This window comes from Girardinichthys multiradiatus, chromosome 2 (genome assembly GCF_021462225.1).
Source record: "Girardinichthys multiradiatus isolate DD_20200921_A chromosome 2, DD_fGirMul_XY1, whole genome shotgun sequence".
NCBI classification, from domain to species: domain Eukaryota; kingdom Metazoa; phylum Chordata; class Actinopteri; order Cyprinodontiformes; family Goodeidae; genus Girardinichthys; species Girardinichthys multiradiatus.
The window spans coordinates 6,571,149-6,627,627 of NC_061795.1; the positions used below are offsets into that span (position 1 = coordinate 6,571,149).

Here is a 56,479-nt window from a genome sequence, read left to right on the forward strand (position 1 = left end):
TCAGGAAAACAGGAACAGGTGAGACGTGGAGACAGGGAGGCAGAGGGAGCAGGTGAAGCAGACAGAAACAAATGAGGACATGGAGGAGCTAGACGAAGAAACAAACTGTAAAACATACCCAGGGAACCAGAACACGGGGAGAACAACAGATCTAAAAAAATACAATAAAACAACACAGTCAACAGAACAGAACCTAGGAAATAAAATACCAGAAACAGGAACTCAAAGACATCAGAACATCTGATTAAACATAAACAAATACAGAACCAAAAACACACTGTGACAGATCTGACCTTTTAGAATTATGATTTTTGATTAAAGTGTTATGGTTTGCGTGATAGAACCCCAGAATGCAGACGAGCAGGCAGCGTGATGGTAAGTGCAAAAACTATTTAACAAAAAACAAAAACTCACTCTAAAAAGAGGCAGGAACAAAACAACGAACGGGCAGGCAGAACAGGCAAAAAACAGACTTGGCCAGGCTGGCGAGACAGGCGTGGCGTGACTAAAGGACAAGAGCAATATCTGAATAATATTTCCGCGAAGAACAACTGAACAGGAGTGAATATACGGAAAGTAAACCAGGTGGAGCTAGGAGACAGATTAGTTTGAAGCAAGTGAACCGGATAAAGATAATTAACAGACAGGACAGAACAGAATGTGGCTGGAGCAAAGACAGAGACTGTTGAATACAAACAAAAACTAAAGCATGACCAGAACCAAAAACCAAACTTGACAAAACATGAACAAGACTGAAACATAACCAGAAAAATAATAAACAGAAGCATGATTCAAAAACTGTGAGAGAAATATAAGAAAAACCCAGAAAGCAAAAACCAAACAACCCCAAATCATAACATAAAGATGTACTTAATGCATATGTTTTCTTAGTTTTGTTTATCACTAAATCCACTTTAGTGTCAGTAAGTTGTCTATCAATCTTATTAAACCTAAGTCTATTTCATAAACCCATTATTAGTCTTGATGTAATTAGAACGGCATGTAAAAAGATTTCAGGCATTTAAAGTATTTCCAAAAAGACAGATGATGAGGTTTCCTAAAATGACCTAAAAACTGTCTCTAATAATTTCTATTGATAATTCTAAGCTTTAATTTCTGGACACAACTACAGTAGAACTCATTTCAGTGTTCACTGAACTGCCTTTTGAATAAAAATATAAATTAAGCTATTTTTAAGCAACAACACAAGGTCTATCCACCGTGTTTTCATTTAAATCCAATTTATAAACATTAAATATACTCAAACATTTTATTCAATATATCATGCAACTGGTGACAATATTTATTTCCACAGGAGAACAAATGAATTTACCTTTATATTAATTTGGGCTTATTGTTTCCTGATTTCCCTCTAGACATTTTCATAAACAGACCATTATGGACTGCAGGAAAGGCCTGGCGAGCTCAAATACTCTGTGCATGAAGCTGCACTGTTGGAAGTAATGCATAATATAAGGCAGGTTGTGATGGAGCATTATGCTTATTTGTTTCACAGTAAAGTAGCTGACTACTCAGGCTGTGAGTTGTTTATTGTGTTCATCAGAGAAACAGCCTGAGAGAAAAAATTGTCTCTGGGTCGGCTCGTTTTTTACCATTAGCTCTCCATAGTACTGACCTGAATATAAAGGTCTAAACAGTTTGTGTCCTGGATGTGTGGCGTCAGCAGAGATGTTAGCTGCCCTTTTCTCACCTTAGACTTGTACAAGTCCAGGATGGAGGGGAGGCCCTTCCGGATGATCCTCTATGCAGATCTAATTGTTTGTTGCTGTTTGGACCTATCCTGTTTTTTGGATGAGCTAAACCACACGTTGATGGACGAACGCAGTCTGTTCTGTGTTCATCCATCATAATGACAGAATATGACCAGCAGCTCATATGGAAGGAAGTACAGTCTCTGTTATCTCTGTTGTTTGTGTGAGGACCAGCTCAGCTTCCAAGAAAGGATGGTTCCTAGGAAACGGAAGTGACCCACAGTCGACACAGTGTTGTTGAGGATGATGAGGGGAGGCGGTGTGGGTGGAGTTCTCCAGAAGTCCACCGTCATCTCCACAGTCTTGAGCAGGTTAAGCTCCAGGTGGTTCTGATCGCACCAGTGGAACAGCCGATCCACCTCCTGTCTGTATCCAGACACATTTTTGTCCTGGATCAGACCAATGATAGTATGGTGTCATCTGCAAACATCAGGAATTTCATAGACGGATCTGCTGAAGTGCCACTGTTTGTGTACAGGCAGAAGAGGTGTAGGCATGGTACATACCCCTGGGAGGTGCTGGCGCTGTTGGTTCTTGTGCAAGAAAATATGCTCAATAGCCTCACCTGCTGCTGCCAATCAGTCAGGAAGCTGGTGATTCACTGACAGTGGAGGCTGGCACTGTGAGTTGGGTGAGATTCTGCTGGAGAATGTCTGGGTTGATGTTGTTGATGGCTGAGCTGAAGTCCACAAACAGGATCCTGGAGTAGGTCCCTGGGTGGTCGAGCGCTTTTCTAGTCATACTCAAAGCAGTTTAAACTAAAACTACTTTCACCCTACCACACTTACAAATGTCCTCACATTCACATAACAATACACAGATGGGTAGGCAAGTTGGCATTAAGTTGTGCCAGGGGCACATCGACATGTGGCAGAGAAGGAAGCTATCAAAGTACAAAAAACGTTTAAATTGTTAGACAGATATGACTTCTATTGAGCCACATATTTTAATATTCACCTTTCCATCAGTGGTATACCTTCACATATCTGCAGACGAGCCATAGCTACTAATTCTTATCTACACAGTCTTCACACCATGGCTTTTACATCCTTTAAGTAAGAACCGCTTACATCCTGTTTGGTCAACAGAAAAAGGTTAACTAAAAAGTTAAAAGGTTGACTCTTCAGTCAATCTAAGATAAGACTGTGTAATAGTTTATATTTCATTTACATTTCTGGGTGCTGCAATAGACAGTGTTGTGTTGACTGACAATGGTTTTCCAGGTTTGGCTGTAGCTATTTTTGCTTATGATTGCAGTAGCATTATAATTTATCCTTCTGCCCACAGGAGTGTCCATCCATTCACGATCTACTGAACTCACTGCGGCAAGTAGAGAAGATGTTAGCAGTACACGAGACATCTTACCAGCAAGGCGTACGTTCCCTGAAGAAGAAGATAAGTGCCCTGCACAACAGCACCATGGTCATCTTTAAAATGGGTAAAAATGGTGAGGGGAGATTCCTCCTGCTGAAGAAAAGCAAGAAAACAGAGTGTCTATTCTTAACAGTTGATAACCACTTTACCACAAAACAGAAGATGAAAAAACAAAAGCTTGCCATCAACAGGTTGTACTCCGGCAGTTAGTTTTGCTGGGGGGACACATCGACATGTGGCAGAGGATGTAGCTCCAGAACCGCAGAGGCGATTACAGAGTCTCTTGGAGTCCCAGCCAAAAATGTACAGGGGACGGTGGGGGTGTACCATCTCCACAATCTCAACAAAACCTTAACAAAATGGTTGAAAAATGTTGTAAAAACTTAATTTTCTCCTTCTAAACTAATCCCATATTTTAGAACAGTAATAATAAAGTTGTTTTTGTGCAAAGAAAAAAATATTTTTGCCAACAAAGATGAATCAGTCCATGTGTGCTAACTTGTTAGTATCACAGTATTATTCACTACAATGAGCCTTTTATCCACAGCACACCTTTCAATGCAAGAACAATAAAGTGCAACTTGAGTAAAGAACAAAGATAAGTGCACTTAATTGGATCTGTCCAAGTTTCCCCATCTCGTTTTGTTTATTGTGTCAACCCCAAATGAGGCAGAGTCCTCCGACATATTTATATGGAAAATAATCAGAACTTTCAGAACGTTGTGAAACCTTGTGAGTGAATGTAAACAAAGCTCATGGTGTTTGTTTCCAGCATCGTGCCCTAACCCTGACCCCCCAGCTAACGGCCGCAGACTGGGCAGAGTGTTTGGCGTGGGACATGAGGTCCATTTCCTATGCAAGCCTGGTTATGAGCTGATAGGCCCAAGAACTCGAGTGTGTCTGGAGTCTCTGAAATGGAGTGGCCAACAGCCCATGTGTAGACGTGAGTTATATACACACATATAATTGGAGAACAACCCTGAGGGTGGATCAGTATTGTGTCATTTTTTTGTTCTAAATTTCTCCTTTTAGGACTTAATAGCACCATCACCTCCTTGGCTTCCTTCACTTCAGATGCATCATCCTCTGCTGCCTTATCTGCCTCCTCTGCAGCATCCTCACCTTCTCCAAATTCATCACCAACATCCTTCACTCCCTCTTCCTCCATCCGACCTTCTAACTGCACACATTTCCTAGGCTCAACCCACTGTACCTGTGATGTTGGTTTCACCATATCAGGCCGTGACAATAACATCTGCACAGGTAGAGCCGTTCCTCAGACGGACTTTCCTTCTTAAAAAGCCATGGAATGTAATCTTGAGTATCAATTAGTCAGTGTAATCTCCCAATGCAGCCTAATACCTTTCTGTGTGTTTCAGATATCGATGAGTGTCATCTATTTCCCCTCGCACAGCCTGGACGTCTCTGCGTCCATCAGTGCTTAAACACGCCTGGAAGCTTCCACTGTGTTTGTCCATCCGGTTACAGCTTGGCCAAAGACGGTCGCAGCTGCACAGGTCAGTGTTCAGAGACCATCAAACATGTTGAGAGAAGCAGCATTTCCTAACCAACGTCTTTGTGGTCCACAGCCTTGCATCTTTCAGATGTTTTCATGCTTCTGTCAGTCATGAGCTGTAAAGAGGTTATTAAAAGGTTGACATTATGAGAATGTGATTTATCCCTTAGGTCAGTCATGACCATCCCCAGTGCTCGAGAACTACTGTACTGCAGCTTTTACATGCATCCTTGCTCCAACACACCTGAATGAAAAGCTGCAGAGACCTACTAACGATTCATTCCTTTGATTCGGGTGCGTCAGAGAAGGAATGCATCTAAAAGTTACAGGATGGCAGCTCTCCAGGACTGGAGATGGGTACCTCTGCCTTAGGTTAGGTGTGTTTGAGCACATCTGAACCAATGAGGCCATTGAGACTGAGTGTCAGCTCTGGGAATCAATGATTTTATGTCTCACCTCTGACCTTTCACTTTCAGACATTGATGAGTGTGAAAACCATTCACATAACTGCACAGCAGACCAGCTGTGTGTAAACACCTTTGGAGGTTTCCAGTGTATGACAGTGGAGTGTCCGAAGACGAAAAACGCCACTTACATTCAGACGTCTCCCATGTAAGGGCACATATGGCTTACATTCAACTACGTTTCCCTGAAACTCCCATTACTCTTCTTAGTTAACGTTATTTGCACTAAAGAAGAAAGGAATCAACAGGCATGCTTCAGTTTTTCAGCTCAAGTGAAAATCAAAGGTAGTCAAATATTGTACTCAAAAAAGAATAGCATTACATCCATATATTTTTACTCAAGTAGAAGTAACATTATTCATCAAAAGAAATCCCGAGTGATAGTAAAAAATATTTGATAAAAATGTTACTCAAGTTCTGAGCCCTAAGTATTCATAAGAATGATTTCATATGTGCAAAATTAAGTAATCAGACAGACAAAAATGTATGTGCAGATTCTGTTATTTTAAACAATGAAATGAAGAGTGAAACACGATTTAAATTAAACAGCCAAGGAATGAAAATGAGGGACTAGAAAGAGACAAAGAAAACCTCAAGCCTCTTATCTCAGGGGACAATAGGTTTGAAACAATGAGCCCAACCTGCATGTCAGCCACTTCCCGTCTACACCCATCATTTAGCTGCTCTCCAAGCCATACTAGGCTGAGACTGAGGTTTGGCCCAACATAAACTGCAAAGTTTCAGGCTCCAGTCAACTTGAACGGTCAAAGGCATCAAACTATCTTTATGACACTGTTTACCACTTTCAAAGTTTTGATTTATTCCTAAAGCCTAATCATGACTGTGGTGAGGACAGTGTTGTGGTGCACCCACCAGAGGCTGTCTAAAAATAACAGGTCCGTGGGGGGGTTATTCCAGGACAGAAATATGGTTTACTGAATCCTTCTGAGATTTGAGCTGAATAGATCCTCCTGACAAGACTAGCCCAAAGTACCACATCATAGAGGTGTAGATGCAAGAGAAGGCACCAATACACAAATACAATCTAGCTGCTAAACCATGACCATCTAAGAAGGCTTTTTACCCTGATATACCTACTTGCTTATCTTCAGCGGAATCTGAAGCTGAAGTTTCATAAATGAATGCTAATGCTGCAGTGCAGCACAATTATTGTTTTTGTTAATTGTTAGTTTTGTCCTTTCTGCAAACATTTTTAAATGGTATTTTAATTTCCACAATAAACCATGACCATCTGCACACACAAATGCCTTATTTTTGACAATATATTGAATATTTTTATAATTATAACATATTATATACTTAATAGTTGGTCTTCATGAAATGAAAGGAGGGTTACACTGAGAAAAGAATGTCTACCAATAGAAACTGATGAGCAAAGGTTTTTCTTGTTGTGTTGGGACTCTTGAACAGAAGCATCTGATCGTTCTTTTAGCAGGAAGGACAATTTCAGATAAGGCTTCAGTTCAGGACTTGTTTAATTCTCCCTGACATCACATAATCAGTGCTTTCACTACATACTCGCCACTGGTTTATCTGGTGAGTTACAAATAGATGTGTTTTGGCAAATTTTACACTAAACTTACAAAGTTCAACTGCATCAAGTGCCATTAAAATAAAGCAAGAAACATCCAAGAAGTTAAGTTAATGTAGTTCTGGTGAATTTCATGCAGGTTCTGTATATTTAGTATATTGAACTTTTCTCCTCTATATAAACAGACATGCAGCTGTACTGATTTGTGTGGGCTGTCTGCAGATGGAAGTGGATGAGACTCATTTACTTCACCTTACTTATTTTCTTAGTTTCAACCTATATATTTTGACAGGTTTTTAGTTATTTTTAATAATGCAGCTTTGCAATATATATTTTAAAACCATAAGAGTTTCCTAAATTAATCTTACATACTTAGATTAACCCATTTAGATAAATGAGTAAAGAACAGCAAAACAACAACAAAACATAACAGATGCCACTTTTAAAGTCCAGTGGAACAAACATAATTTCCCTCTCTGGTAAAGTCATCTAAAAAGCCTTGATAGGAAACCATCTTTTTTTGCAGTAATAAAATCTCTACCTGAAAGAATTTGAAAAGTCTAACTTTATTTGGTTAATAGATCCTATGTTATTAACCATTTTTAACAAAAATGACCAGTTAGCCTTTTGCCAATAGAACAGCACTTTGTGTTCTAAAATATTCCAAACGGGGGCTACATACAGAGAGAGGGATCTTTGCCCATTGGGTTTTTGCACAATCTCTATAGATAAACCAAATTGTTGGGTCTTCTCTGGTATTCTGTTCTCTTTAGTTCATCCAACAAGTTTTCTATAGGATTTAGGTCTGAGGTAGCCATGGAAGATGGCGGAATGTGTTGATGCACTGTTCCTGTGTTGATTTAGTCATGTGGTTAGGATCACTATCTAGCTGAAAAACCCACTGAGGACCTAGTTTCAATAACAGTACATGTCAAAAGGGTAATGTGTAGCTTTTTGTGCTTGTTCTTAGTTTATTACAATAAAGGTGTAACAATAGAAATACTTAAACTCCCTTAAGTCAAAATGTACAAACCTAAAATGGAGCTTAAAGTAAAGGAACTATACCACTAAAAACCAGCTTAAAAGTCATTAAAATGTTAGCAGTCCAACTCCGCTTGGTGCAAAGGAATCAGAATCAGAATCAACTTTATTGGGCAAGTTTGTGTGGATAAATAAGGAATATGGCTATGGTTTCCTTCACTCACGCCGTATGTCAACATCAATCCAAATAATGACCACAATGTGTAAAAACACTTAATAAGGACAAGTAGCGGTTTGTACAAGTGTGTTTTTAATATAGGAAGAGGGAAGGCAGGTTGTGATGGAGCAGTATGCTTATTTGTTTATTTGTTTCCAGCAGAGTAGCTAACTACTCAGGCTGTGAGGTGTTCAACAGAGAGAACACTATGAGCACTTATTGTTGCCATTAGTGCTCTGTGGCCCCGACCTGATGGTGAAAGTCTAATTGACCAAGATGGGTGGGGTCTGCAAAGACCTGTACAAGTCCTGCATAGAGGGAAGGTCAGCCCTGATTATTCTCTCTGCAGACCTGATTGTTCGTTGCAGTTTGGACCTGTTCTGTTTGGTGGATGAGACAAACCACACTGAGATGGACAAAAACAGGAGAGACTGCAAACTTTAGGATGTTCACAGCCGGGTCCGCTGAGGTGCAGTCATTTGTGTAGAGGGAGAAGAGAAGTAGGGAGAGAACACAACCCTGGGTGGCACAGGTGCTGATGGTTATTGTGGTGGAAAAGATGCTCCCCAGCCTCCCCTGCTGCTCCCGGTCCTTCAGCAAGCTGGTGATCCACTGTGAGCTAGGTGAGATTCTTGTGGAAGATGTCTGAGTTGATGGTGGTGAAGGCCGAGTTGAAGTCTAGAAAAAGGATCCTGGCATATGTCTTTAGGTGCTCGAGGTAGCACAGGATAAAGTGTAAGCCCATGACCTGTTTGCCAGGCAAGCAAACTGCAGGGGGTCCAGCAGGGGGCCTGTGATGTCCTTTAGATGCTTCAACACCAGACGCTTAATGGATTTCGTGACCACAGACATCAGATCAAAAAGGGGCAATTGCCAAAAGCCATCTCAAGGACCTTGCAGCAGTCACACACCTATGGAGCACAGGGCATGGTGGAAATCTCTTAGAGAGGAGGGCATCAGTCATTCTTATAAATTATGGAAGTCATAGACCCTAGACTTGCTCTTAGAGGTCCGTTGCTTCCCCTTGCAGAGCCTGCTGGGGTTCCTCTTGTTGCTGTCTCTGTTCCCTTCCTCCCATTTCTTCACTTTGAGCTCATCCTGCAGGCTTTCCTTTGCTGTTACTTCTGCTGCCCTCCTCAGTATGACTATGTAGTGTTCCTCCACTACTAGTTACTGCCCTGAGAAGGAAGGGAATCCCTCTGGCTTTACCTGTGTGCCATTCCATTTAGCCATCCAGACTCCCAGATAGGTGGTTCATGTTGGACATTTGTTGTCAGAGTGCAACCAACCAATAAAACAAACTAAAAATGTGCACAAAAAAAAACCATGCTAAGCAATAAAACTATTTAAGCGTGCTGAAAATGCAAAAAGAGCATGCAATGAAAAAAGTTCTACACTTTGTAATAGAGGCCATCCCATTCTTATTTAAAACCTACTGGTACAGCAAAGATTTTGTGGTGCAGCACACTTATGGTTCACACGGCCTTTAAAAGAAAACACAGCATCACAAATCTGCCACCATGAAGAATTGGTCCTATACCAAGATGAACGAGTTGCCTCTCTAAATATTAATCCTTTGTTTCCTACCAAATCCACCTAGTGTTTGTTGTCTTATAGCCCAATCTCAGTAACATTTGATCTATGCATGGTTGTAGTTAAAGTCCCATTAGAGTAAAGCAAACTTTATATATTTAACCTTAGCATACATTTGCCTCAATCATCTTCCCCAGTGAATTTATGCCAGAAAGGTTCACCTTGTGACACCTTTTACTAAATGACATGAAACTGATCGTTTGGAACAACATTTTTGTTGGATTGAATTTGACTCTTTGAATATGAAGCTACCCTGCTTGTTTTCGTACCCTTAACATCTCTTGCACTGACGTTTTATTTTGTTTTGCACACAAAAAACTAAGAAAAAGGAAAGTCAAACTAATTGCATTGAAAAAACAAGCTTCAATTGAGAATGTGGGCAGGAACAAGACTAATGTGGTGATTATGTGTTTCTTCAGGCTCTGTGAGAGGACTCCATGTATGCTGGGAGACAAAAAATGCACCCAAGCACCAAGCTCCATCTCCTTTCACTTTCTTGCTGTGGTCTCAAACATGTCTGCCCCTCGGGTCCTCTTCAAGGTGTCTGCAGCCCGTGTGGTGGGAGATACGCTGCGATTTGGCCTAGCTGGTGGCCGTGGCCGTGGTCATTTCAGTGTGCAGCGCTCAGGTCGGCAGACCGGGACCCTTCTCCTGGTGACACCTGTTAAAGGCCCAGCCACGCTGGAGGCAGAGGTGGAAATGAGTGAGCTGGAGCGCAACACCCTGCTAGGCCGTTACCTCACCAAGGTTACCCTGTTTGTGTCCCCATACATATTCTAGCAGGGAAGGCAAATAAGAGGAGTCCCTGGACCAATAGGGTTTATCCATGGACCAGGGTTAAACCATCCACAGAATACTACAGTATCCAATGGATTTTGGTGTGATACTGAGACCTAAATTATCAAAGACTTTGTGTGTATCTTTGTGTGTATCTTGTGTTCATTTGTCATGTTTGAACATTTTCCCTTTAATACCACTGTAGCAGATAGAGGAGCTGCAGCATAACCTTCTCTGCTGACCTCTCAGCATTTAATATTTATCACTGAGACACCTAATCATCTGTGTTTGTTCATTTATAACTGTCTTTCTCTCTGTCAACAGTAATTTTCTCTCACTAAGATACTGCCTCCACTGGTGACTCAGGCTGACCCGTTCACTGAAAATGTGTAGTGTTTCGATTTAGTGGACCTTCTCTACAGCTGATACAAGCGTCTGGATTTAAAACATATTTATTTGTCTGATCATCATATTTGTGTAGCACATACAGGGAAAACAACCTTTTCTCTTAAAGCAAAACTTTCACCTTAGTGTTTTTTTTTTCTGGAGAAGGCATTGTTTGGCTTGGGTAACGCTCAAAGTTGAAGACGGTCAGAAATATTTGTTTGATTTGCCCTTTATCCAACCAGTTTCATGTTGGTGTAGATGCTTCAAGGTAGTCCTGGTTAAGATGATTAAAAAGAATGATGTCTGTTTCCAGTGATCAAGGATGTTCCCTGGTTAGGCACACCTGAGTAAAATAAATAGGCCATTAGGTGACCTCTGTAAAGATTCTTGAGATCTTGGGGAGGTAATTCAGCTGTTTGGATGAGCTGTATTGGTGAGGACACATTTTTGAGACATGCAGAGAACACCAACCCTCACAGATCACATTTGGAGACCACTGCAGTAAAAGGGTTTAACATAAAACCCAACATGCTCTTCTTTAAAAAAACAAACAACAAAAAAACATGTTCAATATCAGGTGGCTGTTCTGTTACTGATTAACTAAAAGCTTAGTCCTGGAGCTAGAAGTTTTTCCCATTGTTTTCTCTCAAAATACGTTCTGACATCTAATAATGAATAGAAATGGCTCCAAAACAGTATAATGCAAGTATTGCTGTTTTCACAATGCTTTTTATGTGTCTGTCTTAGCAATTAGTACACAGACTGCTGATGACTGTCCTCTGGCTCTACCTGTAGCTCCTCAATAGACAGGAGAGGAGCTTCACAGGTTTCACGCTCTGTCATTGCAGCGACAACATGCTGAGGGAAACAAACAATTATGTAGTAAAAACTGACCATATTTAAAATGACAAATATCAACTGACTGATAAAATAAGCTAACCTCTGTCAAAAACCCCCAAACGTTTCTAAATGTTCATGTTCTGTTAAACTGCTGGTATATTGAAGCTCATTCAGTTTATGAAACATGCTAATTCAGCTTCCACAGGCTGCATCCATCAAAAGCTTTATTTACACTGAGTAACACGGGCACCACAAAGTCTGCCAGTATAAATAAATAAATATTAAAGTATTAATATTGGTACTCAGCACAAATCCTAAGTTTTTTTGGGCCTCCCTGTCAGCATTCCCTTAAAAATAGGACAGTGCTACCTCACCTACACTTTGAGGTTTATGATGAACACAACTTCATGTCCCTGAAGCAAGCACTCGCTAGATAGGACCAGTGGATAACTAGTGACTCTTGGTGTTACAGAATAGCATAGTGGAAAAAGGGTCTCTGCAATAAACCTGAACATGTGCATTTATTCTCTCTCTGGTTTTACATTGTTGTTCATTTGTAAATGGTTTATCTGTACATGTGACTATATAACTAATATAAGAAGTTAAAACATAGTGAAGTGCTGGAGAAACAGCTTCTTGAATATGCCTTTTAAAATATATAAAGGCTATTAGGAGTCAATTATAAAGTAGTTTTCTCGTTCAGTATGTTAAGGAAAATATATTAAAACAAAACTCCAGGTTATTTTACTGGTAATCTAGCTGTCATATGGCCAGAGTCACTACTTTTTGTTGATTCTTCCTGTCAGTCACACTGCTGGCATTGAACAAAGACATGCTGCAGCTTATAAGGCAGCTCCTAAGAGTTTCCTGGTAAAAGGTGGTGAGGATGTACAGATGTTTTCAAAATAATAGCAATGTGTTAAGAAATGCGACTAAAGCTTAAAATCCTTAGAACAGTTTTTATTTCCATGCACTGGGAACCCTGCACATTATATTCTGAATCAAACCCTGAAGAAAAATTAACATTGGGCTTTTCAACAAAATATCAGTGTCTATATTTTCTTTACAAACACAGATATTTACTGTGTAAACTGAAAAAATCTTTAGGATTTTTCATTCCAATAAATCACTAAGCTATTATTTAGTTGTATAACCACTGTTTCTGAGAATTGCTTCATATCTAAGCTGCATGGATTTGACCATCTTCTGGCTCCTGTGAACAGGTATTCCAGCACAGAATGATTTGACAACATTCTACAATCCCTCTGCATTTCCCGGTTTTACCTTAGAAACAGCATTTCTGAGGTCAACCAACAAGTTTTCAATGGGATTAAGATCCAGGGATTGCGCTGGCCACTCCAGAACCTCTGATTCCATTGGTCTAGAGCCAAGATGCTGCTTGTTTACTGTGTGTTTGGGGTCATTGTCTGTTAAAACACCCATTTCAAGGTATTTCCTCTTCAGGATAAGGTAACATGAATTCTTCAACTACTTTGATATATGCAAACTGCTCCATGATCCATGGTATTCGATGAATAGGCCTGACACCAAATTAGGAGAAACATCCCCATATCATGATGCTTGAGCCACCATACTTCACTGACTTCAGAGTGGACTGTGGTTTTAATTCAGTGTTTGGTGGTCTAAGGCCCTTTGATCCAAAATGAAAAATCATACTTTCATGAATATAAAAAATGTTTCTCCATTTCTCTTTAGGCCATTGATGTGTTCTTTGGCAAATGGTATCTTCTTCAGCAAGTCTTTTTTTTTTTCACAGTGGGACTTTGCAGGGGCTTCTTGTCGATAGATTAGCTCCACACAGGCGTCTTCTAATTGCCACCGTACTCACGTTACCTTCAGACCTTCATTGATCACCCTGGACCTGATCTTTTGCTGAGTCTTTGCCATTCTGGCGGTTCTTCAGTCCATACCAATTTCTTCCACCTCTCGCTGGTTTTGTTTTCCAATTTAAAGCACTGGAGATTATTTTCTGCACTTGTTTAAAGTTTTTCCCCTCTCCAGTCAAGGTACGCTCTTCTTCTGGACAATGCCTGGAACGACCCATTTTTTTTCAGGTTTTCTGAGAGAAATCCATGTACAACATGTGTTGGTTTCATCCTTAAATAAGTGCCACCTAATTGACATCTGTTTCTTCACAGAATGAATGACCTCAGTAATTGAACTCCAAACTGCTCTTATCTTGAACACACCTCTTTCAGTCTGTTATTGAATTACACAGACTCAGGATCATACATATGATGAATGTTGGTTCTGTTGGTTTCCTATGGTTCTATTACAGCTACTAGTAAATGATTTGCCATGTGGTGAGATGATTTCTACCAAAAACAGTGACTGATCTGGTTGGTCTAGACTGTTATGAGTTTGAACACAATTGTTGAGGAGGAGGACCATCACTTAAGTATCTTGAGTAAGTGCATCTGCTTGGCTTTCTTGCCTAGGTGTGTGCTGTTCAGACTTCAGGACAGTCTCTGTAATTTTGAGTCCCAAAAATGTTGTCCTTCTGGTTCTCTACACTTGTGAGCCACTAACATGCAAGCTGTGATTAACCTTTTCCATGAAGTCCACAACCATCTCATTAAATGTTGGCATTTAATGGCAAATGTTTCTCTCGGAACCAGCTCATTAACTATCCTTATGCTAGATTACATGTTTCACCATTGAAACTGAGAAATCCTACAATTGTTTGTCATCAGCAGCACACTTATTGAGCTGGTTTCTGCTGACTTTAGCAGGGCATGCTTGCATTTACACAAGAGAAAGCACAAGAGAAAGGGACTTATCATACATCCCTGAGGAGCTCCTGTGCACAGTTTGATAGAGCATGATGCTGACAGGGAAGTCCAATAGATTGCTGTTGTGAAGTTCTATGAGCTCAATTCAGATTTTATATTGTGTGTGTTGCGTATTAAAAGACATGGGAAACTGATGACCAGGATTTGTTGTGGCTGATATTTTTCTGCCAGTGATTTAAAATGGAAAATGTTAAGAATCGTAATCCCATCATCTGTAGAGCGGTTGGCAAGAAAACGAAATATGGGGGACAGCTTTAATGTGTATCATGACTAAATGTTCATACCATGTCATAAAACAAGTGTTTGCCACAAACAACTAATTAGTAATAGTTGCGCTTGAAGCAAAAGCTCTGGCGCATGTTTCAGAAAACCAGCTCAGTTCTTTAGAAGAAATGTGTTCTTCAAAACTAACATGTGCTTGACATATCTGGCCAGAGTTTGCTGATTAATGATGTCCAAAGCTTCATTTGGTAGGATTAGTGGTGGTGATTTAGTTTCTGAGATAGCAAACCAGTAAGCTACATATCGGTTCTGCTGGAGTTTTCCCCTCCACTGTTACTACATGCATGCTCGGTATGAGGGATTGCTGCAAAGTCAACAACTTTGAACAACAACACGTAAATATCGTATTACATTACATACTTTAATTACACAGACTGTGTTATAAAGGCTGATGTTTTCCGCTTTTATTTCTGTTTATTATGATTTTCTGCTTACAGCTAATGAAAACACAACATGTAATTGTTTAAAAGATTAGAATATTATGTCAGACCAAATGTGGGCTTACTGAAACAGATGTTTAATACCTGCTTAAAGGTTGTTGTTTTCAAAAGGTATTTTTATTCTGACAAATGAGCTCTATTGATTCTTGTCAGTCAGTCATTTTCTACCGCTTATTCCATAGTGGGTCACAGGGGAGCTGGTGCCTATCTCCTGCAGTCTATGGGCGAGAGGCAGGGTACACCCTGGACAGGTTGCCAGTCCATCGCAGGGCAACACACAAACAACCACACACAGGCAATTTAGAGAGACCAATTAACCTAACAGTCATGTTTTTGGACTGTGGGAGGAAGCTGGAGCACCCGGTGAGAACCCACGCATGCACAGGGAGAACATGCAAACTCCATGCAGAAAGACCCCAGGCCAGGAATTGAACCCAGGACCTTCTTGCTGCAAGGCAACAGTGCTACCAAGTACGCCACAGCCTGCTTCTTGTATTCTAACTTATTGAATATGACTGTAGATCAGTCTTGTTCAAGGAACTGTTAATGGTAGTGACTTCAGCATATACACAGACCACTCTGATGGTGTGAACCTGAACAAGCTTTGACCAATCACTGAGTCCATCTAGCTTTCAACTACACCCGTTCTTTAATGGCAAACAATTAAGCATTGTTCGTGGCTACATTTATAATAGCAGGAAAGAAGAAAATGTAGGTTTACCTCTTGACCTTATGCTGAAACATTTTTATTAAAATTTTGACTTGGGGTATTTCTTGTGTTCTGTACATTTATGCATGCTTTACTCTGCTTCCATTCTGATGAGGATGAAATAAATATGTTGTACTCATGTACCGTGGCTGTGTTTATTTGCTTACTCTGTGCTCTGAGAGGCAGCCCCTTGTCTTTTCAGAACCTCTGGATGATCTAAGAGGTGAAGTGATAAGCTGTGGAAACTGAGACATGTTTTGGTCTATTGGACTGAAGAATTTTACACTGATCTGTCAGGAAGCCAGGGCTCTACAGTGACCAGACAGGACACACATGAAAGCAGACATCCCAGCTCCATGTTACACATCACGTCTGTAGAACTTCATGTAACACACAGGACCACACTGAGATCTATATGTGGTTCAGCTGAGCTCAGTTGTGATAAATATAAGCAAAGATAGACCTGAACCTCTTCACATTTTATTGTGTTACAAAGATTTTATTGGGATTTTATATGACAGTCCAACAGAAAATGGTGAATAATTCTTATTCCAGCTTTTGGGGGACGTTTTGTTATTCTGTAGAGACACGGCTGATAGACCTTTGGGCCTCGATCAGCTGCAGGCTCATAGAATTAAAAATGGCACCACATAGAAATTGTGTTGAAAACTAGTTATTTTCTCTCATTATTTTATAGCTGTGCTTTTTATCAATAAATATTGTCACACTTTCGAATAAATAAGGACTCATTGAATTGATTTGAGTGATTGTTATATTTATATGAGTAGAATGATAATTCTAATTAAAAAATTCTTTTGAATAGTAAAACAACCTTGAAGGATTTTCCTGAGGTTTTGTGTGAAAATATCTCCACTCTTAATAAAGTTGATTATGGGTTGTTCACACATACGTTCTGCTTTTTTTATAATAAGCTGTGTTTCACAGCCAGCCTGTTCAAGGGTGCAAATGTGTTGAAACTCCTTTGCTGTGTTTTCATGAACATCCCCTACTTCTATCTATCTTCATCATTCCTGAGTGTGATGAAGAGGCTGTGCTCCCTCATCATTAACTGGAGAACCTGCTGTGACCACAATCGGGGAAGACATCAGTCATTTCCTGCTATTATGCTGAGATATATAAGATATAAATATATGAGACTAAATTACTTATTAATTAAACAATAGCATCATTTAATATAGCACTAATATACACAAAATCTTTTTAAAAAGAAAGTCTGGAAAGTGTGAAACGTTCAACCTCCTTCACCTTGTTGGATTCTTGAAAGAAACCCACAACCATGGGGAAGATTACTGAATCTGCCAAGTAGCCAGCCATTGACATCGACTACAACTGTCTCCTTCCTTCTGACTCCACTCCTGAACCAGAGGCCTCAGAATGGTAAATAAACTCAACTTAAACAGCATCTTCAGTCATTCTGACCACTCAAAGCACTTTACACTAGAGCCACATTCATTCAATCACACACACACACATTCATATAGTGATACACAGAGCGGTCGGCAGTTTGAGGTTGAGTACCATGGGACAGGAGGAAGCTGAAATCAAACCAACAACTTTAGGTTTACAAGACTCTTCCCAGTGCACCAAAGTCTTCTCTAAAGCCAAGTCCAGGAAACGTGTTTCCCAATCTAATGAGAAAAAGGACTGGGATGTTGCTCAGTGACCCCAAAACATCCTTCAGACACCCTCCTATCTCACTGTTTCTGCTCTCGGTGGAGGAGGACGCTTTTCTCCTGTCTCCCGCACCCTCCCCTATCTGCCCTGCTTCAGCTCTGTGTCTTGTCTTCTTTTGGAGCCTCTCTTTGCATATCTCCCAAATTGCGAATTATGGATCTGGTCAGCTGGTCTCTCAGCACAATTGATCAAATTTTCCCGACGGGAAGACTGAGTAAGGGAGAGCCCTCTTGTCAGATGGGACATTCTTCTCCAGATGCACAATGGACTCCTGGCAGAAGTAGAGGATTGCGTGTCTGACAATGATGTCAGTCGAGGACGTGGAAGATGTGTACATAACAGGATTTCTGCTTTTTGGAGTTTGCAGTTAACCTGGCATATCGTGACATTGGGAAAACGTGGGCAGCAGTTCTGGCCATTGCAAGGCTGCCCGGCTTATGTGAAGAGATCTGCAGAGCTATCAACACTCAGACTGAAATGTTAAGGGAGCAGAATTGCAAACTGGATGTGATCCTACTAGATCGCAGGCTGGCTGCGGTTCCCGGACTCGGGTGAAATGGGATAAATCTTGGAGAAATCGCATGCTAATGTGGTCTTTCTTCTTATCCTCTTTTTACCTAAATGTGGCTTCATAGATTTTTAGATTGCTTAGAAGGATTTATAGATTACAACTATTTCATACCAGTGAAAGCCAAACATTATTAGTATTTGAAAGTTTGGACTAAAACTGTTTTATACCAGTGACCCAGCTTCTCTACTTAGACTTCAGTGAATGCCCATGACTGTTATTATCTGAATGATGGGACCACAACTGCCTCATACCAGTGACCTCAAGGATTAATTATAATTTTTCTTCTAGCACAGGATGAATTCCTTACCACAGAGGACTTAATGAGCTAATTACCTCCATTAGAAAGACTGGATTAGAACCAGCTCTTACCAGTAAACTCCCAAGGATTATTAATGTAATTTGATTTGTTTTTCTGTGTTTGATTGTATCATTAGAATGTTTTTCCTCATGTACAGCGCTTTGAGTGCCTTGTTGCTGAAAAGCGCTATATGAATAAACTTGACTTGACTTCAGATAAAACTATTGCATTTCATATGGAAACCAAGGTCACACAATCTGGATGAGCAGTGGTGATGCAGAGAACCCAGGTTATACGAGGTCAGATGTGAAGGTTTCACAGTCAGGGATGATTTGAGGAACCATGTCATCTGCTGGTGTTGTTTCTGTTTATTCAAGTCCAAAGTCAGAAATTTCAGAGAACTTCATGCTTCCTCCTGCTGACAAGCTTTATGGAAACACTGATTTCATTTTCCAGCTGGACTTGGCATCTGCCCACACTACTTAGAGGACCATGGTGTCACTGGACATAAACCTGCAGCAAACTGGCCAGACCTAAACTCCACAGAGTATCTTTGAGAACAACAGCAACAGCCCAAAGTGTGGGAGAACCTTGAAATATCACTTCTTGAGCAATGAATTGAACTGAATTAGTGAAAGAAATGATCTGCATTTCGTTTTTGGAAGCATGTTCAGACTTCACTCTGATCGCAGCTCCATCAGAAATCTCAAACGCTGTTGAACCTTAGAACTTCAAAATATTTGAACAATGAGTGAAGGTCAGCAAAGGGTGCCATATGGAGACTTAAAATCCAATCCTCTAATGAATGAATTAAATCCTCACTGTATGAACACATTCTGCAGAGCACTGTTAACAATGTCTGTTTTTTTACAGGTGTACTATGACAGACACACCTCAGGCTGGAGTTTGAAACCCTTGTACAATCACATCTGACATTTCCAACATTGGTGCACTCTAAATGAGGTTGTATAGTCATAGTACTAACATGCAGAACGATTCTCTACAACAGTGTAGGATGCAATATGCGCAACATCCATTTATAAGTATTAGTGCCCACTTTTGTCCTCTCACTACCTCTGTCGGACTCCATGAGGGGCTGGTAGTGCTGCTTAATCAGAATCATTCACACGTCCATAACAACTCTGCAACTGTACAAACTGATATTTCTAAAACATGAAATTCATCTGAAATTAATGAAAGGTTTCACGGAGGTTGGTCAGTTTTCTTTTACAAATATTTCTTATTAGTCATGGTTCTTCTGCTTCAACTGGTGTAGCAACTATGTGTTGGTAATCAAACTAGTTGATCAGTGTGAGCATCTTTATTGAACAATAATGCTGCCTTACTCCTCTGAAGTATTTAGGGGTGTTTTAACACAATAAAAATGAATTATGATACAATCTGGAGTCCAACTATCCAGAAAAGGAACATTTGTCAACCGAATACAGCCATTTTCCTCACTTGACTTGATGAGGACGTTTCTCACATGCAGAGCACTTCATGCCTTACATTTTTACTTGGGGCATCAGTGCATGTGTGGAACAAAGAAATACAACTGCATGTATGGCAGTCAATATGTCTGGAATATAACATTACACCTGACTAGGCTTGACTACAATGATGGTTCTGAAAAGAAACTAGACAGCAGAATAGAAACCGTGCACACTTTATTAATAAGAAAATGTCCATAGTTTTCTGTACAGAGCAACAAAAGAAGACAAAACCGTGAAAACCAATCAGGAGCTCCATGGATTTAGACAGATATGTACAGGATATTCCATCAGAAACTTAAAAAAAGGAAAGAAAAAAAAAAACTTTCCATCAGCTCTCTGGATAATATAACAGAGGACCCAACTGCCCAGAGTTCGAACTCTAGGACTCTCGTCCATCTCTGTCCAAGCCTGTCATTGGTTAGGAGCCGCAGAGACGTTCAGTTTGGCAGAAACCCTCAGCTGGATGGTGATTAGGCACAACCTTTTATAAAAAAAAAAAGAAAAACTGAAAAAAGGCAGTTAAATGAAATCTGGGTTAGCAGCAAGGGATGCACTCACCACAGAAAGCTTTGCCTGGAAGGATGAAAAAGTAGCAGTATAAGTCAACTGCACATGTACAGAACATCACTCTGTACACTACACATGTACAGTAACCCAGCCGCTCTGCTTTCTCTCTCTCTCTCACACACACACACAGATATCCACACACACATTCACCTTATCCAGCAGGCTGTTCTTTCATCCATTGTCCCCAAACTGAGACCAAAAAGCTCAAGGACACACAGACCCAAGCTTTCATCAGACCTCCGGCCGTGTTGTTCTACAGGCATCAAACCACAGGCTGAGCAGCAGACCCACTGAGATAAAACATCCATGGATCCTTTCCCTCATCGACAGACGGACCAGGACAAAAAAGCCATTTCAAATATCTGCTTTACAAAATGTTTAATAGTGAAAAGGAGTCCTTCCACCAAGCATCTGGATTCATTTACGTTGCAGAGTGTGGATATTAAACAGTGATTGCATCATGTAAATGCTTCAAATGAATCCATTCCTCTGATAGCCTGCTAGAAAAGCCGATTAAGATTCTCCTGCTGTTCTGTCCCGTCCCGGCTGCCTCTGAACTCCACCGCATCCAACACCATCACTGAATTTTAATGTCTAAATTAAGTGATGGCTGATTTCTCATGTGGGGTCAGTGAATGCCCCACATGAGACATTTCACCAAACTGCTGAAGGAGGATGATTATGTCGATACCTGAAGGAACTCGGACCTCTTGTCTCTCCATCCTCCCTGATCAAAAGACTTGATGAAAAAAAAAGGCAACCAGAAAGAACATTCAAATCACAGAAAACACTGAGTAAACAATAAATAAAACTGGAACAAAACAGTAGATTTATATTCATTAATATAAAAAAAAAGGGAAAAGATTCCAGGATCATTTCACAAAATGTTCACATCTTTGTAATGATCTGATCTGATTTTAGTTCAACTGTTTGTTCTAAAAATGCCATCAACCTGTCTGGACCAGCTAGTCTGGTACCAACTGGCATTGAACCAGTTTCAAGTTGTTTCTGCTCTGACTGAGATCCTAAGCTGCAGCGTTGCCATGGCAGCAGGCCTGATGGGAAGCTGCTCTGCTCAGCGAAGGAATTCTGAAAGTGGCTCGGAGCAGCAGGACAGGGTGGGCTGCAGCTGGATGCCAGGTTGGCTGTTTGAAAAAAAAAAAAAACATGAGTGACTTGAGTGTTCGCTCCCCTTTTAATCCCATGTGGCTCGGTTAAGAGGTGCCTGCCTGGCAGTCCCATGGCAAAGAAAAATCTATACATCATAAAACAGACAGAGCAGTAAAATATCCCCCAAAACCCAGTTAGAGAGACAACTAAGAATACTGGGGCAGAAAGACAGAACTGAACAGCATACACACGCGCCAAAGACACAGCATCATCATTCAAATACTGGAGTCATTAACCCACTCTATACGGAAGCCTTATCCCATCCCACTTTCTACGCATTTACACTTTAAATGGTTTTATTCTTCACACCTCTGCCAGTCAGTTCTGAGAGGTTTCCCCGCAACTCCCCCTGCTCCTTCATGTCTTTACTCCTCCACCCAAAACAAAAGCAGGAGAGGAGACAAATACTGCATCTACATCAGGTAGGCAGATGGAAATCATTAAGATGCACCGCATATCCCACAAAAAATCTGGAGAAAAACAAGAGAGAGAGGAGAAACTGGCCTCCTGGGGCTTGGGAAGCCATACCCACGTTCACCTGTGGGGATGGAAGTAATGTCATTTCCCAGCAGTTATTAAAAGAAAAAAACCCTGATGAAGAGGACAAATCAGGTTGGATGCTGCAGGTGTTTTCGTCTTTTTAATTTGTGGGTAAAATGGGAGTTCATGGAGAGCCTCAGGGACTCCTCAGAGGTGGTCAGTTCTCTTGTGGACACTTCCTGACCCCCACCGGGTGAGCGGGGTCTACCTGTCCTTCAGCTCCTGAGTCACTCGTTTGGTGAATCTGCCACAGAACATCCCAACCAGGAAGAGCAGGGCCACACCTGCACCAATCACAGTTATGATATAGTTCTTGGATGGCGACGCCATCACCTGCATGGCCAGGTCTGAGAAGCCCTCAGCAGGAGCCACCTGGGGCAGAAACGGAGAGAAAAAAAACACACGGGTTGAGTATAGTCTATAGATTTGGATATCTAAGACTAAAACAGAGTAAATAATGAAGGGCATCATTAAGAATTAACTAAATATTTCAGTTACTGAAAATAAAAGTAAAATGTTTTTCAATTCATTTATAAAATAAAGTGGTTTAGTTGGGGGTTCATTTCAGAAACTAATTTTTCCAAATGAGGTATTTTCTGAACATTATATTTTAGTCCAGAACCCAGGAACAACCTCAAAAAACTAAATATTCCAAGTTCTGAACATTTCAACACAACCCAAATCTAATTTCAATTCTGAAATTCACTTATTTTAAATTGCACCTCTTTCGTTCTACAAGAGTGGAATAGAAATATAGTCTGTCCGAGACTATTTTTCTATACTACCACCTACTGGTAGGTTTGCAGACCTTTAAAACGGAATCTCGCTGAAGTTCACGGCTACTGAGAAATGCATAGCCAGTCCCCATAATGACAGGAGTATGAAACAGCAACACCATGGTTGCTAAGAGTCAGATACTGACTGCTTTAACCAGAGATTTGTCCAAAAGTCCTCCTAGTTTCCAGCAGCCATTAAGGCTCAGTCCAAACGTTTGCTGCTGCCAGAGAAGCCAGATCAATCCCAGTTTTTGGTAAAAACTCTTTGCCAAGTGTGGCAGTGTAATCAAAAGAATAAATAAATCAACAGAGCCGACAGTCACGATGCAGATGCTGCTGATTCTGCATGATTGAGTTGTTAATTTAAAGGGTTTCGTTCATCGTGCTACTGTTTCAGACCAGAAATGATGAATTCGAATCCATCTACACAGTTGGGAAGTTCATGCTGCCTTAAGCCAAAGAAATAAATTTTCAACAGAACAGCCTGAAACACCCCAGTATGTCTACAGCATATTGGTTCCAGACCAGTGAGTTTAATGTTAAGGAGTTGGCAAGCCCTGTCCTCACACCCTAATGCAACATAAAAAGTGTGGGGTGACATTAAACATGCAGTTTCTGAGGCAAAACAAAGAACTACAGAGGAACTGGGAAATGTAGTCAACTTGTTCTGGGCGGACTACATGCTCTCTGGTGCCAGAAGCTCATAGATTCCTTCTAATACAGATGTAATACAGTTCAGAGAAACAGTATACAGCTAAATAGTTACATTATTTACATCAATTTTATACAGCAGATTTGGGGGGCTGTAAAGGAAAATGTAGACACTGCTATGTTTTAAGTAACCTAATATTACTTTTGTATGGAGTTTCTGTAGAGCGAGAACAAATTTCATAATTTTTCATGTTTCCATTGAGAACAGAATGTACAGTGTCTATAATACTTTGCTCAATTTCATATACACACACACCACATTTATTGTAGCATAGCTGTACATTCAGAGTCAGCCCTGTCTATGCATCCATGCAGCACCTCCTGCACCAAGCAGCTCTGCAGTGCATGTGTGACAGCAGCTGCACAGCAAAACCCTGAGGTCTGTTCAGTGCTTGTTTGTGTTCACTGCCTGGTGTGAAAAGTTCAGCGTTGTTTCCACACTGGTACCAGAACCGAAACATGCATGGCTGCACTGCATGTGTGAAAGCAGCTGAACAGTGGAGCCCTGAGGTCTGAGCAAACAGCTCAGTGCTTGTTTGTGTTCACTGCCTGGTGTGAAAAGTTCAGCGTTGTTTCCACTCTGGTACCAGGGCTTCTCTGACAGCAACATACAAGCTGAGGGCATACCTTGGCAGCGTAGCTCCACATGTCGATGCGATCCTGAAGTCTCTTCTTGCACTCTGGTTGCAGACGAACACGTTTGTCCTGCAGCGCCTCCATCAGGCATGACATCTCTGAGGAAAACACTTAGTGTTACCCCCACAGTTCAACTTTGAGACATACAGCAGCAACAACATTTATGACAGGGCCTCTTCCCATTTTTGAAATAGTTTGAATCAACTAACAAACCAGTAGATGCCGTAACAGTTACCGTTATTCAGAGAAAAAAAAAAAAACAAAACATATTTTAGAACTCAGCTGATTTTTCTTACTTTGTCTCTTCTGGTTTTTCTGAAGTAGAGTCAAATCAAAGCCTCTTTGCTTCATAGTTTGTAATAAGCGAGATGTCAGTTTGCTATTTTTAGGGTGTGTGTGTGTGTTTAAGGACTCACGGCGTCCCCTGCCAGGTGGGATGGCAGCACAGTGATGTTTGATGTCCAGAGCGCAGGCTGTGTGAAGCACAGGATCAACAAAGATATCCGCCTTGCTCTCCTTCAGCATGTTCAGCACCTCCTGCAGGGAGGAGCAGCAGCACATGGTTAAGAATGGAATTGTGATTTTGTAAGAAAATTGTTCAGGAATAATAAAATGTCTCTCAACACACAATGCTCAATAATGATCCTCAGAAATGAAAGCTTGGCTTTCCCACAGTGACATCATTTACCTTCTTACATGCTTCCTGTTTGATCTTCAGAAGGTTGATTTTCAGACACTCTTCCACCTGTCCTGTCTGCTCCTGAGCAGCTGCCTCCTCAGGACACAAACTTGAAATCTACACACACACACACACAATTATTTATACACTTGTATTTAACCTAGACGAGGCCCTGCCTGTCCTCTCAGCAGGCCTGCATCATGTACCTCTCTGTGGTGACGCATCATTTCCCAGCAGAAACACTATTTAAGAAAACGAGTGGTCCTTTCAGCAGCTGATGCCAGCTAGACATGTGAAGGGTGCACAGTATACGACTTCATGGACCTTATGTGTCGTCTTTATATGGTTCTCTGATGGATGATGGACCCTGACAGCAGTGTGTTTCTGGACAGATGTCGCCAACATTCTTCTCAACACACAACTTAGGAAAAGGAAGTGCAAGTTACACATCAGTAGGGCTGAAACAATTAAACGTGACTAATCAACTGAAATAATCATCAACTATAATTTAATGATTAACTGGAGTATACAGACTCTAAAACGTGCCATTTGCTAAAAGAACCACCAACTCAGAGCAGTAATTAAGCCAAAACTGTAAAAAAAAAAAAAAAAAAACATACATATACATATATATTGCATTTAAGATGGAAAAACCTTCTACTTCTGTAACAAATCTATTAAGCACCTTTAGCTATAAGATTATTATTATCTGTTAATCAAAAAAATAGTCAGATTAAGCGATTGGCAAAAGGTTCGTTAGGTGCAGCCCTGACAACATAAAAGTCTATGAAACAGTAACTGTCACCAGAACAGCACCAGTGGGCCATCCTGAGAACAGCCAGGGTATCACATAACGGTGGCCTGGTTTCAGTATCACAAATGTTAATGCTTGTAAACAGAAGAAAAGGAGAAGAGTTGCTGTTAGCAGCAACAGTATAGGTGAATAAAACCAGTGGTGCTCTCTTTAGTAAATGTTGATTTCATTGTTTTTAACAAATCTGGACTACCTTTGGTTCCCTATAGTTAAATAACTCTTGAACTGGTGAAACGTGGCCTGAATATGAACTCTTTAAAAACAGTTTATCATGTGTGTAGTCTACTGTTCTGTTTGTTCAGTATAAAGTATAAAACAGTTTAACTCAACTGTTTCTGAGGCTTCCCTACTTGACTCAGTCTAAGGCGGTCTATTTTCTAAAAGCACTGAAATCCTTTTTTTCCTTTAAAACAGTTGAAAGTTGACCAAAGAAGAAATTAAAGTGTTTCTGAATTTCTGTTTCGCAAGTCATTATTTTAATTTGGTATGACCATGTATTTATTTTATGTGGAAGCTACAGTTGTGGTCCCCACAAAGCGGTCCACCAGCTCTCTGTACTCAGCTTCTTGTCCATCTCTGATCCACCCAACAACTGACTGTTTGTCAGGTACTCTTTGATCCATCTGAATCTTCTGGAGTTTCTGACAAAGCAAATCAGGTTGGATTGTATTAAATGTTCTGGAGAAATCAAAGAACATGATCCTCACAGTGCTGCTGGCTTTGTCCAGATGACAGTGAGTTTGTTGAAGCAGGTGTATGATGGCATCTTCAACTCCAACTCCACCGTGAGAAGCAAACTGAAGAGGGTCCTGATTGTTCTTTTTACTCAGGTGGGCCAACAGGAGTCTCTCTAGGACCTTCATGATGTGGGATGTCAGGGCAACAGGCCTATAGTCATTGAGGACTGATGGGTGAGTTTTCTTTGGTACCGGAACAAGACAGGAGGTCTTCCACAACACCGGAACCTTCTTCTGGTTGAAAAGGTGAATCCAACAGATCCCACCTGCACAGGACTCTGAACTCTGAAGAGCAAAATGTTTTACTCTCGGCTGAAAGAGTGTGGCTGCAACTAATGATTTATTTGCCAATTGATTTATCTGTTGACTATTTTTTTCAATTAATTGATTAATAATCAGATAGCAAATGGTGCTTCATAGGACATTTGTTTTACAGAATCTGAACCAGGTGAAGCTAAACCTTCGGCACATGAAGAGTTCTAGATAGAGCATCTTACAGACAAAGGTTTTTCATCTTCAATGCAAAATGTGGATTTTCTTGTACAATTTTGGCCTGATTACTGCTCTAAGTGGGTTATTCTTTTAGCAAATGGCATGTTTGAGTCTGTATACTCCAGTTAATTATTCAATTACTAAATTAATTGACAATTATTTCAATAATCAATTAATCACGATTAATCTGATTGTTTCAGCCCTAATTCAGAAACTAGAAGGTGCCCTAATAGAAGATAGGAATGGATTTAAATACTAGTCGACTAACTGAAAAAAACATTGAGTATGCGACTACCAAATCAGTTTCTGCTTCGCAGGATTCATCACTCTCCCAGGTTCAGTGTACACAGCACGTTCAACCTTTCTCCATTCAGAAAGATTTGCAAAGTTTGTTTTCAGTGTTTTTGAGTTCTTCAGTAGAGTCAGGCGACTGCTGAACAAACTGATTTACCAAATATTTAAAGACCACCGTCTCCCCTTACTGGTCAGCTGGCTACAGTGTACTCTGTGTCAACTGACTCAAGGCGACTCCAGATTTTCACAGTTTATATATTTCTATCTGTTCTAATCCCACATGTACAGCAGCCAGCAAACAGTAGAGAGTATTAGAAAGTGTTCTGTTGGAACCAGGGGGTGTAATGCGTGTTCAAACATTAAAGCTGTGAACCTCTTGTGTGCAGTGAATCTGCAGCTGAGGGTCCAGTCTGTAGTCCAGAGCAGACTCTTGCAAGATTACCCGAATCTGGTCTTCACAGTCAGGAGACAAGCGCTGCAAAACACAATGGAAAGAAACAGGAGGAATCTTTAAATTTTGCTGTCCTCTACAGGTGAAAGTGACTGATTTATTTCCCCAGATGTATTAATAACTATATTCCACATTTGGCCAAACAACAAACAGTCAGATCATGTGTGCTCCACCAGAAACTGAGATGACTAATAATTACACGTGTTGGGAACCAACCCTCCACCTCAGGACTCTGACCTGGTCTGCATATTTGAGTTTGAGGCAGGAGATGACCTGACCCTCCAGCTCCGTGTCAGCTGTCGCCTTGTTGAGAACGGATTGACAGAATTTAGGGATGTCAGCTTTACAGGCCTTCCTCAGAACCGGGTTCAACCTGTAGTCTGAACACACACATACAGAACTGTTAGGATTCCATCTGTTCTAGCCGACATAAACTGGGCTCAGTGGCAGAGGTGACAAGCAGAACGACACGCGGGTCACAGTGTGTGTGTGTGTACACACCTGTGTTCTGGGTAATCTGCCTCTTGGTGATCATCTGTTTGCATTTAGGATCCATCAGCTCACTGTTCTTGTTCTGTTTCAGACACTGAAGAACGTTCTTCCCCTCCGACTCTGTACAGAACCGCTAAGCAAAAACAAACAGAAACACAGTTGCTATGTAAAGATGGGACACAAAGACACAAATCCAGCTGGGAATAAGAAGGTTGCTAAATAATGCCAATCAGTTCTTATGTGTTATGCTCCAACATTTCTCTTTAAATTTGTTTTCAACAAATAATTTTTAAATGTCTCAGTGGGTCAGCTTGCTAACAGTTTCATTGCGACACAGAAAAACATTTTTTACAGCACTGGTGGCCTTTTTCTCATTTTCTTGACAGTAAGCTGACAGGAAAAGGGTGGAGAAAGAGGGAAGACATGCATCAAAGGTCACCTGGCCTGGGAGTCAAACCCACGGTGGCTGCGTCGACGACTGAAGCCTCTGAATATGGGTGTCACGTTTTACCGCCGCGCCCCGAAAACTGATTTTATTGGAGACTACTTGGAATAAAGGATCATGGCACAAAGATTCTGGCAGATGATAGGGTATGCCCATCGATTGCCGTCTCCATATCCCAAAGCAGCTTCACTGAATGAAAAAGTGAGATATTTCTGGGTTGTTTTACATGACGGTAAGAGCAGCAGCATCTCTACCCAACAGGAAGGTCTGATGTGTTCAAACACTCTTCAGATCACAAAATCGAAGCTTGGGGGGGCGTGCCTTTGCTGTGGCGGGTCCTAAAATGTGGAATGAGCTACCATTGAACATCAGATGGGCTAAATCACCGTCTGACTTTAAATATCTTCTTAAAACCCATTCCTTCGCGTTGGCCTTTGACACCATGTGAGATATTAGCTTCTGCTTATTTTATTAGTGTTTTATTGTATGGTTTATAATGTATTTTAATTATACTTCATTCCTGTATTTTATGTTTTGTGTCTTTAAAATGGCATTTGTAATGTTTCAAATGTTTTTTCTATTCTGTACAGCACTTTGGTCCCTTTGATAATTTAAAGTGCTTTATAAATAAAGTTGGATTGGATTCAGAACACCTGCCCTCTGAGCTGCCATTACTGGACGTCAATCCTCATTGGTCCACCGATTCATTTCTGAACAGCAACACTCAACAAGGGTAAACAGCATGTAAACCATTTATTATGGTTATCTGGTTATAATGCATCGAATAATCCTTAGAAGTGGTGCTGGCTTTATAGCCTACCCGGATCATGTGCTTGCAGACTTTCATCAGCTGATAGTCCAGTTCCGGATCCACCATCTCCACCTCCTGCAGCTTGAAGATCCTTTGGTGACAGCGCTGAGTCAGCTGGCGTTTGTTCTCCTTCAGACACTCAACAACCTACAGACGGATGCAGAGACTTTAGGTCAAACTGGAGATGCTCAGTGTTCAGGGGATTAAAGAGCACGGCTGTCTTCTCTTTGTAAACCCTGCATCATGTATCATCTTTTCATATGAGCTGACTCCATCACAACACCTCATATAACCAGCAGTCTAGTCAGCATTACACTTTCATGTCTTCTTCTGATGAAAATGAGTGTGTGTGTGTGTGTGTGTGTGTGTGTGGCTGCTGACCTGTGCGTTACCAAAAGCCACGTTCTGACACAGCCGGTTGATGTCTTGCTTACATGAGTCATACAGCTCCGGCTCCAGACGGATGTCCTCTGACTGCAGACATTCATGATGAAGTGACAGAAAAACCCAGCGGAATGAAACCCATCTGTCCACCACAGCATATCGAACGTACAACGAGACAATCCCGCACTGAAGTTCTGCTCAGGCTAAGGCTACTTTAGCTCACACACATTCTGTTAAACCAAAAGGCTTCAGCTTCTTACACAGCTCAGAAAGTCAAGTTTTGGGATGCATTGTGTCCAAACAACAGTGTGTCAGCGAGCGTACCATCTCCACCTCCTCCACCCGGAGCTGTTTACGACATTTGACGGATACTCGCTGCTCCTTGGCGTCATGTAGGGTGTCATTTCTCACCGTGGTGCTGAGGCAGATGACCACATCCACCCTAAACGACAGGAAGGGCAATAGGGTCGCATTTTAATTCTTTTTTTTTTTAGCAACAACTTCTAGTTCATGAAAGCAATATGACTTCCTGGCATCTGCATCTTCAGATCTATCCAAGACACACCTTCAAAAACGAGCCAATATGGCTTTAATGATGACAACATTCACTCTTATTCACTCTCAATGGTCCAGTCAGCACTCTCAGAGCATCAGTTCCTGTTAAAGATGCTGAATGGTCACTCTGCAACGTTCTGTAGCAAAATATGGAAGCTAAACCCAGGAACCGTTTGTTTCCCTCAGAATGCTCGCAGGAAGGCTAAATAAGGAAGTCATTACAAGTATCTGCTCATAAAAGCATATTTAACTATCTGATATGTTAATATGACAAACACCATTTCCTGGCTTGGTTGATTAGAATTCATGTGACCTCATGGTTTGACCAATCACTTTTTCTCCTTTCTGCCTTGACCAGACCTTTAAGCACATCACAGCATCGTGTAAATCTGTGTTGGGGCAGTTGAATAGAACAACCATGATATAATGCTTCTGAATATTTAGTGTTCAGTGTGCCTCATAGGAACTGATCTGCCACGATCTCATAAAACACATCAGGTATCAAACGTCATTTGAGATGACAGCAGAAGTCTGTCCTGCCCCTTTAGCTGTTTATCTCAAACTAGATTAAACATTAACACGACCATCTGCAGCTGACATGAAGCATGAAGAACCGAGAGCTGAATCAGTGTAGCTTACTTCTTCTTAATGTTGGGGCAGAGCTTGAGGACATCCTCTTTGCAGGCGGTCTTGAACTTGTAGGAGAAACGGAAGTCTTTGATCTGAATCTGCAGACAGTCACAAAATGAAGGACTATTACCTGGAGATTCAGTAGATCCTACTCATAATCCTTGCAGGCCACATATCGCTCTAACAGATTTGGTAGACAACAAGGGTGTAACGTTGGACGTAGCTTACAATTAAGAAAATATACCATGAGGTTCAGGAGAACGAGGCAAGAGTTTAAGCAATATTTGAGAAAACAATCCAATTCTTTCGCTAATATCATAAAGAACCACAAACTGTTTTAAAGAACTTTGAATCATTGTGAAATACTTCAGTTCAGGTTTGATCAGTCCATATATTGCTGTTTTGATGTTGATCTAATTCTACGGTGCACTACTCCATCAGTGACAGACTGCTGCATCCTAGATGCACAAAGGAGACTGATCACAGATCCTTCCTCCCTAACCGAAGATGGTCCCACCTTATCTTTAACAAATGTAATAAAGTTCCCCAAATTCTCAAATTGTCATTCCAAGCACCTTCTTTGAGTGTAGAATTATCTAGTTCAATTTAAATGGTGTTTTAGATATTAAACTAGAGGTGATTAAATAGTCTATCCCTGTTAACAACTGAAACAGCCCTTAGTTTAGTTTTAAGAAGACAACTTTAGCATCGTTAGCAGCTCACAGTTGGTGAGTTGCAGGGTTCCCACGGAGCTTTCAGATTCTCTGCGTGATACTCTGTCATTGCTTCTTATTCCCACCAACTACACACACTGCAGCCAAACAACTGATTTTAAGGTGGTGGGGCCTCTTCAACTGTTCAGTAACTGAATGCTGTTAGGACAACACAACAGGGCAATGACTCCAGAACTACTTCATGATATGAGACTGAAAAGGAGAACGATCAGATGTGTCAAACTTTACATCCAGGGCCTAAAATATCTAAGACTTACTTCACCAGATGAAGCTACATGCTGACAGTAACTGAACAGCTTCTCATAAGGCAGACTTCACTCTGATGAGAAAGGATGTGAGCACTTTAATATGGCAAAACTATTTCACCCAGCCTAGACTGCCTGTTAAAATCACAACTAACTACACATGATCTAAAGGAAGGATCAGGACAGACAGCCTTCAGTTTTCAGAGAAGAATCTAAAAGCTGAGCTACAACAGCACAACACAGGTTTAGCACTCTGCTCACCAGCTGGAAGTGTGTGACTCCCACGGCACACTTCTCATTCATCTCCTTCTGATGTTTGTTCTGAACCAAACACTCCATTAGGTCACCAGAGTCGATCTGATTGTCAGCTACCTCCTGATACATGGAAAGGAAACAGGACCAAAACACAAACAGAGGGTTAGGTTTTAAATAATGTTCTGCACTTTTCCTTCAACCACAGTTGTACTTTTCATGAAATCAAACATTTTATAATCTGCACAAAATGTTTAATGAAAGATTAGACAATATAAGAAAACCACGGCTGCTAAAACGTTCTGCTCCTAAATTCTTTCAGAACTTTCCTGAATGATACTTTTTAAACATTGAAACTTCCTGAAAGGACACAGATCTATTTCTAGGTGGATACTCACATGACAGTAGGCTTGAATTACAGGTTCACAGGCTCGCATTAATAGGGCCTCGATCTGAATATCCTGAGGATGAAACAATGTTTAGTCAGATAATCTTGCTGTTCAGCATGGGGACTGCAACAAGTCCACCGCTCCCTGCAACCCAACATGTTGACAGTGACAGCTTTGAGGCTCCAATAGCTTTAAGCATTGTTAAAGCTGCTGGGCTGAAAGACAAAGCCTGCATAATTTTCCCTACAGACATATCATATTTTCCAGAGAGCCACACAAACCTCTGATTCAAGCTCCGTCAGGTTTCCCACCACATCTCTGCAGTCCGACACCAAATCCTCCAGATGATCCTGCAGACACTCCAACTCCTGGCCGGCCTCGGTTTTCTCACTGCACCACTTCCCCAGGTCAGCCATACAGCGTTTCTGCAGATCAGGATCTAGCTTCACGTCTAGCGCCCTCTGGTGGAGAATCCTCTGCACCTCAACCTTGCAGTCTCTGGAGAGCTGGGGATGGTTGGAAACAACAGCAGCTTTGAGATAACATTTTAAAAAGCCAAAAAAAAAAAAAAAGACACTACTATAGGTTTGTAGACAGTCTGTCCAGCAGGGATAACCCTTTGAGGAAAGCCTACTGTTAAAAAACTGAAATATTATTTTTTGTTCATGGTGTTTCACGTTTAAATGCAGAGTTCATATAAAAGCAAAAGCAGCTGAAACATTTTTAAAGTCTAGCAGAGAAATTATATCAAAATCTAGAAGGAAATATGTTTAAAACGAGTTGCTATAGCAACTTGTTGACTGAATGGTCTGCTCTAGGTCTGTCACCACTCATCACTTTAATCAATGACATCAACTATACTAATGTTTATGAACTTCTCTCTTATTTTCTCTGTATATCTCTCTGTATATGTTCTGTCACAGTCATGGGCTGGCTCCGTCTGCTCTGGGGGGGGCGTCATTTATGTGTTTTCCCCCCCCGTCAAGGTAAAATCAGACGGGAAAACAGCGATGATGTGAGATACTCACCCTCCGTCCCTGCTCCACTGAGCGGTAAGCATGGCGATACAGGCAGGAGAAAATGGCGCCGGCTGGCATCAGCTCACTGGTTTCATTCCAGCCGTGGGTGTGGCAGAGTCGGGCAGCATCCCCCTGACATTTCTTATACAGAATCGGGTCCAGCCTGAGGAACCGCACCGCATCATCAATACAACTGTACTGTGATCAAACACTCAGATTGTAATTATTATTTCTTGGCTTTTTAAACTTTGTTTTTCTTTCTGACTGCACATAAAGATCATACCCTTAACAACCGTTATCCACGTGCGTTTTACACTGCAGCTTTAAACGAACTTTATTTTGAAAAGCAGTTGAAATATTTTTTGAGAATTCCCCCCTGATGACGGTTTTCCAGGTAAATCCATCACAAACCGATCAGTTTCAGCGGCAGGTCAGCTTACTTCCAGTCTCTGGCGATGAAGTACTGCAGCTCCAGCAGCCGGTGTTCACAGTCCTCAACCATCTTCTCAGTGTACAGATGCTCCATCAGACAAGACAGGATCCTGCAGAATCAGAACCAATTCAGTCCAGTTACTGCTGATCCACCATTTTAAAAAGGGATAAAAGTGTTCTCTGGCTACACTTCAGCAGCTGTACATACAATGTTCTAGATCAGAGTAAGATTTATAAAAACCAAGGTTGTCATGATTTTATCAAGGGATTTTTACAGAACATTTGAATCCAAGTATTAACATGAAAAATGATTTCGTTTCTAAGCACAGCACAAAACGAAAGTGGACGCATTTCAACAATGAAAAGAATAAAGAATAAGTAGTTACATGGGGTCTCCAGTGCGGATGTGTTTGCAGGCTGTCTGGATGACAGATTCACAGGCCTCATTAAGAGCCCTGTCGATCCGATAGTCGGCTCCTGGGTCTGCTTCCTGGATCAGTGCCTGGAGCTGAGCACAGGGAAAAAAACAACATCAGAAGCAGAACCCAACATAACCAGACAATGAAGCTGGTCCTACACCTCAGGGCAGCAACAAATGTAGCAACAGATCCAAGTTGACCCCTTTAAAGCAAGCACCAGCAGTGTTCCATTCTAGGCAATGATGCTGCTGGAAGATCGTTGGTTCAGACAAGCTGCTTGATTCATATAAAGGCACACATCGTGGTAAGTTCTGGTTGGCTTAGGTGGTTCAGAGCCGGGTATTAGCTCTTTTCTGTAAGACGAGCCACCTTTCACTAAACCCTTTCCTTCACACTGCAGACGGAATGATCAGACTCCAACATCCTGTATGTGTTGACGGTTGGTGACACATTTGACCTATGAAATACATAATGCTTTAAAGCTATGTTCAGACTGGTCCAGAAGATTGTGAGACCCATTTTAGATTTGCTCAAAACAGGCAATAGCTATTAGTAGTTCTTCCATCCATCTTCCTCATTTTATCTCTTCTGTGGAGGCTAAGACGTCCAAGAGCGTAGTCTGAGCAACAACGATGACGTAAAGGTCTGATGAAATGCAACATGACCGTTCAGATGCATATCTCATTTGGTACCACATAGGGAAGTGACACAATTCTGATTTTTTTGGAGGTAAAAAAAATAAAAGACCAAGAAAACGTCGGGTATGAGCCGCATTTGCCTGCTGTGTGAACGTAGCCTAAGCTTCTCCTTCTCTGGGGAAGATTCCAGAACCAATCCACAGACGAAGCTCATTTCAGCTGCTTTTATCTGGGTTCTACATCTCATTGCCACAGGTGAAGATTGTAGCTTGGGAGCTTGGTCTTTTGGTTCAGCTCTCTCTTCACCACCACAGCCCCGAACAGTACCTGCATTACAGCAGGTGAGGCTCTAGTGAGTCTATCTGTATCTTGCTCCATCCTACTATCTGTGGTGAACAAGACACCAAGAACTCCTCCAGATCCTGAATGAAGGTGAGACGTCCTCTCTAAGCCACTTGGTTATCACTTAAGAACTGACAGACAGTGCTCCATCATGGTGGGAAGAGCAAAGAAGTCCAGTGCTTCAGGATCTCTGCCTAAAGTTATCCTGGAGGTTCCTGCTGTTCTATTGCAATCAGGCCGACATCAGCAGCCTTGCCCTCATTTATACTATGATCTGAATTAAGGGTAAGATCAGTGAAATGATGATGGCATGTCATTCTATTACTAGGGTTGTCATAATAATCAATATGTAGATATAATCGATACTTCAACAGTGAATTAAATATTTGTGCATCTTCTGCCATTTTAAATTGCTTTCACAGCTTATTGCCATGAATAATGACAGAATGAGTTTAAATCCTTGACCTCAAAAACAGGACCTGGTTTTGCAGGTGAAGACCACTGATTATTTTCCCTCCTCATTTTTTTTTGACTGCTTTCCAGTAGTTTTGCATTTGAAAAGGGTCAGTGTCACTGCTGGTAGCATGAGCTGATCCCCGGACCCTACAGAGGTTGAACAGGCAGTCAAACTCCACCAGGATGGCATTATCAATACGTGTCATTGCCTGCTTTTTATTAGAAAGAACCCTGTGTCTCCCAAACAAAATTCTCACTGTAATGAAAATGGTGTTAAGTATCTTTCTTAGCATCTGTAAAGTTTATGAAAAACAACATTTCCAATAGGCTCACATCAATTTCCTCCTCCGTCTCGTTTTTCTCTCTGGGAACTGTTGCAGTAATAATAAAACGTCTATTTGATGCCTCGTCATTCTGTCTACTAAGTAAGCCTTGCATTCTGAAACAGATATGTTAGGATGGTGATAGATGACCGACTGAAATGCTGTTTTTCAACCTGCCTGAACTAAAAATCTTGGTTTCACAGAGTAACAAGATTTCCACCGTAGTTACATCTATTATTGCTGAGTTTCAGGTTTTGAACATGCAGCTCCAGCTTTGTCCAGGCTGTCCACCAGAGGGAGCTATGGTGTTGTTGAGAATGTTACTACAACCCAACCTGAATGCCTGGCAGGTTTGGGAGCAAACAGATCATGCTTCTACGATCTGAACCGTTCTGCACCGGTTCTGTTCAATGAGCTTGAAAGTCTAAAACAACATCTTCACAATCCAAGTATTACAGATCCCCAGAAATGGAAGTGTGGGAATCTATCAACCACAATTCTGTTGATAAGATCAGCAACATTTTATGAACTATGTCTTCATTATTTGACTGGTAGACCCAGCCAAAGGCCAACAATGAAAACAGTAACTAATGCTAAAAAGTAAAACTTCACATTTGTTTTTCCTCATGAACCAAATGAGGCTAAATGTATTTGAAACTCACTGCTTTTTGGCAGTTGGGTTCAATGGCTCCCATATCCCCTCGGCCGACCCTCATCAGGCAGTGCAGCGTCCGACCTTTCCGATGCAGCCCGGAGCAATGATTCTCGATCTCACCGCGACAGTGCAGTACGATCTCAGGACTCAGGGAGAAATCCTCCATCAGCATCCGTCTGTAATCCATCATTTCTCCCTGACACTCGCCACTCACCACTCGACCTGAAACACATTTTATGGAGCAGAAAACACAGTCTAGAGTCGCTTTAACTCTGTGCTGAAATGTGGATTTTAAACTCCCTCATACAGTTTATATTGTCCTGTAACCTAACATTATATGCCGAAGGTCCCCCATGCATGTCATTAAGAACAAACCCTTCATTATTAATTGGAACTAGGCTAAGGACAGAAAGGAGCAGTTCACCTCTATGCACAGCAGCCTCAAGGCACAGCAGGAGGTAGGACAGGCGGGTTTCTCTGGCCCGAGGCATGTTTGTGTCCATGTTGCAGCGGTACTTTCTCAGGTCCGACTTGCAGGCCTTTGCCAGCGAGTAGCTCACTTTATAGTCCTGGGCAATCAGCTTCTGTCTAGTAGTCAGTGCCTCACGGCACTAAGGACACACACCATCAGTATCATAACCTACAAGTTCACCTGAACATCGACACCACTTCGCATGAATTCTAGCCAAATTAACTGAATGTGTTTCACAAAGTGACCAGAATATGTTTCTCTAACCTCTTCAGAACCACTAACTGAACAGGAGTGAACAAAGAAACACATCACTCACCCTCTCAGACATGGCCTCCTCAAACTTGTGATTGAAGAGACATTTATAAACTCTGCCCTCTCCAGCTGGGATCTGTGAAAACAAAGGGACAAAACCATGAAGGAAGTGAAGCTTGACATGCCTCTGCTTTAGTGTGATTGAATCATTAATACCCGGTACGATATATATATATGTATCTGTGCTGTATCAGTTCTGTTCTGGTTCTTCTTTTTCTTCTTCTTTCCCTGCATTAATAATCAAGATATCCAATAAACATAATATAAAAAAAAATGTAAATAGATCATTCACAGTGTCTCTGGATTTTAACTAAGGACCAACCTAAATTGTGAATGTGGAACTGGGGACACCCCTAACTCCCAGCCAGGAAACGCCTGCAGCCTGTACTATTAAAAACCTGTTAGTGTGAGCTGAATCTGGATCCAGTCAGGTCGTGTAAACCGATTACTGATTCGGCTGCAAACGTGTCGCCAACAGCAATGAAAACAAACCAGCTGGGAAACAACATCAGCTGTTTGGAGGTTTTCTTTTTAACATCATCTCCAATAATATCTACAGCATTACAAACAACCACAGAACAACAGTGGGTTTGATGGAAGCCATCAACAAGCTAATCACAATCACAAATTAATAAAAGAATAAAGAAAAGAGGCCTTTACATCTTCAAGACTAAGATACAGTTAAAAAAAAAGCTATTAATTAAATAAACTGGTTTAGTTGGGGCTCGATTTAGGAAGTTGACAATTGTGAATAAAATAGGAACTGGAGGAGGTGTCTGGAGAGAGGGACGTCTGGGCGTCTCTGTTGAGTCTGCTGCCCCCGCGACCCGGTCCCGGATAAGCGGAAGACGACGAAGAAGAAGACGAATAATAGTAATAAAGAAGAAATATAACTTTAACAGCATCACATGAAAATAAAATTATTCGAACCCTCAACATGAGTATTAAAACAATAGTCAACACTATCTAAATAACATTTTCCTTGTGGGTTAAACTCAAATTGCAGTGCTTTAAAAGAAATGCAAGGCTTTCATTTTATGGGTGAGTGGAGCAGAAATACTCTGCTTGAATTCTGAGAATGACTTGCATTACCGCCACCTAGTGGTGGCTTTCTTTCCCTTTCAACCTTTGAGAGATGCTCAGTTGGCTTTAGTTTGTTTGATAAATCCTGTAGTAGACGGTGATCCCTCAGCAGGAGCTGTTGATCTGCTGAAACACTCCATGATTGTTTGACCCGGTTCATTAGCTGCAGGCCGCGGTCACCAAAGCAAAGACAAAAAACTGCTTGAACTACATCACCGTGGAATCAATTTTACGACTTCCACTTTTTAATTGAATTTGTATAGTTAATGAACATCTGATGCTGTTCTAATTAACTGTGATGCACCAGTACTTCCAAAAAAGAAAGGTTCTGATTAAAATTTCAATCAGTCACTACAGCAGCAGACTATTAATCACAGATCAGTTGTGGACATTGACTGTAAGCATCCTCACATTTTCACAGAACCGTTCACGGTCATCTCTGCAGGCCAAGTACAGGTAGCGGTCCAGGTGGAAATCATCAGAAGAGAGTTCTGCTACTCTCATGATGGCCTTCTTACAGTCGTCCTTGATGTGGTGTGCACCTGGTTGCTCCTCAGCCTCACGGACCAAACCTTTCTCCAGACAGGCTATCACTTCCCCCTGTGAATGGATGTCCTGCACAAAGACAGACACGTTGAGCAGGTCAAACATCAGAAGGTTTAAACCAGCACAGCTTGATCAATTTAACTGTCCAGCCCACATCTAAAGGAAAAGACCCCCAACACTGTAAATGCCTGTTCTCAGCAGCCTTTTGTCTTCATTTGTTCACTTTATTGCAAGGTCCAGGAAACGTTTGTCCCATCACTGCAGGTTTCTCTGCATTTACAACAGGCTTGTAAAACAAACTGCTATAAAATCAACTCCAAATCCGGAGTTATTGGGGAATAGAAAGACATGTAGACTGATTGGACAGCTTTAGCTGAAACTAACTGCTAGGTGAATAACAATGAGGGAAATGTTGACATGATAATAGACAGAGAGGCATTAGGGTTGTTAGAACCCGATAGCATCACTATCTGATTAGAGGAAATCTGACATTCATGGGATGTTTCTCCTCTGTTTTGTGGCTCGACATCGGCTGGGATGACATTCTGATAGGATGAAAACCTTAAACAAATAATCATTTATCTATTTCATGGCATCTTCACCATTGTTGACTGGGTTTTAGTCTTCCAGCGAAGCAGCCGGGAACGACCTGAGCTTTCCAACATTCCTCCCTGACTTTGTAACACTAACAGCTGTAGCTTCACAGAACCTGATCGAGAGTTTTGCTTTTTGGCTCACCCCAACATCCCGGAGCAACGCCCAAACGCATCACTGCAGACAAACTACCTGCGGTGCAGAGTGGACCCCGTGGCGGGCCGGTTTTGGTTCACAGCCCATATATTTGACACCACTGCTCTGAAGCAAACATAACAGTGGTTGAAGGTTTAATGAAACAGTGTTGATGTAGGACATGAGGTCAGAGGTGTTTTACCGGCGACTGTGGCTCAGTAAGAAGAGTAGTCGTCTTGCAATCGGAAGGTTGTGGGTTCGATTCCAGCTTCCTCCTGCCATAGGTTGATGTGCCCCTGGGCAAGGCACTTAACCTCAAGTTGCCTACCAAAAGTGAGTGCGATTGGGTGAATGTGGCTCTAGTGTAAAGCGCTTTGAGCGGTCTGTATGACTGGAAAAGCGCTATATAAGTTCAGTCCATTTACCATTTACCATGGCAGAGGATGGCTTTGCTGAGAAATCATCCATTCCAGAAGTGACAGCACCAACGCTGGTAACTGTTCATTAAAACGGGTTTTCCCCAATAACCTTAGATTCACCTCTCTTAGTAAAAACAATTGTTAAATAAAAGTAGATTTTTTTTAGTTCAATAACACAAAGTAAAGAGACCTACTTATGCTTTTAAGAGATTAAGTGAACCATGTCCATCAAAGGCAACAACGATTCACAGAAAAATGAGCAAACCCACCGGCTCCAGGTGTGCAAAACAACATGGAGGAGAACTCCATGTTGTTACTCGATCTGTCAACGTTAAAGCGCAGCTCACCTTCTCTCCCGTGCTGATGCTGCCACAGCGCAGAGTGTTGATGTCTTCTCGACATCTGTCCATAAACCCGCAGATCAGTCGGTAGTCACTGTAGATGATGCTGGCCATCTTGGTGATGTACTGGTTGCACTGGTAGTCGGTGATGTTGCCACGGTTATCCACCAGACAGGAGACCAAGAAGCCCTTTCCCCGCTCCTCTGCAGCACATTCTTTAATCTGAGTGTAGAGAAGCCTTACTGTGTGAAGGAACTAAAAGCATCAGAGTTCTTTCTACAAGGGTTCCAAGTATAAGCAGCACATTATATCTATCCTTCAAATGTTCAACTTCATTTACAAATTACAGGTAAGCTATTTATGCCAACTCTGACTTATGCAACTGAAAATTTTAGCCTCTCTTTCTTGCATTTATTTAATTTCTTCCAATACTTCATAAATTAATGGAATCTATTTGCCACAGTTCACTAATGCTCCTTTTCCACTGGCTCGATTTGGCCCTACTCCACTCCACTGTTTCCATTACTGTTTTTTACGTACCGGTACTTACTTTTTTGGTCCCTGCTCCTGAGCAGGTCCGACCAAAGCTGAGCCGGGCCTACATGTGGTGTAAACAGACTGCTGTTCACTGATTGGCCATGGGCCCAGGAGAAATTAGGTGGTTTTCCCCAGGGTAGCGCAGGGAAAAGTTAATAATAGTCGTGAGAGACCACAATAATATTAAGGACCACAGTGGTCGGGTCAAACCCAAGTATAATTTTACTATTTACAGATCATAATCCCTGCCTGAAGGCTGAAAGGAAAGAGAAAGGACACATAAGCTTTCTGAATTACATGCAGGCAGAGCGCTGTATATAATAACATCTTAAACCAGCTGATCACACATAAAATCAGTTGTCCAGACGCAAACATTTCCCCCAAAACACACAAAACAAAACCACCATGAAACAGCGTGTTTGGTTTGGAAATACGGTCCTTAAGCGAACCAGCGTCTGCAGGAAGAGGGACAGGCAGAGAGCAGCTGCCCGTAATCAGACTGCCTACTTTGGATGAAACAGGAGGAAAACGCCAAAGAATCCGCAGAGCACGAATATCCAATATCTAACCTAAGACTAACTTCACCGTGGTTAGAAGTCGGTTCTGGCTGGGCTGTGGTCCAGATAGATATCCCAGTGGATCATTTTAGTCATGAAAAAAATACACGACATTCTTGCATATACAATGATACAAAACATTTGTATTTTGTTTTGTTTTTATTTTCTATTTCTTTATTATTTCATGCAGATTCATGTGACAATGTCACACAGTAACGTTAATAGCAGCACAGCGCACTGCACTGGAGTCGGAGCCCCAGCCGTCAGTGGAAACACATCAGGTACCGTACCGGGTCGAGCGATACAGAGTGGAGCGGAGCCACCTTAAATGAGCCAGTGGAAACAAGAACAAACAGAATTAGAATGAAGCGGCTTATAAGCTGCTGCTTTCACAGGTTCCAGCCCTGAAACTGAACCGGTGGTACAAGCTGGTTCTAGATAAGAACTGGTTCTAGATAAGAACTGGTTCTAGATAAGAACTGGCTTGGCTTTCCACTGCCAAGAAGCATGCTCAGGGACACGTCATTACATCACAAGCATCTCATCCAATCAGTGTTTCACCCTGAACTCTGTTTTATGTTGCCGTTTTGTGGAGGATCACAGTGAGCAGTCACTAATATGATTTATTAACACTGTTTTAAGCACTTTACAATCCCAGCCAGCTGATCTCTGATCAGCAGCAGCAGCACTGGAAAACAGCATCAGAGGCAGGATTTCTTAAACATATCTGGTTTTATTTAAAGGCTAAAAGTGGTAAAGAAACATTTAAACGGTGTTTACAGATTTGGTGAAAAGCAGCAGGTGTGAGTGCAGCTCTATGTGGCGCAGTGACCTACTTAAAACTATGATGGATGATATCAAACAACGGGAGGATAAATCTGTGACCTCGTGTTTCAGGGCTAATCTGACTTTCATTCATGTTTAAGCTCTGGCTGTTAAAGGTTCCTTGTGATAAATTAGCCAGAATAAAAGCAAAACTAATGTCGGAGTTTTAAAAGGTGGTGAAAACACTCAGATAGTTGATCTCCATGAGGATGTTTCACCTACCGATAGAAGCTGTTCCATGCTCTGGCCTAGCTTAAAGCTGGAGCCAGGGTAGAACCAGTTAAATCCGTGCCAGAACCACAGCTAGTGACAGTACTAACCTGGCACCAGTATCAGTTTAACACTGGAACTAGGAATAAACAAACTAATTGGAGCTGCCCTGAATCAGACTGGCTGGATTTAAGAAAAAAACTGTAAAAACAAAATTTTAAAAAACTTAAAACCAATTAGTGCTGCAATAATGTGAGCTCCCCAGCTTTAATCTTCCTGCGGCTTGTTGTGGTTTTTAGGTTCAGAACCTTGCTAGTTAGTTTAGGTAGATCCATTTATCATTTTCTCTAACTAAATGTCAATGTACAAAATGCAAGGTAAAGGTCCGGCTGAAGAGGCTAGGTGTTAGCATCTGACCTCTGAGATTGTAGTCTTGCAGACCTCCACAGCTACAGACTCAAACTTTGGATCGGTGGTCAGGTTCAACTTATAGTTCCACAGCAGCTGGAGAAGAAAGCAAATACCACACATGCAGGTTACCTGGATCAGTTATGGCAAATATGTTTTTTGTATTTGAAACGTTTCACTTTACCAACAACATTCCCAGAAGAATGATTTCCAAATAAAACTGACAACTGCTGCACTTTCATACAAGAAAGATGAAATCTAAAATAGGGGTCCCTCCATTTCACAAATAACACACACTCACATGCAGGAACACACAGAACACAAGAAGCTTCTGAGCAGCAACTTACATGATTGCATTCGGAGGCGATTTCGGTTTCCTAGAAGAAAAAGAACAAATAGTTAAGGGTCTGGCATTAAGACTGACTTATGACTTGAAATGTTCTTTTTACTCTGCAGATCAACCAGATAATTACTGACTGCTGACAGATGAATGTGTAAACGGATTTATTTTAGCCTCTTTCAGACACTCAGCGGATCAGCATGTCGTTTACATCCAGCCAATAACAAACCTGTACCCAGAGTACACTGCTGGGGGTTATACTGAATTGTGGGATGAGTGTAATGTAGTGATATGTAAGGACAGCAGCTGCAGGAGTCTGTAGATGCAAACAGAGCAGAGACACTGGCGATCCTCCAGAGTCTGATATAAACCGTACACTGATGAGCGAAATCTCATGCTGAGAACGGGGAACAAAACCTTCTCTCTTTTTAGAGCACTGAAGGCATTTGAACACACTGCCTGACTATCATGACACAGGCAGAAACTGACACACACGGCTCAGCACAAGATCTCCGCTGATCGCCTTTAACCGATGTGAAAAGGGCAAAGCGGTCTGGAACTGGGAGTTTATGGGTGCATGTTTATTACAGAGCTGTGACATGAGATGGCCAAATTAAATGTGCTGCAAAGACCAACGTGGAGGTGAGGCAAACACGGGAAACTGAATTTAGGAGTGGAATCTGCAAGGAAATTAAAATGTTTTTCTGTTAGTCTCAACAGCAGCTGGAGCCATGATTTTTAAAGGAATGCCTGTTGGGTTAATGCTGCCACATTTCCAGAGCAGAACTTGTTCAAATGTTGAAATCATTCAATATGTCTGCAAAGGCAGAGTGGAGTTTATTGCTACAGATATTTCACATCTGTAGTAAACAGATATATGTAATTACAAAATGTGAGGAAATGACTGGAGTTATGATTCATGCTTTTAAAAGTGATGTAAAAATACTACTGAATAAACATCAGAACAAGCTGAATGCTCTGAGGTTCTTTCTGCTGCACCATTAGAATTTATTATACCGATCACCTACTTTGTAATCAATATATTTCACATAAAATGTCAATGTTATAATATTATGATGCAGATTCTTTTAACTGACATTCATTTTACGTAATTTCCAGATACTTCACAGTTGGAGAAATATCAGGATACAGCGGCATGCGGGAGCAGCTTTTCAGCTTCTAAACCAATCGAGACCCATTTGTGAACAACTATGGCTAATGACAGACTGAGCAACCTGGGTATCCATAGCAGTGAGGCTAGAAGAGCAAAGTTACTGAACATGGATCGGCTCATCCAACTTCTTATTAGCATTACCCACTACAGGAGAATGAATCTGTTCATATAGATAAATACATAACCTGTTTATAAAGTAGTTCATATGGAAGCACTGTAGCAGGTTACTGCAAGACTAAAGCAAGCATTTTTATTGGCTCACACCTCATTAGGATATGTGTATTTTGTTACTAATACTAATATTGAACTTTAAATAAAGTACTTCTGTGTTAGAGCAAGGATTTGATTTTTAGATTGTATTATGTATTCATATCTTCTAATGATTCAGCTCATTCCTGTTTAGGTTATGGAGCAGGAAGGGATGTGTGTTGAATATAAAGGTTCTTCCCTTCTTCTGACTACGCTACTGGAGTGTGCACAGCTGAACACACACTCTCACCAGCAGAGATGGACCACGCTGGCATGCAGGTATAGTAACAACATTCATTTTCTAGGGATGTTGAAATTGATTAAAGAATTTACACCTGCTTAAAGTTGTCTGACAAGCAGGCCTCCTCTGAACCCATACTCCAATATATTAAATATGACTGTAAAATAAAGTACCACATACACCACTTACAACCGTTAGGGATATTTGGTTTTCAGATGGAATTTATGGAAAACATAAAAGGTTCACTCTACGGCGATATTATATCATGAAAGCAGGGCATTTAAGTAGAAGCATGCAATGATAATTTCCTCATTTCAAACTAATTATTGAAAGAAAAAACAATAACAGTGGCTGGTATACCACAACAAAATGTCTCAATAAAGTGTCATGTGCCCTTGAGCATCAAAGCTCGACAACAACGTCTCATGCTGTTCACAAGTCGACTTATTGTCTGCTGAGGTAGGGCATCTTCTCTTCTTTATGCCCTCAGGTCATTGAGGTTCTGGGGTCCAGAGTTACAGACCTCTAGATGGTGACTCAGCTGAGGTTTTCTATGGGATTCTAGTCTGGAGAACGTTCAGGCCATTCCTTTCCATTTACCCCAGTCTCCAGCAGTCGTTCTCTAATGATGCGACCTGGATGAGCTGGAGTATTGTCCTCCATGAAGATGATATTAGGCCCGTGTTGTTCATGCAGGGACACTATGACTGGATTAATGATGTTATTCAGGTAGTACGGGCTAATCATTGTACCATTCACCAAGTGTAGGGCAGTTCTGTATTGACTAGACAACCTGTTCACACTGTGACACCACATGGCACAACATGGCTGTTCTGGTAACAACAGAGGCTGATACATAGAGATCTCCTTGACGTCTCCAACATGGTTGGCGGCCATCATTTCTGCTCAGTGGGAAACTTTTTCATCAGAGAACAGCACTGAGGCCCACTGGTCCCTCATCCAGCATAAATGCTCCACGGTCCAGGCAAGATGATGATGTCTGTGCCTGGTTGTGTGGTCAGGTACCCTTGTAGGTCATCTAGCATGCAGACTACTCTGATGTAAATGGTTTCTAATGGTCTGAGGTGACACTTGGGTGCCTCTCACCCCCGTAGGCGCCTGGAATTCAGTGGCCTTCATCATCTGGTTCTGCAGGGCTCTGTTAAAAATGAAGTGGTCATCAGTGTGGGTTGTAGCCAAAGGACGTCCACTTCTATGACTTTCTGTGACTCTTCCACTCTCTGTTGCAACCTGCTGATGATTCTCAGTGACACTCTAAGCTCAGTGGTCTCTTCCGTCTGACAACATCCTGTTTGAAGCCTCGCAATGATGAGGTACTGTTGCTCATTTGTTACGGGTCATCTTGTTCTCATGATGTCAGAATGTGATGATGAGGAGAACTGTTTAAAACCCGGTTCTGATAGAACCAGGAAATGAATTGGTTGATTCATGCATCAAACATCTCCTGTTAACTTTGTCATTAAGCTCCTTGTTATAGAACAGCAAGTTGTGCAAAAAGTACTGAAACGTTTAGAGAAGGTCACATTAAGTTGACCTGTAAAGGTTATATAGTGCATTTTAGCTTCATCCTGACATTTCATCTGAAAGCCAAATATCCCAAAATAATTTTTGTGAGTAGTCTATAAGATGTCTGATGATTATTTTAATGAACAACACATGAACAACTCTGAAGAAGTGACTGAATAATATTAAACTGTGATTCTAATTTACCATTTATTCTGATGTATAATGACACAGCAACATTATTCACCATATGAACCTGGTAAACATATTTTTAAAAAATGAATCGTAGCAGAACAGCAACATGACAACAAACTAGAGAGGACAGTGTTCAGTCTCCTCCATCAGGACTCAGAGGGTTAGGACCACGTACACAAAACCACAGCGCAGCAGCCAGAAAGGCTGGCAGGAGGCGGTCTGAACCACCAGAAATACACATCTGAATTCCTAACTGGAGCAGACAACAGCAGCAGAGTGCCAGATCAACGAGGAGAGGCAGAAAACTGTCTCAACATGTACACCTCTGTAAAATTATCGTATAAATAAACTGGTAGAATTTGGCCATTTCAAATGTATTTCTGCCCGTAACAGGTTCAGCTTCCAGAGATTTAAAACTTCATTTGCCACCATCACCTGATGCTGACATGTTTTTGCAGTTTCATTTTGTTGGTAAAAATAACCCAGCAGGAACGGCAGCAAAAACCCAAAGTTGACCTGAAAATACTATTCTTACTTGAAAACAAAAGCACCATATAAAAACGTTTCTGCTTAATTCAGCAGCAGTATTTAATGAAGGGTTTTAAACACCACTATTGTGATTTTCAGGTACCCAGCAACTCCATCATCGCCCAGCCCGCGAGCGGTCCCTGTGTTGTAAATTAAAATCCTGTATCTTGGTAAGTTTGTAAAAGTACCTGCGTAGGCAGCAAAGCTTGCACAGAACAGATGACAAGCCAGGGCGATTTCTATAGAAACTCACTCCCTCTAATCCTGCTACAAGCTATTATCTTCATTACTGATTCATGTGCTCCCCCGCTGGGAGCATATCCAGTTAAGGTAAATAATAGAAGGTTCAAGTTATTTGCTAAAAGTCATTTTCTGCCAATTATTTAGTGGACCTCCATAAAAACAGACTAACTTGTCTTTCTAAAGCCCAAGTGCTAAAATAAAAAGAAAAGAAAAGTTTAAAACACACAGACAAAAGTTTTCACATCTCTGGACCTTAAAGTCCAATAACAGAGACTGCTGCACTCAACGCCCTTACCTGGACCCAGATGTTTGCTTCCTAGGCAGTCCAAACTTTTTCAAAACTCTTTTTACAGGCACTTCACAACTAATTTTCTCCCGACCTAGATAAAAATGGCCTGTCACCAATGTTTACCCATTAAATAAAAGGCTTGTGACTGTGAGCAAGCACAGGATAGTCTGACAGCAAGGCTTGTCCTAGCATCTGGAACCTCCTGCTTAGGCAAACAGGGATCTTGGCTTACTGCAGTTCTGCTCGACTTAAAGTTAATGAGCTTAACATAAGTTAACTTAACAATCAGGTACCATACAGCAAACATGCACAACATTGGCTCTCTTCTAACAGAATCTACTGGAAGATCCTGCAAGGCAGTCTGGCACCTGAAAACTACATCAAGGCTGAGAAGAGAACCAACATGAAATCTCGTCAGCAGGTGTTAAGTTATTCACTGTATATTTAGGTAGGAAAAAAAGTTTCTTCCTAAAAAGCTTTATAAACACAGACATGACCAGGCAGTCCTCTATGCATCAGCTTGATGAAATACGTTCTTACCGTTGGGGTTAGGTGGGGACTTCCTATCAGGAAAATGACAGAACATCCCAGAACATTTGATGTCCAACAAGTGTTGTACAGTGCATCCAAAAATTATTCACTGCCTTTGCCATGAAGGTCAAAATTGAGCTGAGGTGCATACCGTTTCCACTGATCATCCCTGAGATGTTTCTACAGCTTAAACCGAGTCCACCTGTGGTAAATTGGGCTGATTGGACATGATTAGGAGAGGCACACATAGTGCATGTCAGAGCGCAAAGCGTGAAGTTTAAGCAATTATCTGTAGACCTCAGAGTCTGGATGGAGGCCCAAATCTGGGGGAGGAGACAGAACAATTTCTGCTGCTTTGAAGGTCCCCATGTGCACAGTGGCCTCCATCAGAACCATTGTGACCAAGAATCCCAAAGTCACTATCAGAGGCTCTGTGGAGAGAGGAGACCCTTCCAGAAGGACAATCATCTCTGCAGCAACCCACCAGTCTGGCCTATATGGTAGACTGGCCAGACGAAAGCCTCTTCTTAATAAAAGGCACATGGAAGCCCATCAGCAGTTTGCCAAGAGGCACCTGAAGGACTCTCAGACCATGAGAAACGAAATTCTCTGCTCTGATGAGACAAAGATAGAACTCTTTGTTTCATCTTTGAACTCGTTGCCCCAGTCGACCTCAGAACGGTTGATTTTTCGGCAGGACAACAACCCAAAGCACACAGCCAAGATCTCAAAGGAGTTGCTTCAGAACCACTCTGTTAATGTTCTGGAGTGGCCAAGCCCGAGTCCAGACTTAAATCTGACTGAACATCTCTGGAGAGATCAGAACATGGCTGCACACAGAAGTCCAGCCTGATGGGAGCTTGGGATGTTCTGCAAAGAAGAATGGATCAAACTGCCTAAAGATAGGTGAGCTAAGCTGTGGCATCATATTCAAGAAAACTGTAATTGCTGCCAAAGGCGGATCAACAAAGTATTGGGGAAAGGCTGTGAATACTTACGCAAAAGTTCTTAGTTCTCTATTCGTAATTAATTTGCAACAAACTTCTTTCACATAATGGGGTACTGTGTGCAGAATTTTGAGGAAAGAGATGAATTTGACACTACTTGGAAGAAGGTCGTAACATAACTAAATGTAGAAAATGTGCAGAGCTGTGAGTACTTTCTGCATGCCGTGTAGCTTCCAGACATAACACACAAACTTATTTAAGATACCTGAACTATGTTTCAAATAGGGCTGGAGGATAAAGAGACATGGACAGTTCTGACTAGATTAACAAACATCAGAACTCGATGAACAAGATGTTAATTTATAACCTAATTTAAGGCATCTAATAACTCGTGTCAGCTAATACAAACTACTTCAACAGTACAAAGAAGCCATACACAGAGCATTTAGAAAGATTCCTGTTTGTTCTGCAGCAGGCGGGTCCAGGATGATAAAAGATCTGAAGACAATCGGTACCACCCCCACCTTTTGGTCACAGTGGTTGAAACAGGTCGAGGAAGAAGAATGGGCCGATGTGTAACGTTACTGTGAGGGAAAAAATTAAAACGAGCAACTTATTCGCATTGGATGTCACAGTAAAAAATGGTTACCATTTCAAACACGATTCGTTTTGGCTGCTGTTCCGTATGACGATCTTAAAATGCGAGCGCTAGCAGCGGTTAGCTAGCATCAGCTAACGCAGGCACACCCAGAGCTGCTGGTCTCAAACTGCATCTTTCTCCAGCGCTCATTTACCTCCTTCTTGTCCTGGAGACACTCTAGTACCGCCAGGTTGTTGTTCCAGGAATGTTTCGGACAACGCCGGGTCAGATCCTCCCTGCATACCGCCTCATCAGACAACTTCCAGCCGGTAGAGCGCCTCCGAGTTATCGAGGCCCCCGCACCCTGGTTCTTATCAGCGGCTCCTGGGTTTACCCCGGTTCCCGGACCTGCGCCGGGATTTTGGAAGCCATCAGGATTAAGGGGTAATCTGTCGAAACTGGCATTATCACCTCGAAGCTGATGCGCAAATGAAAAGAGGCACATCACCAGCAAAATACCAGGAACACGTATACAGTCCGCCATCTTCACTGAGCCGCTCACCCTACTGAGACGTTTAAGAATGCTCGGAGAGATTGGAACTGTGAATAAATGCGTAAAAGGAATTTCTCATGAATTATTCACGAGTCTAATTATTTCAACAAAGCTTCATTAATCATTTTTCTTAACATTTGTTGCAAATAATCAAACCAAAAGTATAGACAAAAATCCGACTGTGCATTGTTGTGTTATGTTTGTTATTCCGAAAGAAAAATCACAAAATGGACCCTATGGGCTTTGTAAATTTTATAGAATAGATAAGTGTTTGAAATGTAAAAGTTCTAAACGATCAGAGATCTCCATGAATAGACTATCTCAAGACATTTTAAAATACCTCATTTAAACAAAGGTAACACTTATTTGTCTGATCCTTCTTCCTCCACTCCAGATTTTATTAATGTGGCACCTTCTGTAACTCGGAGAAAGATGAAAAATAGCACCCGAGGTAAAACCAGGTCTAAAATCTTGAAGTTACAAATTTGATTCAAAACAGCTTCAACATGTATTACAACTTAAATCACAGGTGGACTGTATGTATGCAGTGTTTTGTCTTCTTTGTTCCTAGTAGTTTTTCTAGACAAATTGGATTATTTCAGATGAACTAAAGAGTTGACTAGTTTTATGAACTCTACTTCTGTAAAATGTTTTATAGATAAAATAGATTGCAAATTGATTTTTTTGGCAAATCCATTAGGACAGTTGTCCTATTACAAACTTTGATCTTGCTGATTCAATGATTTAGTGTCTCAGACTCAAGTTTTAAAATTTGGCAATTAATTATTTACTCCCTTGGTGCTTTACTGTTAGTTTGCTATATACAGGTAAAGCTAAAAACATTGGAGCCTTGTGAAAAAGTATACATAGAGTGAAACATTTCAGGCCTAATAATAAGAACTCAGACTTCAGTCTCTCATAAAATTAGAATATTATGAAAAGTTTAGAAATTGGAAAATCAGCTAATTAAATCAAAACACCTTCAAAGGTTTCCCGAGTCTCTAAATCAGGTGTGTTGGAGCGTCTCTGCCCCAACACACCTGATTCAAATGGCAGCATTCTCTCCTCCGCATGACATTTAGCTCTGCAGAGGCCTGGTGACGAGCCGTTCATTTGATTCGGGTGTTGGAGAAGGGATGCTTCTGAAGGTTGCAGGATAGTAGCTCTCGAGGACTGGACTTGGGCACTCATGGTCTAAATGGTCTCTCAGTCTGGGTCATAGGCTACACAATCAAGGGGAAGACTGCTGACTTGACAGATGTCCAGAAGTCACTAACACCCTTCATAAGCCACAAAAGGTCATTGCTAAAGAAGCTGATTGTTCATAGAGTGCTGCATCCAAGCATAAACGTAGCACGTAGAGCAGAAAGTGCACCAACAGCTTAGAGAGGGTTGTCAAGCAATATCTGATCAATAATTTGGGGGAGCTTCACAAGGAGTGAACTGAGGCTTGAGTCAGTGCACCAAGGGCCACCACGCACAAACAAATTGTACACATGGGCAACAAAAGTCACATTCCTCATCTCAAGACACCCCTGAACCAGAGATGACATCAGAATCGTTGCCTGGGCTGAGGAGAAAAAGAACTGGATTGTTGCTCAGCGGTCCAAAGTTCTCTTTTCACATTAAAGTAAAGTTTTCATTTCATTTGGAAACCAGGGTCCCAGAGACTGGAAGAGTGGAGAGGCACAGAATCCACATTGTTTGAAGTCCAGTGTAAGGTTTCCACACTCGGTGATAATTTGGGTGCCATGTCATCTGCTGGTGTTGGTCCACTGTGTTTTCTGAAGTCTACACTCATCCCAGCCATCTACCATCAAATTTTATAGCACTTCATGCTGCCTTCTGCTGACAAGCTTTATGGAGATGCTGAGCAGGACTTGGTACCTGCCCACACTGCTAAAGGTACCAAAAGCTGGTTCAGTGACCATGGTGTTACTGTTCTTGATTGACCAGCCAACTCCCCTGACCTGAACCTCAGAGAGAATCTATGGGCTGTTGTCAAGAAGAATATGAGAGACACCAGACCCAATCAGGCAGATGACATGATGGCTGCTATCAAAGCTATCTGGACTTCCATCACACCTATGCAGACCCACAGGCTGATTGCCTCTATGCCACGCTGCATTGATGCAGTAATTCATGCAAAAGGAGCCCCAACCAAATATGGTGTTTATAGAAACAAACATATTTTTGAGAGGCCTGAACTTTCTGTTTAAAACATCTGTTTTTAACCGATCTTATGTGATAGGTTAATTTTCTGAGACTCTGAATTTTGGGTTTTCATTTTCTGTAAGCCATAATCATCATCATTACAAGAAATAAAGCCTTTACGTATATTTTACTCTGTGTAGTGAATCTGTAAAATGAGTTTCACCTTCTGAAATCAGACAACAATATCAACACTTTCACATTCTGTTTTGAGCTGAACCTGAATATTTGTGTCTCTCTCGAACATGGTGCCTGTCTGAAGCGCAGCAGTAACATGACAGACATCGAGGTGTGCCAGCAGTGAGTAATTGGTCATTTTGAACTTTTCTACAACATGGTTTCATCCATGTTAATCTGCAGAAGCATGTTTTTGTTTTATTTGGAACTTTGCTGCACACACGTCAAGGTAAATTGTTAAATTAAAACGGTAATGACAGCTTAGATAAATTTAAAGAAAAAATGTTTTTAAAAAGCATGCCCCAAGACCTGACGCTTGTAGTTAAGCTGTGAAGCTGATTGAATTATCCAGTAGCAGCTTAAAGACACTGATAACACATCTAAATAACAATTCATGTCAGTTAAAGCCAATAAAATGGAGGAATATGATTCTCTAATCTGCTGTAAGTGTGATAAGCTCTAAGTTCACTAAACCACTTAAGACTCTTGAAGAAAGGTAGGTATTCTGTCACGTTCACTACACCTATAACTGAGCTCCAGAAAGATCAATTCATTTTAAATTTCTTCCACATTCCCAGCCAATCATTCCATCTAGTATAAACAGGAAGGTTAGCCTCCTTTAAAAATGTTGGAAGAAATGTAGGTTACCTTGTCCTCTATAATCAACTTTAGATCACAAAAGGGAAAAGTTATTCCCCTCAATTAATTTAAACACTCCACAAATTCATTTTCAAGTGAGTTAGAATAGTTTATTCTTAATGCAGCTGGAGGAACCAATGTGACATTGGCCTCAGGGTTGCCTTCATTAACAAGAGAAGCCTCATGATGAAGCCATCATGGCAAACATCTGAAGCAATTCATATTTTTCATGTAATTAAAACTAGAATTGTATTATTTTCTTCTAACTTTTAAGATGATGAACGAAACTCTTGAGTTTTTTTTTTTTTACTATGAAATACCAGAAACCAAGAACTCTTAATCAAAGACATTTATTGTCTCTCATCTTTTGAACGATGCTGAAGTTAGCATCTGGATTGTTGCAAGAATGTACCATATTAGACACTTAAAGAAGAATCCCTGGTTCGGACAGTCCACAAAAACTCTGGACTGAATCTGCTCAAAAGTTTTCAGTCCTCTTCAGGCAAGTGTCTTTTATTCGACAGCCACATAGCAGCCACAACCTTTTCAGCTGTGCATAATTTAGCCTGTTGAGCTAAGCACTGATGTGTTGTACTGGTGTCAGAAGCTTCAGGGGGTGAATTCATTCAAGTCAATTAAGTTTCTTTATCAAAGCCACCTCATCTGGGGATACGGGTTCCATTTCCTGTCGCACGAGCAAGGGTATCCGGCTTAAAACGTTGCCAGGTCTGTGTGCCAGTTGAACTGACCTGTTGAGGCGACCCCTGAACAAGGGAGCAGGCGAAAAGTACTAGTCGTCCTCCTTCGTTTATTTATCTAGAGCCAGTTTGCAGATCATGTCATCTCAAGGCAATTTGCAAAAAACAAAAGTCAATTCAATCTAGAAGACGCAAAAGAAGAAACACAGAAGCATTGATCCAGTACTTTCTAATTTAAAGAAAATAAAATGTGAAATTACTATGTGGTAATAGTAGCTAGGAGAGAAACACTCCTAGGAGAATATAGAAGCTGGAGGTCATTATGTCCTCCAGCAGTCTAAGCCTATAGCAGCATAACTACAGAGATACAATACCTCAGGATAACCTAAGCCACTCTAACTATAACCTTTATCAAAAAGGAAAGTTTTAAGCCTAGCCTTAAAAGTAGACAGGGTGTCTGCCTCACGGACTAAAACTGGGAGCTGGTTCCACAGGAGAGGAGCCTGATAACTAAAGGATCTGCCTCCCATTCTACTTCTAGAGACTCTAGGAACCATCAGTAAACCTGCAGTATGAGAACGAAGTGCTCTGTTAGGAACGTATGGACCAATCAGATCTCTGATGTATGATGGAGCTAGATCATTAAGGGCTTTATATGTGAGGAGGAGATTTTTAAATTCTATTCTGGATTTAACAGGGAGCCAATGAAAGGAAGCTAAAATAGGAGAAATATGATCTCTCTTTTTAATTTTCATCAGAACTCTTGCTGCAGCATTTTGAATCAGCTGAATGCTTTGAACTGCATTTTGTGGACATCCTGATAGTAACGAATTACAATAGTCCAGCCTTGAAGTAACAAATACGTGGACTCGTTTTTCAGCGTCACTCCTGGACAGGATATTTCTAATTTTTGTAATATTCAGGAGGTGAAACAAAGAAAATCCTAGAAACCTGTTTAATATAGGATTTAAATGGGTCAAAAATAACACCTCCGTTTTTTATTTTACCAGAGGTCATCACAATGCCATTCGGATTAAATGACTGGCTAAGCAGTTTCTTTTTCAAAAACTCCTGTCCAAAGATGACAACTTCTGTCTCATCTAAATTTAGAAGCAACATCCGAGCTGCAACTGCTTTTACAGAAATGTCAGTTGTGTCAACCCACAGGTCATAGTTTTATAGCATAGGAATGTAGCTATGCGATCACGATAACCACTGAAGATTATTCTGTGTACTGTAAGTTTATTTATACAGTACATTTGAAAAACCACTGCAACGTTGACCAAAATGCTGGACAGGAAAACAGCTAAGTACAAAACGACAAAATAAACATGGAATCCCTGAGGAACTCCACAAATTTTCTTTCTGCTCTCGGTAGAGGAGGACGCTTTTTCTCTGTCTCCCGCAACCCTCCAATATCTGCCCTGCTTCAGCTCTGTGTCTTGTCTTCTTTTTGGAGCCTCTTTTTGCATATCGTCCAAATTCTGAGTTATGAATTTGGTCAGCTGGTCCCTCAATGCAATTGATCAAATTTTCTCGACGAGAAGACAGGGTGAAGGAGAGCCCACTTGTCCGGACTGGACGTTTTTCTCTGGATACACAATGGACTCCTGGCAGAAGTGGAGGATTGTGTGTCTGTCGATAATGTCAGTCGAGGATGTGGAAGATATGTATATAATTGGATGTTTGATATCAGGATTCCTGCTTTTTGGAGTCAGCAGTTACCTGGCATATTGAGAAATTCGGAGAATGTCAGCAGCTGTTCTGGCCATTGTGAGGCTGCCTGGCATGTGTGATGGGATCTTCAGGAAGATCAACACTCAGACTGATATGTTACGTGAGCTGAATCGCAGACTGGATGTGATCCTTAGGATTGCAGGCAGGTTGCGGTTCCTGGACTCAGGGGTGAAATGGGATAAATCTTGGAGAAAGTTGTTCGTTTCCAAACTTACCAATTCCTTTAAATTAAAAGAAAAAAATAACATTTAATTGTCCTCACATTCTAAATAAACACATTTAAATATCTTAGATCTATGGTCTGTGTCTGTGTCTGTGAGAG

At 41.3% G+C, this 56,479-nt stretch overlaps 2 protein-coding genes and 1 long non-coding RNA gene across 4 annotated transcripts in view; 2 read left to right on the forward strand and 1 right to left on the reverse strand.

Moving 5' to 3' along the window:
* Nucleotides 1–11,997, forward strand: part of LOC124880370 (fibulin-7-like) — a 12,995-nt gene extending 998 nt beyond the window's left edge. Inside the window, exons 2-7 of one of the 2 annotated variants that reach the window (XM_047385425.1) lie at nucleotides 3,060–3,219; nucleotides 3,919–4,089; nucleotides 4,179–4,409; nucleotides 4,526–4,663; nucleotides 5,139–5,274; nucleotides 9,889–11,997. In XM_047385425.1, coding sequence (XP_047241381.1) covers nucleotides 3,060–3,219; nucleotides 3,919–4,089; nucleotides 4,179–4,409; nucleotides 4,526–4,663; nucleotides 5,139–5,274; nucleotides 9,889–10,249 — 1,197 coding nt within the window. In that variant the 3' untranslated portion in view covers nucleotides 10,250–11,997. The remainder of the gene's footprint in view (nucleotides 1–3,059; nucleotides 3,220–3,918; nucleotides 4,090–4,178; nucleotides 4,410–4,525; nucleotides 4,664–5,138; nucleotides 5,275–9,888) is intronic. The other variant, XM_047385431.1, reaches the window with a different exon arrangement.
* Nucleotides 11,998–19,931: 7,934 nt separating this feature from the next.
* LOC124883783 (Golgi apparatus protein 1-like) lies at nucleotides 19,932–50,718 on the reverse strand. Its single transcript, XM_047391116.1, has 25 exons — nucleotides 50,357–50,718; nucleotides 43,649–43,678; nucleotides 43,311–43,397; nucleotides 40,771–40,986; nucleotides 39,141–39,344; nucleotides 37,651–37,722; nucleotides 37,287–37,473; nucleotides 36,870–37,084; nucleotides 34,416–34,537; nucleotides 34,038–34,139; nucleotides 33,607–33,760; nucleotides 32,860–33,084; nucleotides 32,588–32,650; nucleotides 32,199–32,312; nucleotides 30,968–31,056; nucleotides 30,098–30,215; nucleotides 29,771–29,863; nucleotides 29,399–29,536; nucleotides 28,143–28,266; nucleotides 27,879–28,021; nucleotides 27,564–27,665; nucleotides 24,863–24,970; nucleotides 24,591–24,711; nucleotides 24,166–24,272; nucleotides 19,932–22,423 (listed from the first exon to the last, which is right to left on the reverse strand). Exons 1-25 carry the CDS (start codon nucleotides 50,684–50,686, stop codon nucleotides 22,256–22,258), a joined length of 3,432 nt encoding a protein of 1,143 aa, XP_047247072.1. The 5' UTR covers nucleotides 50,687–50,718; the 3' UTR covers nucleotides 19,932–22,255.
* On the forward strand, nucleotides 48,633–50,154 carry LOC124883791. Its single transcript, XR_007042318.1, has 2 exons — nucleotides 48,633–49,521; nucleotides 50,035–50,154. It is a non-coding gene; the product is annotated as an uncharacterized LOC124883791 (long non-coding RNA).
* Nucleotides 50,719–56,479: the final 5,761 nt, after the last annotated feature.

Excerpts from the sequence above, each read along its gene's own strand:
- LOC124883783 (XM_047391116.1), bottom strand. The coding sequence starts at position 50,686 with ATGGCGGACTGTATACGTGTTCCTGGTATTTTGCTGGTGATGTGCCTC. Across the intron at positions 43,679-50,356 it reads GTCTCCAGGACAAGAAGGAG|GAAACCGAAATCGCCTCCGA; the intron begins GTAAATGAGCGC and ends TTTTTCTTCTAG. Across the intron at positions 34,140-34,415 it reads ATCCGCACTGGAGACCCCAT|GATCCTGTCTTGTCTGATGG; the intron begins GTAACTACTTAT and ends CTGATTCTGCAG.